Source organism: Ranitomeya imitator, chromosome 2 (assembly GCF_032444005.1).
Source record: "Ranitomeya imitator isolate aRanImi1 chromosome 2, aRanImi1.pri, whole genome shotgun sequence".
Taxonomy (NCBI): domain Eukaryota; kingdom Metazoa; phylum Chordata; class Amphibia; order Anura; family Dendrobatidae; genus Ranitomeya; species Ranitomeya imitator.
The window spans coordinates 49,423,702-49,479,733 of record NC_091283.1 but is presented as its reverse complement, the minus strand read 5'-3'; the positions used below and the strand labels follow the sequence as shown (position 1 = coordinate 49,479,733).

Sequence of the window (56,032 nt, the reverse complement as noted above, 5' to 3'; positions counted from 1 at the left end):
AAGGGACATCTCACTTTCAAATTGTTTTTGACATGTAGTGTGCTATAGAGGCCCGATCCTTCCAGAGGCCACAGAAAAATTCTTCTTTTACTGATGTGATACAGTAAGGGACATCTCACTTTAAAATTGTTTGTAGCATCTAGTGTGTTACAGAGGCCTGATCCAGATGCCAACAAACTATTTTTCTGTTACTAGAATCATATAGTAAGGGCCATCTCATTTTCAAATTGTTTGTAGCATCTACTATGTCATAGAAGCCTGATCCAGAGGCCACAAAAATTCTTCTATAACATCATACAGTAGGGGACATCTTGCTTTCAAATTCTTTGTCATACAGGCCTCATCCACACTCAAACAATCCTCTCTTCTGTGACTAACGTGATTCAGCACGCCATATTTCACATTGGAAATTACTGCTGCTAAAATTCAACTGTTTGCAGAGCTGTTGCAGAGTTAAAATCAAAATTTTTGTTGCTAATACTGTGCTCCTACACACTATCTAAGCAACATGATAGGGGAAAAGCGAGGTTGTGGTGGAAAGGGAATTAGGCTTGATGTTCAAGGTGTATGTGGGGTAATGTTTGTGAAAGCAATAGTGAACCAACAAGGTCACATCCTATGCAAAGACAACTGACAACTTCTGCTACTGGACGGGCTACTCCACTACCTTCTTTCTTTGGCAGACACACAGCGGTAGGCCTTTTTGATGAGGCACAGGAAGAGCATGTGCTCGAGTGGATGGCAAGCGCAGCTTTAAGTGGACTCTCCTCCTCTTTTTCCACTTCAACATCCCTTCTCCCTCTCTCAGCACTGCCGCCATCCCACGGTACTGCAGTTGTGGTCACATAACACATTGTTTCCTCCTACTCATGACAAAGCTAAGAGGTTGAACTTCAACATCTCTAATCTGTGGGTGATGGAAATGCTGCCTTTCCGCCTGGCAGATACAGATGGTTTGCAAAGGCTGATGGCTGTCGCAATCCCCCAGTACCAATTGCCCAATCTCCATTTCTTTCTAAGAAAGCTGTGCCTGCGCTACACCAGCATATCGCAATACACTCAACAGAGCTCCTTTACATGTCCATGTTACCCATTCATGTGGTATCCGTTTTTTTTCACAGATACAAGTACTTTTTACAACCTATGCTGCTATGAACGTGTCTGTGTTTTAACATGGACCGTGTGTACATGCAAAGCACAAGATGATATGTCCATTTCTTTCCATTAGCACAGATGACAAGGGCAAACACAAGTCTATGGGTCTGTGAGAAACATGTACAGCACACGGGTGGCATCCATGTGCTGTACATGTGCTGCCATGTTTAACTTTGCAAAGTATAGGAGAAGTTTTATAATATATTTCTTTCTTTATCCATATTAGAAAAAAAACTGATGACCACACTGATGGAAAAATTGTGTTTTTTTCCTTTATTTTATGCAATCAAAATATACAGATATTCACCCGTGTCTTGTAAACTGTAACGCACTACGCATTTCGATCTACTCCATCATGGTGTAACCAGGAATATTTTCACTTCCTTTTTATACACTATGTCAGAATCTCCTAGGGATGTATCTCAAATTAAAACAGAAAAAAAGGAAAAAAAAATAAATAATAAAATCCCCAAAAGGCCCCAAACGAGCATATATACTATAGTAAATAAATAGTAATAGTACAAGTAAATAACATTACTGTTAACACTGCTTGGATCAAAAAAGCGTCAAAGCCATCACACCTCGAGAAGGTGCACCTAATTGGGATGGTCCTCTCAAGGGCGTAGCTCCCATTTTTTTGAGATGGGAAGCAATATAGATGAAATGCCTATGGGCAGGTGTCTGAACACAGTCCTACTCTATCTAAATTGAGGTTGATTGACACAAGGTAAGGTTTTAGAGATAGGACCTTCCTGATTGGGATAGACATGGTCGCAATTTGATGGCTTTTAAGCTTTTGTTGATCAAAAAAGTATTGACTAAGAATTCTATGTTATTTACATGTACTATTACTATTCACTCAGCTCATGTTATTGGAAAGTTCATTCAGAAGCATAGGTGGCATAGTAACGTCCAACGATTGCCTAGACCAGAACATTGTAAGGAGTCATAACAACTGTAGATGTGGGTACGGTCTTATACAGAACAAGGATTTTGGTACAGGAAAGATTTTTAGAACACAAATGTCAAATAAATCTGGAATTATATCAGGTCCATAGATTTGATCAAATTACATGATTTATATTTTTGTTTCCCGATTTAAGAGAGACATGAAGGTTTTCGATTGAGTTATCAAAGTAGAGAGGACCTTCTCAGCGTGGGACAACATACATCTCATATGATCGGGGTCTTGAGCCATTGGTATTGGGTTCAGGTGTAATGTCCAAGTGTTTTCTATCCACTGTGGGCTTTAATGTAAATTTTTGCAGTACTGTAGTTAAGAAGAGGAAAAGCTCCATGCGAGCCAGGCCTTCTCCCATACACACGCGTTTTCCTAAGGACACATAACGATTATACACCATTAACCATCATTGCATTAAATACTACACCTAAGTTTTGTTCATATGATTGGGCCTCCATCGATATTTATGATATGGAATATAAATAATAATTATAATACCTGCAGAAAATGGAATAAATGAATCATTTTTCTTAAAGCCACCATTGTTATCCAAAAAATGTCCAGGGTCAAACAAATCGGGGTTTCTGAATCGTTTTGGGTCTTTAAGGACGGAGGTCAAGACTGGAAATAGCAAAGTTCCCTGAAAAGTAAATGTATGAAATATGTGAACAACTATAAAAAAAAATAAAGGAAGCAAATAAATCAGCCTTCACTAATAAGTATGGTTCATAGTGATTTCTGGGATTAGATTTTTTTTTTCAGAAACAGTGCCATGCTTGTCCATGGACTGAATCAGGAATTACAGCTCAATGGTATATAGTAAATTAGACCATGCAACAATATTATATAGTGAAAATGCTCCCAGTGGGAAATTTTAGTCAGTCAACTGGAAATCATGCCAGTTGAGGTTGTGCTTTAAAAGAAAATAATCACGTGATCCTAAAAATGAGACATCTATAGAGGCAATGGAAGCAATAATTGCAAAAAAATTGACAATAAAGAATCATCTTAGAAGGATATCAAGTGGGAAAATCTGAGTCAGTAAGAAAGCAGCGGGCTGACCCTTATTAGCAGCCTCAATCCCCTTCCTCTTCAACTGATTGACAATTCACCATAAACTGTCTCGCCTCCTACTGCTGCTGAGATCTCACACGGCTCAGTACAAGCTGCAGCTGTCAGTCCGTTTGGGTGAGTAAAGAATGAATACAGTTTAACTAATGAGCGCTTTCATTCTATAGTTGGACTTATAAAATTATCATTTTAATATTAGGATTATTGTGTAGATCCATTCTGTACACCATCTCGATTAGGTTTATGAGATCTATTTAATAAACTTATCATTTTGTACTGTGAAATCTGGTGACAGATCCACTTTAAATAAACACTCTGCACTTACAATTGCTCATTTCCCCTTTCTACCTGCTAATTCTTCTCTTTTCCATTAGGTCTATGAGATCACGTGATTAAAAACTGAAGAGCTGAATCCTTCAAAGCTCTATGTAGAAACAAGAGGTCAACTTTCTCTACATAACTCATGAGTCAAAGCAAACATTTAAGTCAGGGGGGAGACAGTAGCAGCTGGGTCAGGAGTTATTATTATTTATTATTATTATTATTATACATTTTTATAGCGCCATAAATTCCATGGCGCTTTACATGTGAATACGGTGCAAATATAGACAAATACATTAAACATGAGCAAATAAAAAGGCACACGGGTACATAAGGAGGGAGGACCCTGCCCGCGAGGGCTCACAGTCTGCAGGGGATTAGTGATGAAACACTAGGAGAGGGTAGGGCAGGTTGTGCGGCAGTTCAGTAAGTTCAGGATCACTGCAGGCTGTCGGCTTGTTGGAAGAGGTGAGTCTTCAGGTTCTTTTTGAAGGTTTCTATGGTAGGCGAGAGTCTGATATGTTGGGGTAGAGAGTTCCAGAGTATGGGGGAAGCACAGGAGAAGTCTTGGATGCGGTTGTGGGAAGAAGAGATGAGAGGGGAGTAGAGAAGGAGATCTTGAGAGGATTGGAGGTTGCATTTAAGTAGGTATCGGGAGACCATGTCACAGATGTATGGAGGAGACAGGTTGTGGATGGCTTTGTATGTCATTGTGAGGGTTTTGAACTGGAGTCTCTGGGCGATAGGAAGCCAGTGAAGGGCTTGACATAGGGGAGAGGCTGGGGAATAGCGGGGAGACAGGTAGATTAGTCGGGCAGCAGAGTGTAGGGTAGATTAGAGTGATGCCAGAGTGCTAGAGGGGAGTCCAGAGAGTAGGAGGTTGCAGTAGTCGAGGCGGGAGATGACAAGGGCATGCACTAGCGTTTTTGCGGTGTCACGGTCAAGGAAAGCACGGATCCGGGAAATATTTTTGAGTTTGAGACGGCAGGAGGAGGCAAGGGCTTTGATATGTGGCTTGAAAGAGAGGGCAGAGTCGAGGATCACCCTGAGGCACCGGGCGTGTGGGACTGGGGAAAGTGAGCAGCAATTGACATTGATGGATAGGTCTGTTGGAGGGGTACAGTGAGATGGGGGAAAGATGATGAATTCTGTTTTGTCCATGTTCAGTTGTAGAAAGTGAGCAGAAAAGAAGGCTGAAATAGCAGACAGACAATGCGGGATTTTGGTAAGTAAGGAGGTGAGGTCAGGTCCGGATAGGTAGATCTGTGTGTCATCAGCGTAGAGATGGTACTGCACACCGTGGGATTCTATGAGCTGTCCCAGGGCGAAAGTGTAGATGGAGAAGAGTAGGGGTCCTAGAACAGAGCCTTGAGGAACACCGACTGACAAGGGGCGAGGTGAGGAGGTGGTGTGGGGGAGGGAGACACTGAATGTTTGGTCTGTCAGATATGATGACATCCAGGAAAGGGCCAAGTCTGTGATGCCAAGAGATGAGAGGATTTGTAGCAGAAAGGAGTGGTCCACAGTGTCAAAGGCAGAAAACAAGTCTAGGAGAAGGAGGACAGAGTAGTGTCGCTTGCTCCTAGCAGTTAGTAGGTCATTGGTGACTTTAGTTAGGGCAGTTTCAGTTGAGTGATGGGAACGGAAGCCAGATTGTAACCGATCAAAGAGGGAGCAGGAGGAGAGGTGGGAGGACAGTTCAAGATGGATGTGTTGCTCCAGCAATTTGGAGGCATAAGGGAGAAGCGATATCGGGCGATAGCTAGACACAGAGGATGGGTCGAGGGAGGGCTTTTCGAGGATGGGTGTGATCTTGGATGCTTGAAGGATGAGGGGAAGACACCTGTTGTGAGTGAGAGGTTGAAGAGGTGCGTTAGGGTTGGGATGAAGACCGTGGAAAGGTTAGGGATGAGGTGGGACGGGAGCGGGTCGAGCGTGCAGGTGGTGAGGTGTGATCTTGACAAGGGGAGTTGAAAAGGGGAATGATAAAGGCAGGGAAAAGAGACTTCCTGTTTCTATATTGAGCAGAGAAAAGAGAAGAATTACCGGTAGTTGGGTAGAAAGGCAAAATGTGTAATTGTAAGTACACAGTGCTGTATAATATGATGACTGCTATATATGAACAGGATAAAAACTTTGATGAGAGTGGTTTTTTTAAGAAGATCAGCTTACCTTTGGAATATGGTAACCCCTGAATGTAGTATCTTTGCTTGCAGCATGAACCATTGCTACAGGGACAATATCTGCAAATCTTTGAACCTCATGAATCACAGCTTCGGTATACGGCATCTTAATCTTGTCATCCATTGATGGAAAGCGATCATGGCCAATGACATGATCAATCTCCTTGTGTATCTTGTCTAATTACAGAAAAGGGAAATGTTATACGCTATAAGACTATATATATGTATATATATACATATATATAATTTAGTTGTGTACTTTATCTTCTTATATTACCCTGTATTTCTGGAAATTTCATCAGTATGAGTAAGCCATATCTGACTGTCAAGCTTACAGTCTCTGTTCCTGCAAAGAACAAGTCCATGACTGTTCCCTGTAGGTTCATTTCATGAAATTCTGAGTTTGGATTCTTTTCCTCCTGAAAACATATTGACATTTTAATACAGATGAACAAATTTGCTTCAAATTGACAGAAGATATTGGTTTCACCAGAACTTGAAGTTTTGAAATTTGGTTTCCTCAATTCAGGCTGCCATTGTGCGTGTCTCTTTTAATAGCCATAAAAGGGTGAAATAATTATAATAAGTAAAAATGTCCTGGTACAGCAGTTCCTCGCATGATCCCCTGTCTGTCTCCAATCAGTGTTCTCTTCAGTCTTCACTTATAGGTGCCAATGGTGCTGACTCAAGTAACATAATGAAGGAAGGAGGAGTACGGTGGATCCCTGGTGCGGTATAAAAACTTCCGACTTATTACAACACATTTCAAAGTAGAACCTACTAGTCCTTTCACAGGCATAATGACATCATGGGGTGATGCACGTCAAGACTTTGCATGAGGAATACTAAGCAGCAGAGGTGCCAAAGAGTGAAGGAGACTGAGAACAGAAGAGTTGATAGGAGCTGGAGGAAGGAAGTGAGTCGGCAAAGGACCAGGCAGGAAGTTGTGGTGCCAGGACATGTGAGGGGCGAGGTGAGTGTAACTTTTTTTTAACCTCTCTATTTATTATGCTAGGAGGTCTGGAGAGACCTCAAATTATTAAAAAAAAAACATTTTAAGGAGCAATATTTTTTAGTCACTGAATAGATTTAGTGCCAATTTCCCAGATGAAGTTGAGCAAATCTGGCCAATTAAATTTCATCAGATTTGCTCATCTCTAACATTAGTTTAGTAATAATAAATGACAAAGCAGTGAAAACTGCTTCACCACTGGTAAAAGTAGCAAGGGAACAAATGGAAACCAGAAACAGTGGATCCAACCATTCCACAAAACGTTAAGCTAGTATTATAAATTTTCTGTGCACAATCTCACCTCTTTCATCCTCATAAGGAAGCAATCTATAAAATCCCGAGGACAATTCTCATCCAAAGTGTTCTGATGGGCTTTCATTTCCTCCGACACAAATTCTTTTAATTTTTCAAAACTTTGAAAGAGTGTCTGGTGAGGGCCAGGAATACGGGCCATCAGTTTTGGAAATAGGCTAAGAAGCTAAAAATAAAAAATAAAAAAACAAGATTAAAATATTTGTATGAAAAAAATTATTGATCATACTTCAAATTGAATTCAAATTTCATGTCTAAATTACAGTATAAGGCAGATATTAATTAGATTATTGCTGCCTTATAAATATTTGAAATACTTTCTTCCCGTAATATGCCTGTCTAGGGTCCAAATTTTTTTCTTCTGAATTGCTTATATTAATAACTCCAAATTGAACAATGTTTATCTCATATTGACACCTTACTGAGTATGTGGCCTGAAAAAATGTTCCATAGTTGCCAAATGCTCATTGAAAATGTCTGGATAGGTAAAATGTTGAGTCCCTTCTATCCGAGTTGGCCAGCATAAGGCCAAAATTGAAACTCTTCTTTATTTTTATTATTACCTCTCTTTTTTGTACACCACTGGTATGTAAAGTCGCCAATAATCCGAGTCATGGAGATATTCAACTTCAACAGGCTTTACAATAGTATAGGCCCTATATAGATGGTACACCACTGTCACCAATACTAGGACCACAAGCAGAATTTTTTCCCAAACACCCCCATTATGACATGAAATAAGCAAATTAAAGACCCCTCTATGCTACTTGCTTTAGTTTGTTCCTATCTCTTAGGGCCTGGTAGGAGATGTTTTTAAAGGTGTGTGGTTAAGGTAGGGACTGTCTGTTTTTCTGGCAATGACTGGATTGGATGGTGTAGACAGAAATGACTCCAGTCTTCAGTTACGTTACTCTGTTTGTTGTGGGCAAATGTCATTAAAGGGAATCTGTCTGTAGGATCATCCCCAAATGATTCCTTGATATCTACAATCTGATGTATATTCCGTAGAAATCCATTTTTTCCTAATATGTAAATGAGCTGTTAAGATCTATCGGCCGGACATAGATCTTCTTTAGAATCTGTCTCCAGAGTTTATGTTCAATGGAAGGGGGTGATACCAGTGTGAGACTTGTAATGAATGACACTTTGCTCTTCTGATCTCAGTGCATATCTGTGTGCGTTTACAACAAACACAGTACAGCAGAAGTGAACTTTGTTTCATTACAAACACTTTGTATCTTTTGTAGCTGCAGTTGCAATCTCAAAGTGCTTTAGGCAGCCAGTGTGGGAGTAGGGGCAGTGCAGCACAGCTGACAGCAGTGTGAGATGGCAACTACAAATGTGTTTGTAATGAGGCATAATTCAGTTCTGCTGTGCTGTGTTAGCTCTGCTGTGCTGTTCGTTCTGATCTCATTGCAGAGCTGTGTATGATTATGAGAGCAAAGTAATATCAATGACATTATGAGGTTTAGTGGAAAAACAAAGTACAGGTAAGTCTAATTATGGTCTATGGGAAAAAGATACATAAAAAAGCTGAAAGGAAGTGATTACAAAAGATACAACCTGAAGTTTTGATTATATATTGTACCCTTGAAGAATATTTTCATCACTTACCTGTCCCCAACGGCTGTTGAGCAGCTTATCAAAGGCTTGAATATATGATAGGAGAGACATAAATTTATTGTCTTCATAGTCAAATCTCACACCAAACACAACGGAGCAAATAACATTAGAAACAGCCAGTCTTAATAAATACGTTGGATCAATTGGATTGTCTGTAATAAATTATTTAGAATTAGTCAGTGACTGTATAAATACTTCATCATCTTAATTTTGTTACAAAAATTAATCTAAAGTTGTACACCAATTGAATTCACAATATGTGTTATTCGTCTGATTTCCAAATCTGCCAAATGGCACTTAAAACTCCGTGAACAGAATCAAAAAAATTATCACTGAATCGGTCAGTGGGGATGCTAGGTGGCATACCTCAATCATTTAGATATTAATAATTGATTCATTTTTTTAAGTCATTAATATAATTCTAGTGCAAAACCCATTAATTAGTCCTTTTCCAACATGGGCCGTCAACTGTTGCAAAAAATAGATCCCTGCGGTAATGATAACCCAACTTTATTTATTACAGGTTTCTAAGTATCATTGATTTTCAATTGTTGTTTGCATCAATTCTATTCATCACCTACCTTTCATTGTCATAAATCTCTCTGTAAGACATTGAGACTCTTCTTGGATTCTCTCTTCGATGCTCCTTTTTCCCATTCCAAAATTTCTCAAAGTCATAAGAGAAAATCGACGAAGAGTCTTCCATCTTTCTCCATTGCTCATAATGATCCCTAAAAGTTTATTAGAAGAAATTAATATTTATTTCATATTCTGCCAATGAAATGCTTCTACCATTACTGTTAGTGATTTTTCTATGACAAAAATACCATACAAGAAAAAACCTAATTTAAAGCTTCCGAAGCCTTTCCTATAATTTTCTATCTTTATACCGGTATTTTATGATACAGAAGTACATTCTGGGACCCTTCAGGATGCAAAGCTCAGGTATGACAACTAATTCTATAATCCCTATAGCTATACACCCAGAAATGTACTTTTCTCGCCAAAGAAAACACAACATGCGGGTGAAACATTACCCTTTTTTGTATGTTGGAACTTTTCTGGCCACAAGTGGTGCACTCAATCTCAACACATGACCTTCACGTAAATCAGATGAAAGTAAGCCAAAATCACCAATTTCAGCCGGAATAGCCAACTAAATTTGAGTGTGGACCCCCTGACTCTCCCCTAACAGATAATGTTGGAGAAGCGATGGATCCAGTTGGTTGGAATTTCAATTTCCGATCCTTTTGGTTTTCAAGGGATATGTCACTACCAGAGTTGACATGCAACTGTTCTGTTCTGGCAAACCAGGAGCAGCATGATTCAGAGCCTAGCTGAGCGATCCCCATGTACACACATGGGAGAGACCAGCAAATCAACTGGAAAAAACATGTCAGCAGACCACGCTGAACTAGCCATGTAACATCCTATACCTTCTAGTTCTTCAAACTATGTTTCTTCTGACATATCAAAACATTTCAGAGTGAAAAGATGCTAGGCTGCAATTATGAAGCAAGGTTATGATTCGTAGTGCCCATGGTTTGGGCAAAATGCATCTAGTGACAAGTTCCCTTTAACGTTACCTCTGCAGTGCCCACTTCAGGGTAAAAGTAGGATAAGATATGACTTTTCCCAGCAAACAAGGCTGATCAATCTAGGGTTAGAAGAGGCAGGCCTGATTCAGCAAAATACAACTCCAGCTTCTTTTTAGAAGGTTCATATATGTCTTCATGTTGTGTCGCTATAGACTTCCAAGTGCAATTCCATTATGATTAATGTTCCAATAAAGAATAATGTATAGGCATATTGAAACTAAGATTTTTTCATTTACAGTAGAAGGAAGAAGAACTCTGGTTGAAGGAACAGAGTTCACCAGAGAAGTACTAGATGTCCGTGAACCTTTGAGAACGTCTTCAGATATAAGGAATAGGAATTCTTAGAACTCTGTTTGGGTGCAAAAATAATATGAGCGTGAAATAAACTTATTTACAAAGGTATACACTTTAAATCTTACCATAATCCTTAAAACCTGGTACTTCGATCTCTGCTCTACTACTGAACTCATCATCGTGGTCAACCAGTGCCTCTTTCACAGCATCATAGCCAATCAGTATGACTGCACTTTGGCTGGAAAAGTAGATGGTATACACAGGTCCATATTTCTCACTCAGCTACAATGGAATATAAAAATTGATATTTGGCATGGAATATTTATTATTTGATGAGTATTCAGGTTGTAAATGCGTGTAGACTAGAATTTTAAATAATATTGTGTGCAAAAGAATGGCTAATACTGTGGTAGGACGAGATGTGGTTTAAAGACTTGGAAGTCATTGTGAAGAGGAGCAATGTCAAAATTTAAAAAATAATAATAAAACCAATTATTTTACTTATTTTTTTTTTTTACCAGTAATCTCTTTTTACAGTGACATTTTCAGCAGAAACCTCATTATGGCTGACAACTGGATTCCCAATATATTGTCCAGAATGAGAAGAACCTGTGGTCCCAGCCATTCAACCTCTTAGTGGCATATTCACTAGCAACCACATTATCAATTGACCTTCACAAAAAGTACTATTGCAGGATAGTTTTACATACCTTATATTTCTCCTCAAATCAAATTACCTGAAGGAAATAATGGGGAGTCTATGTATTTATGGAGAAAAGTGCAGAAAGCAAGTGTTACTGTTATGCTCCTAGGTGGCCAAAATGTGACTAAGCCGCTACCTTGATGATCACTGGAACCTCTAATGGTAAGGTCACTCCAGGGTGACCTCCAGCAGTAGCTACTCACCCCAAAGGGCAGAGATGTTAGTTCAGATTCTCAATAGGGCAGGACAGCCACTTGGGACAAGTTCAGACTGTGCCGACAGGATGGCCATGGGGACTGGTTCAGACTGTGCACAAATCAAACCTGTCCCTGTGCCGTCCCATCTACTATTCCGATACTGCACAGTCTGAACCTGTCCCCATGGCCATCCTGTCGGCACAGTGACACACTGGTCTCAGGAAACAGTTCAGGCACCGCCAATGTGGTTTCAGTATCAGGGTTCAGGTCTGGGTACTCAACCCCCAAGGTGGCAGAAAAGGACAAACTATATTGGACCAATGGGACACATGATACAGGAGCAAATTAAACAGACTAAGGACGGGGGACCTGACAAGATACACTTGCACACACTAGCCACCTAACACTAAACTATAGCAGTTGCTCAGGCACCTCCAAATAAGGGAGGGTGCCTTTCATACAAGATGTCTCCCAGCAATTGGCTGGGAGACACCTTGGCGTTAAGGACTTTAACTTAGTGCCACCAAGCTATTAGTTGTGAGTACTGAGCTAATGCGCATACTGCCCCTTAAGGAACAGAGAAGTGCACGTGCTCACTAAGCATGCCAGAGGTGCACAGCACGGTGTGCACAGGACACTTTAGGAGGTGGCAGGAGCATGTCGGGGGTCTATAACGAAGGCCAGTGCAGTGAATAAACCAGTGTCACTGCATTGGTGGTGGAAAGAACACCATGAAGGGGAGCCAGCACTAGAGCTACAGATACTCACCTCCTCTGGTTCCAACATTAGATGCTGCTTCCTCCTTCTGTCACTTGTCTTATCAGCTCTTCAGGTTGCAAGCGCAACCCACTGCATACCTCCAACATCATGACTTTAGGGTTTATAGGCCAGCTTAAGGGGTGGATCACCAAGTGAGAATTCAATTAGTTGACATCCATGCCAATCGTTACACTACTTTGCCATCTGTCCCTATAACTTCATTACAAACTCAGGTTTGGTAGGCAGTTCCAGTTTACTGAATCCACTCTGTTGTTTTACCAAAGATAGCCTCCGGATTTACTCAACTTTGCTATTTTGCCGTGGTGACATTTCTGACCAACTCAACTCTACTACACTGCTTGGCTCTGGTACATCACTACAATGTGCATCCTTATATACCAAGCTCAGCTACATCATTGGGCTCTGCTATGTTGTAACAGTGTGCTTACTACTATACTTTCTTATGCTTTCATCCTGCTCTTCCTGTATTGCATCATTATTTCATCCTTTGTGTGCCCAATAAACATGCATTTGGTTGTCCGTTAGTGAACAAACTGAAATTACACATGTCCAAGTTAACTGGAATCGAACCTGTTGCCAGTCTAAAAAAAAATGATAATTTTTCAATCCTATTTCAGGAGTCATACATCTTCACTTTCAAAGCTGCTAACCTGTTCCTGCTCCTCAAATAAAGGGATAATTTTTGGATCTTATGAAAAGTCTTCTTCATTTACCAAAGAAAAATGCTGTTGACATTCCTCAAACAAGGATATTTTTTGCATCTTCCCATGTGAAAAAGATTCAGCTTCTTCCATTTGTACTACCTGTGTATAAACACCAGCAGGTCAGACACCAGCCCCCCAAAACAGATATTTTTGGACCATTTTTTATTTACATAGCCTAAAACATCTAATAACGCAGTGTGTTGTTTAATAGGCCATTCGTTACCAACCGATTTCCCTCAGCCAGATTAGTTGAGGTCCTTTGGACATTAATAATGTTTGCATTAAGGAGCTCAAAAGAGATTCAATAAAGTCCCATAAGACCACGGCAATCAGAAGCTTTGCAGTTTTGTGATTCACGGTATAGATATGAAATCGACTTTTTGGGGAAAATTTTGCAAAGTTGGCGAATTAGAGTTTTAAACGATTCACCCAGCTCTAGGTGCATGCTTACCATAGTTAAAAAAAATACATACCTTAACTAAAGTCTGTGGTAGATCAGAAGTGCCAATCTGCAGCATGTTCCCCAGGAGAGGTAAAGGTGTTGGTCCCGGAGGCAGATTGCTCTGTTTTATTCGATTCCTCCATTTAATAAGATATATTAGGATAGTGACTCCAATAGTTACTAATAGCGTAGCTGCAATATTCACTGCCATCCTACCATCACCCAAACGTGCACAATGTATACTTAACCCTGATCAGAAAAAGCTGAGACACGGAACAACATTGTAAACAGCATGTGATCACTACGGAAGGGTTGGGCGAGTATAGGTTAAGTGTAGAGTTTCAGTCGCGTTACATAATAGAATGTGGCGACTCCAGTTTGTCATGAGAGCACAGCACTGTGACTAGAGCTATTGCGTGTGAGGAAAAGTGTATGTTCAGCATTGCGAAATAATGTGGCTAACGATTGTTTAGAAGCAGAACACGAGAATGAACAGTAAGGAATGGAGAAAAGTATTCTATGAATGGGTTGAGTAAAATACAGATATTTTGTATGAAGGTAGTTCCAGCTGTCAATATTGCTAAGTCAATTAATTATTTTACTGCAAATTTTCTGAAAATTCAGATTCGCCTGGGGTTCAATTAATGCGAGATCCAGCAAATTGAGGCTCATACAGTCGCCATATTGCTGGAATGTTTTGAGAACAGAAGCGTTAAAACAATCCATTTATCTTACCTTTCTTTTCGTCCGCCTCATTTCTATCATGCCAAATGGCCACATGTTCCTCTTCCTCTGTCTTCTCACTTCTACCTTTTTTCTTCTGTCTTCTTCCATTACGAGATCTCAGCATTATCATTCTCCACTAGGCCTCGCTCCATCACATCAGAATGATTCACATAAGTGACTGCAGTCATGTGCGTTACTCAACATGTATCAATAGGAGGACCAGAAGCTGAGAAGAAAAGGCAGAGAAGCCAAATGGGGGGGATCAAAGAGGTATAAAGAGGGCTGAGGTGAATTTAAGATTTTTTTGTTCACTTCTTACTATGCGTTTCAATTCACACTGGATGTATTTGATGCAATTGTAAGGGGGTGTCGCTTTCCTACTTTCCTTCCCCTTTAAATGTGCAAACCCTTTAAATGCGTATGCTGTTATGTACATATTTATGATGTTGTGCGTTGTAGCATAGGGTAAGTGTAGGACCCGTCATCAGAAACTAGATGGGGCACTACAATGTATATAGTCTGTGTTAAGTAAAGTGTCTTCCTGTTTTATAGTCAATAGGGGCCTAGTGCCCATGCTGGGCAGACAGTTGCGTAACTTGCAACCTGCGAGCCATATACACAGCCATTCTGAGTCCGGACGGACAGAGGGTACAGCTGAGGCAGCAGCGCTTTCCACAGTACAGAACAGGAGTCAAGAAGTGGTCCTTGACCAGAACAGGGACACAGGTCGCTCACCATGTGGCAGTTCATAGCTTGGGCTGACGCCTTTTGTGCCGATGCAAAACAGACGGAGGAACATGCAGGTGTATTGAGCTGGTGCAGGGAGGACACTGCATTATCGCAAGAGGTGGTATGTCCCTGAAATGTAGTGCAGGACATAGGAGAAAGCGTAGGGAAAGCAGAGAACATGAACTGTGTGGAACCTATTGCTAATAGATAATGTTGTAACTGACTGGAATGTGCTGAGACAAGATAAAAGTAAAGTTCTTCATATTAAGTTGGAACAGGTCTCTTATTGTCCAATGGAAGCAGCGGAACTTCCGCCAGCCTGATGGGACCCAGATGGTGCAGAGCAGTCAGTAGCGTAGCTACCAGGGGGTAGAGGGTGTGTGTGCCCCGGGCCCAATGCTCAGAGATGGCCCACCTGGAGCTACGCTACTGAAACTGTAGCTGCGCGCGCCGATTCAGTTACCTTCTGTGGCAAAGCAGGGAGAATCAATCTCCCTGCTCTGCCGCTGGCCGCTATGGGGCCCCTGAGCAGGTGGGGGGCCCTGTGCCAGCAGAGAGCCCCCCGCCTGTCATCGCAGGGTCAGCTGTACCAGCATTTAGCAGATACAGCTGACCGCAATGATGAGGGAAGGAGCGCTCCACTGCGCTCCTTCCCCCATCATACCCCTGTCAGGTCTGACGTCGCCAACACTGACAGCGGGCACGATGAGTCACTGCCTGGCGCCTGCTGTCAGGAGACAAGCGGGAGGTCAGAGCAGTGCAGGAACCAGGAAGAAGAGAGGTGAGTATTTATTTTTTTAAGGGGTGCTGCCTTATAGTACACAATCTGCCTATGGGGGGTGCTGTCTTATACTACAGGGTCTGCCTAATACTACAGGGTCTGCCTATGGGGGGTCTGCCTAATGCTACAGGGTCTGCCTTATACTACAGTGTCTGCCTATGGGGGGTCTGCCTTATACTACAGAGTCTGCCTATGGGGGTGCTGTCTTATACTACAGGGTCTGCCTAATACTACAGGGTCTGCCTATGGGGGGTCTGCCTAATGCTACAGGGTCTGCATTATACTACAGTGTCTGCCTATGGGGGGTCTGCCTTATACTACAGAGTCTGCCTTTGGGGGTGCTGTCTTATACTACAGGATCTGCCTATGGGGGTACTCTCTTATACTACAGGGTCTGCCTATAGGGGTGCTGCCTTATAGTAAAGGGTCTGCCTATGGGGGTGCCGCCTTATAGTACAGGGTCTGCCTATGGGGGTGCTGCCTTATAGTACAGGGTCTCCTATAGGGGTGCTACCTTACACTACAGGGTCTGCCTATATGGGTGCTGTCTTATACTCCAGGGTCTACCTATAGGGGTGCTGCTTTATACTACAGGGTCTGCCTGCGGGGTGCTACCTTATACTTAAGGGTCTGCCTATGGGGTGCTGCCTTATACTACAGAGTCTTCCTATGAGGAGTGCATTATACTATATTGAGGACTATCTGACACATTATACTATATTGAGGACAATCTGGTGCATTACACTATACGGAGGCTATCTAGAGGGGTATCATACAGTGTGGGGATTACAGTGTTGGAGCCATCAAACAGTTTGGAGGCTACTATGGGGTCAGTATACTGTGTATAAGAGAGTATCATACTGTGTATAGGGGAACATTATTAAATGTTAAGTGGGCGCTTATTGTTATAGGGGAATTCAGGTTACTGTTACTATAAAAGGAGAACACATGGCAATATTACTTTCTAGGGGGCAAAATATGGGCACTGTTTTCTAAGGCATTTGCACCCAGCATTTCTATATTATAGAGGGGTGCATTAGAATTCAGAGGGCACACAGAACCGCACAGCAGGGGCAGTAATAGGTTCACATATGGCAGCAGCGGCTCAGTATTGGGGTATCAGGTGTAGTAATAGGGTCACATACAGCAGCAGTGGCTCGGTAGTGGGGTATAATTATTATTATTATTTATTTATATAGCACCATTAATTCCATGGTGATGTACATGAGAAGGCGTTACATCAAAATAAAAATATCACTTACAGTAAACAAAACTAACAATGACAGACTGGTACAGAGGGAAGAGGACCCTGCCCTTGCGGGCTTACATTCTACAGGATTATGGGGAAGGAGACAGGAGGTCGAGGGTTGCAGTAGCTCCAATAGTGTTGAGGTGGCCGTGTGGTCTTTACAGGCTGTAAGCTTCCTTGAAGAGGTGGGTTTTCAGGTTTCTTTTGAAGGATCCAAAAGTAGTGGATAACCGGATGTGTTGGGGCACTGAATTCCAGAGGATGGGTGATATTCGGGAGAAGTCTTGGAGGCGATTGAGTGAGGAGCGAATAAGCGTGGAGGAAAGGAGGTCTTTGGAGGACCGGAGATTACGTGAGGGAAGATATTGAGAGATTAGTGTGGAAATATACGGAGGAGAAAGGTTATGGATGGCTTTGTAGGTCAGTGTTAGTAGTTTAAACTGGATACGCTGGGAAATTGGGAGCCAGAGAAGGGATTTGCAAAGAGGTGAAGCAGGATGGTAGCGAGGAGAGAGATTAATTAGTCGGGCAGCAGACTTAAGGATGGACTGGAGGGGTGCGAGAGTGTTAGAAGGTAGGCCACAGAGGAGTATGTTGCAGTAGTCAAGGCGGGAGATGATTAGGGCATGCACGAGCATTTTGGTACAGTGTGGGTTGAGGAAAGGACGGATTCTGGAAATATTTTTGAGCTGGAGGCAACAGGAGGTGGCGAGAGCTTGGATGTGCGGTTTGAAGGACAGGGCAGAGTCAAGGGTTACTCCGAGGCAGCGGATTTTGGGGACAGGGGAAAGTGTGATTTCATTTATTTTGATAGATAGATCAGGTAGGGAAGATATGCGTGATGGAGGAAAGATAATGAGTTCAGATTTGTCCACATTGAGCTTGAGGAAGCGAGAGGAGAAGAAGAAGGATATGGCCGATAGACACTCTGGGATTCTGGAGAGCAGAGAGGTGACATCTGGGCCAGAGAGGTAGATCTGAGTGTCATCGGCATATAGATGGTACTGGAAGCCATAGGACCTTATGAGTTGTCCAAGGCCGAGTGTATAGATTGAGAAGAGTAAGGGTCCTAGGACAGCGCCTTGGGGGATTCCAACAGCGAGGGGGCGAGATGAAGAGGTAGTACGGGAGTAGGAAACGCTAAATGTGCGGTTGGCAAGGTATGAGGAGATCCAAGATAGGGCAACGTCTTTGACACCAAAAGAAGAGAAGATCTGTAGTAGGAGGCAGTGGTCAACTGTGTCGAAGGCAGAGGACAGGTCTAGGAGGAGGAGTATAGAGAATTGTCTGTTAGCTTTGGCTGTAAGTAAGTCGTTAGTAATTTTGGTCAGGGCAGTGTCAGTGGAATGGTGGGGACGGAAACCAGATTGTAGGTTGTCAAAGAGAGAGTTAGATGCAAAGTGAGAGGAAAGTTCAGCATGGACATGCTGCTCAAGGAGTTTGGAAGCAAATGGGAGCAAAGATATGGGGCGATAGCTGGACATAGCGCTTGGGTCAAGGGATGGCTTTTTGAGGATAGGTGTGATTGTGGCATGTTTGAAGGCAGAGGGGAAGGTACCAGAAGTTAGTGAAAGGTTGAAGAGACTGGTTAGGGATGGGATTAGTGTGGTGGTGAGGTTGGGGAGGAGGTGGGATGGGATGGGATCAAGTGCACAAGTGGTGAGGTGTGATTTGGAGAGAAGATGAGCAAGCTCCCCTTCAGAGATTTTGGAGAGTGAAGTTATGGGGTTTGGGCATTGGTTTGGCATACAAAGGGGTTGAGGTGGTTGGACAACAAAGACTTGCCTTGTTTGGTCTATCTTATTTTTGAAGTGCGTAGCAAAGTCCTCGGCAACAATTAGGGAACTCGGAGGGGGCAGTGGTGGGCAGAGGAGGGAGTTAAAAGTGTTGAACAACTGTTTGGGGTTGTGGGATAAGGAAGATGCGAGGGTTGTGAAGTAGGTCTGTTTAGCAGAGGTGTGAGCTGATTTGAATGCCAGTGTTGCTTGTTTGAGTGCAGTGAAATCATCTTGTGAATGCGTTTTCTTCCAACGCCGTTCTGCAATTCTGGATACTTGCTGAAGCTTTTTAGTGATGTTATTGTGCCAGGGTTGTCTATTGGTTCGTCGGACTCTGCTATGCATGACAGGGGCGATCGTGTCAATAGCTGATGCAAGAGTGGCATTGTAGAAAGCAGTGGCAGTGTCTGTGTCATGGAGTGAGGATATAGAGGACAGTGGTAGGATAGAGTCAGAGAGTGTGTTGGTGTCTAGGTGTGTGAGGTTCCTGCGTGGGTGTGCATGGTGCTGGACATGGATGACAGGTGAGGAGGACAGTGATGAGAAAGAGAGAAGATGGTGGTCAGATAGAGGGAGAGGGGAGCTTGTGAAGTTAGATAAAGAGCATAAACGGGTGAAGACAAGGTCTAATGTGTGTCCGTCTGTGTGGGTGGCTGAGGAGGACCACTGAGTAAGTCCAAAGGATGAAGTAAGGGAGAGGAGTTTGGAGGCTGCTGACTGGTAGGTGTCAATGGGGATGTTGAAGTCACCCATGATGATGGTGGGAATGTCAGCAGAGAGAAAGTGTAGGAGCCAGGTGGAGAATTGGTCAATAAAGGCAGTGGTCGGGCCCGGAGGTCGGTATATGATGGCAATTTTGAGGTTGTAGGGGGAGTAGATGCGGACAGAGTGGACTTCAAAAGAGGGGAGGATAAGGGAGGGTAGAGGTGGGATTGGGTTGAAGGTACAGTTAAAAGAAAGGAGAAGCCCCACTCCTCCACCATGTGGTATCAGCAGGATGAGGAGCTTGTGCAGGTTGGGAATACATGATGATGGGCTGGAATGTGAGAAGTGAAATGTGTCTTTGTTGTATTCTCTGCAGGTGAGTCGTTGCTGGAAGAAGTTGTCATTTCGGTCTGGGCCTGTGGAAAAGATGGAAAAAGTGATGATGCCATCATAAAGAATGTCAGCGGTAAGTCATTATCTGTAACTGTGCTATCTTCTGTAGGGCTGGTATCTACCACTAACCATATGGGGGTAATATCCATGTTGGTCTTTGTATAGAGATTATCTCCAGTAACAGCGCGGTCATCTGCTGAGGTTCTCCTCCACTATTAGGGCGCATCACCAAGCTGTAATCAAGGTTACCTAGTTAAGGGCCCACTTAGAAGCTTCGCCCCCCCTGAACCAAAACCCTAGCTACATCTCTGGTGCAGAGGGTGAAGCAAAAGGTATGCTGTAGGGGGCCAGGGCATGGGTAACCAGTTAACCTGAGCCACAACTATGGCTCTAGCCCGGTCTCTTACACAGTGTCATACAAATTGTGCTCCACTGAGAACCGCTGATTTGTGATGGCCTCGGTACTGACCACCACTGTACAGGGTATGATAATCCACTAGATGTCATAGCTGTAGGGAATTATAGGGAGGTCTGCACGGCAATGTGAAATGATGCTGACCCGCTCTCTTATACTTCATCAGTGTAAGAAATAGTGCCAGGGCAAGTTCAAATCTCAAAATGTTTGATTTCGTGTGAAACCGCAGATTTCAAGAAACTCGACTCCAAACTCGTTCCTCCACAAATCATTCCACTCTACTCCTTAGGAGGCAATAGAGATGGCGTCTTTATATTTATACTCATCTCTATACGCCTTGTCTGAGAAAATTAAAAGAGTTTTCAACTTCTAGGATATTGATAACCTATCCTTAAACTAGGTCATCATGATCAGATCAGTGGGGGCCAACACAGGTCACATACACCGGTGAGTTGTTACTAGCTCTGGCAGTGACAAGATGTAAATAGCGCATCGAACCCACCAATATGATATTGAAAATAAAGCTGTTTTTTAACCTAATCACTGTTTTGGAGTGAAAGGTTATTGTGTACCAATATTCTAACCCAGAGGATGATGATCCCAAGAGCTAATTGACCCCCAGGTTGCCTGCAATTAATAGGTCTGTTGCAAAAGCAGAAACTACGGGAGCAAAAACTAGACATCAAAAGGGAAGTAGAGGATTAGAAGATGTGTGTAAGAAGTGACAAATGTGTAAAAGGGAAATTCCAACTATGTATTATTGCTTTTGTATAACTTTTGTATAAGCTTGTATATTTAGGCCAAACATTCAAATCTTGTCAAATACTATCTAATAATAGAAACAATGGTAGTTATAGGAATATAATGTATTATGCGAGATTGGCAACAAATCGCTATATTCTATTGTTTACTTAGTACATGAAAATAAAATTACTCAATGGATTTATGTATTTGTCTGCATTTGTTAACAACAATCATGGTAATATTCATCTACACTCATATCCGTCAGTTGACTTTCGGGGTAAGTTGAATTTTTGACCATTATTGACATGTTTATCGGTTGACTTTTTACTGGTATAATTGTTGGTTTACTTCTATGATTGTGTTTATGAGTTGACTATCATGGGAGTATTCATAGGTTGGTAGCCATAGACATGTTCTTTAGTTGAATATCATAGGGATCTTAACCATGAATAAATTCAGCACAGTTGGAAGAATGATCATGAGTTGGAAAGCCTTAGAAGTGCTCCAAGCTAAAATAATTTCTTTCTTTCTATTTGTCATTTTTTATTAGTTTAGGGGTAAGGGCATCATGATGCATCAGTTACTCCAGAACCAGGATAGAGATTTAATTAGCTCTACCATTACCGATTTCTTGATCTAACCCTGTCTATAGAGATTAGATAAATATTAACATGATTTTGACCAAAAAATACTTAGACAACATGACTTGTGCCATTTTCTCACCACTTAGCAAGTTCTATTAAAATCAAAGAGTAAGAACCAGATTATCTTTGCTTTTGTGTTTTGCATTGTAAATCTCATAAATAATCTACACCCTGCATGTTGATGTTTAGGCACACTCTTTAAAGGTTAAGCTTCATGGCACAAAAACGAAAAGAAATCAGAAAGATCTATACAAGCCAACATTACTGTCACGCCGTTAACGGCGATAAAGGGGCAGGACGGCGTACTGGGACCCGCACCTATCCCTGCCACTATAATGGGACCCTGGCTTTCCCTTATCTCAGGGGTACCTATAATGGTTAGGAGGCCTGAGCCGCTACCGTATGCCTCTCTCCAGTGCAGGCCCTATCAGTGGGCCCCTCTTCCCCCAGGGAGGTGGACTACACCAGTGTATAAATACAACAATTAAACAGGGTATACATACAAGGTAACAAAAAACTCAAACTCACCAAATGCTCACACAACCACAGAGAAAACACAGAGAAGGGAATAAAAGGAAAAAACTAGGAAGGAAAACAGGTTTAACATGCAAACAAACCAGCAGAAAACAATTTCTGTAGATAAACCTCCAAGCTCCTAACACCATGCTCCTTCCCACTTCAAGCCAGGCAGCAGAATTGATCACTGACAACAGTTGTAGACAAAGCTGAGACTATATAGGAGCAGAGATAGCAAAAACAAATTCAGCTGACAGACCAAGCTCTCAGCAACTTCAGTAACAAGGTTTAACTCCTGCCTTGCTGGCACAAGACAGCCAGGTCAGAATTCAGGAGAAGAGCTACTGTTCATCGTGTGTGAACGAGGCCCAGAGTGCTGCGGTTCTCTGAAACTTCTCTGTTGTGGTAGCCCCATGACAATTACACACTAAAGGATGATCCACACTAAAGAATTATCCAACTTACCACCACATTCCAAGTCAAAGTTACTTTACTTGTCAATGGACAGTCAATAATTCCAAATCTCCCTTGTGGATGACTTTTCCACAATTCGCACCATAAGGTTAGTTATGGAACGCTCCACATGGAAATTAATCCAAGATTCAACTGCATTTTATGGTTTCCTCATCAATGATGACATAATACAATTTAGATTTACCTGAATCACTGTTCTCTTGGAAGAAAATTGTCTATAGAATAGCACTGCAAATAGTCCATTATCGCAAATAAAATAAAAATATGAATGTAAAACACAATCAGCATGATAGAATATTGGACTTCTCCATGATCAAACTGTTGCCCCCACAGAAAAGAAGCTACTTTCCAATGGCTATTCTAGGGTTGAGCGAAACGGGTCGGCCACTTTCAGAAGTCGCCGACTTTTGGCAAAGTCGGGTTTCATGAAACCCGACCCGACCCCTGTGTGGGGTCGGCCATGAAGTCGGCGATCTTCTGAATGTGGTATCGGAATTCCGATCCCGATTTCCGATATGTTTGCAATATCGGAAATCGGTATCGGAATCCATATTTAATGTAAAATAAAGAATTAAAATAAAAAATATCGCTATACTTACCCTCTGACGCGCCCTGGTACTAATCGGGAACCTTCCTTCCTTCGAATCAGCGCTTCCAGGACCTTGCGATGACGTCGAGGCTTGTGATTGGTCGCGCGGCCGCCCATGTGACCGCTCGCGCGACCAATCACAAGCCACGACGTCACGCAAGGTCCTGCAAGCGCTGATTCTTAGGAAGGAAGGCTGCCGGAAAGAAGCAGGGCGCGTCCGAGGGTGAGTATATACCTAATAGGAATATACTCACCCTCGGACGTGCCCTGCTTCTTTCCGGCAGCCTTCCTTCCTAAGAATCAGCTCTTGCAGGACCAATCACAAGCCTATGCTTCCCAAATACCTTCGCAAGAAGGAAACCTTATTTGGTTGTCACATAGGCTAGGTTCATATTGCGTTAGAGCAATCCGTTTAGCGGATTGCGCTAACGCAATGTTATTTTATGGGGTCGCGTTAAACGTCCCGCTCTCGCAGATCTCTGATCTGCGAGAGCGGGGAACGGACCTCGGGCGCAAGCAGCGTCCGCGGCGCCCCACAAAACACCGGCACATCGCTAGCGCGTGCCGAAAATGGCATGCGCTAGTAATGCGTGTCACCATTGCTGTTAATGGGCGCGCTAACAGATGCGTTGCACTGCGTTAATTTTGCCATGCAACGCTGTCCGTTAGCGCGGTCACATTAACGCAATATGAACCAAGTATAAGGAAGTGAACAAGAGAGAGTAAAAGTACAGTTGAAGTTGATGTCTAGTGGGATCCTATATTCCCAGAGGAGGAGATTAAAAATGACACCAGCTCAGGTGACACCTGTGTGACTAATTATAAAAGGCCAGGCCGGAAGGAAGGAGTTGGTGTCAGAACTTGGACCAGGGAGGTCGTGTGGCTGCAGAGTGTGGCTTACAGCCACCATCCTTACAGATGGGTCAGGAAGTGGTCAGATGCCTGAGAAGATCTGGGCTGAGTAAAAGATCCGTGAGCAGTTCTAGAAGCAGCACCAGTAGAAGATCTGTGTGTAGTGCCAGTAAAAGATCCATGAGCAGCACCAGTTGAACACCGTGACCAGACCAGCCTCACTAGATGATCCGACAGTATCGGAAGACTGTTCCTGTGGGCTGTTACTTCCAACACAGACATATGGTACAGGGTGTGGGTTGGAGCCATGCTTCAGAGAATGATATGTACACTGTATACCCAGAGACTACTAAGGGTACGGGCCTAGTGCTGAGATTGATGCACGTAACATTGAGACACAAAAGGCATTAACAGTAGAGATGGGCAAATCCGGACAGTAAAGTTCGGATTCCATACCAAACACCTACTGTTCATGCACATGACAGCATGGCAAACACTGGATGTTTGGGCTATGAATGGGGTCCGAGTTCTGGTTTTGGTAGTGTTCTGGAACCCAAACTGAGCTTTTTTTTTACTGTTTGACTGGACCCGAACATCCAGGTGTTCGCCCATCACCAATTAGTGATCGTTTATCTGCTAGATAACAAGAACAGTGTATGTAACAGAACGTTGCATGGTATTGTACTGTATTTAGTCGCATGCTGTGTCATAATATACGGTATTGACCCTGCTACTGTAATTCACCACATAGTGCTTACCTGTTTTATATATGCTTATAGATAGATTTCCCTTTTGTGCTAGTGAAATAAATAATGTTGGTTAAGTTCCACTGTCTCCTCATTGTCTGCGCTGTTGCGTCGAAAAAAAACAACCTGTTTACACTCATACAATGTCAGTCGCTTGCTTAGAAAATATTTAGAAGTTTCGGTTGACCGCTCATTCTTCTGCATCAACTAAAAGGGGTTGTTCATTTTATTTTTTCTGTTTTTACTCTGCATTTTTCCTGTTTTTACTCTGCATTTTTCCTGTACTTAAAAATAACAAAGCCAGCAGTACTCAACCCTTCTTCCCATTGCTAGCTGCGATCTATGCCGATATGGTGACAGCGGTGACGTCATATCAAAAACATGATTCCTACAGCCAAACACTGAGCTCAGCGAACTTGTGTCGTCTACATCGGCATCATCCCTCTGACCAATGATTGTTTGCAGCTGTCACGTGCTGTCATAGGGACATTAACAGACTGGAATCGGCAGCTAAGATTGGGTGATGGAGAAACTATTTTTCACCAATGAGTTCAGTGTAAAGGCACCCCTAGAAATGAATAGAGTGGAGTTGCAGTAATGCACATGATCGGTGAACAGGCTGCGGCAAAGACATGGTTTTTTAATTTTGGACAACTCATTAAGAAAGAAAATATTTTGTGACCGATCCTTACAAAAACTTACTCAATCTGGTTTTGCCAATGTTGATTTTTTTATTCTGGAAAATTCATGTCCGTCACATAAAATCCTTACTTGATGGACCTGTGTCTTTTTCTACCTTTGTCCCTATGTAATGTGGAAATATTACTGTGTGAACACATACTGTACTATAAATGCACATTATTCAGGTTGGAGCAAAAGTCTAGTCTCTAGCTATAAATTACCTGTCCCGAATGTGGGTTGGGCGGAATTATCTTTAGAGCCGAAGGATCTCCAGCTCCAGTCCTTGCATTGCACTTGGCGCCTAAACTGTGCAGTGTGGGCTCAATATTACAGGATGCTGACCTCCATATTGATCATCTAGATATTATCAATTTGGTAACAGAGGGGTTGTTAGAAGGATAGACTTAAACACGTCCTTTTGTCCAAGAACCCTGAAGAGACAACAGTCAATCCTGAGCGTATCATTCAAGGTTGGTGCATACAGGAGGAAAGAAGATCGGATGTGCAGGAGGGTGTGGGGAAATGCAAAGCTTCACATTCTGTATAGTGAATATCCAAACCGTCTAAAAGACGGTGCCAGTTCTGGAGGTAAAGATGGAACTGAGAACTATGCAGGAGGGTACGAGAGAATCCATTGTGTTTTCCAGAAAAGGGGCAAGAGAGTCCTGTGTGTTCTGAGCAGGGAAGAATTTAAAGCAACTTATGAATTGCAAGTGAAAAAAGTGAGGCAGCATCTCTACATCACACACTTTAAATACCATGTTGCATGTAATAAAAAAAATAAAATATATATATATATATATATATCGATGAGACCAGCCATTAGACATAAGGAACTAATATTCTGCACTATAATAAATTATTATTCACATAATGATCCTCCGTGGATTCCAAAGAGTGTTACACTATTAAAGGCATCAGGAACAAGCTGCTATTCGAGATCACAGCAGCACCTGTTGTGTTCAGAATGTATAGTAATAGTATATAAAGCTACACATACATGAGGCCGCCTTTGGCCGAGTGTTCATTCGGCAACCATCGATGTCTCCGGACTCCTCCACACATATGAGCACTTGGTTCTGCCGACCATTCATTTTTTATTTTACTTGGGGAAAGAAGAGAAAGTCGCTGCCAGAGGTGTCAGCTGTGAAAATCTATAGCATCATTTTCTAATTTTCTACTCCATCAGCAGACTTGGTTTCCAGTCCAGTACCATCAACTGTATATTCTGATGACACCCAATTACACACATTCAAGAAAGGATTGGCACTCACCGTCCCATCAAATGTCCTTTATTACGGTTCACAATCAAACAGAGGCAGGAGAGCTTTTGGTGGAGACGAACTGGACCCGTAACAGCACATACCGGCGTGAAACAGTCGTTGTCCAGTGCGTCTCCACCAGAAGCTCTCCTGCCTGTGTTTGAATGTGAACCATTTGATGGGATGATGAGTGCCAATCCTTTCTTCGCTCAGTGGATTTGGACATTTACTTATGTCTTCACCGTGTGATGTGGCACCAGCGTCTCTTGAGTTGGTACTGTGTTGAAATCCTGGAATATTGCAGCTGTGCCGGTCACCTGAGTTCTCACCCAGCAATTATACACATTGTCTCCTGACATCACCCCAAACTTAGTACTAAATACCAGGGATTTTCTGTCATTTGTCTCTAACATGATACCTGAATTCGAATCTCTCCATACCTGAATTTCGAACTTCTTGTGTTTCCCCCCTCTACCAACTTACCTGTGCCCTACATAGCAGTTCACTGAGGTTCATCCATAACTCTCAAGCAACACACCCGCTGTCTTGGGGTGATTTTTGGCACAGAACTTTCCATTATTCTCTATATCCAATAACTCAATCTTTCATGTTATCTGTACCTTAGAAATATCTCCAGAATCTGACCATTTCTCACATTTGAAACTACAAAATCTCTTACTGGCACTCTTATTTATTCTTGACTGGACTACTCCAACTTTCTACTGATCAGTTAGGGACATAGTTATTTCTAACCACTACACCTATGCCTCTACTCACTGCCAGTCATTGAACTGGTTACACCTCAGCTACAGTGTTCAATAGAAATTTATCTCTTTCATCCACAAAGCTCTCCACAGTTCTGCAGCACCATATATCTACTCCCTCATCTCTGTCCATCACCCTACACATACGTTCCATTCTGTAGCTGATCCAAGACTAACTTCCTCCATAACTCAAACCTCCCACTTCTGTCTCCAAGACTTCTCTTGTGCTGCGCCAGTTTTCTGGAATGCACTACCCCAAACAATCCAATTAATAACTAGCCCCCACATTTTAAATAATTCTCTTTAAACATCTCTTTAGACAGGCCTAACACCTCACATGAGTAATCTAATTCTCCCCTGTTCTGCTTTTGTAAATTTTCTTTAGAATCGGTCCAAAAGCACTTGGTGACTGTACTTAGATACTGGTTGGTGACTGAATCATTATTATAATGATGGCTGGACCATATATGATGAGCATTGTTTTACCTATTGTGTTCCCCCTTTTCCTTATAGATTGTAAGCTTGTAACTGTCGAACTATCTGTTACACGGTCATGTATTTCTTGTCTATTTGTGTTCCCGCTTAATTGTAAAGTGCTGCAGAATATGTTGGCGATACGGAAATAAAATAATCATTATTATGCATTGGTATTTAATATCGGGTTATATTAGATTCAGTAGGCAAATAAAAAGGTATATTGAAAGATAAAATAAAAATTATTGACTTCCACTGCAGATGGTGACACCCAGACATGATCTTGGTCTTTCTGCTGAGGCCTGACATTGTGTGATGACAACATTCAATAATAAAAAATAATGATAGCACTGATCCCTTCTTTTTTATTGCAGTCTTTGAAGGGCAGGGTTGATAAGAAGCGCTGATTGAAGATGCCACCTTCTTCCTTTCCCAGCCGTGTGTTAGATGCATAAAGAATATTTCTGAATATTTCTGAAACGTAACTCATTGTGAGTTAATTTCTTTCTATTTAAACTGGGTGACCATGGTGATTGCCTCCTTCTTCAAGTAAATTCTGAGCAGATCACGAATTCCTATTTTCTGTAATGTATGAAAATGAAAGTTTTTGGATCAAGCTACCAAGCTAGAGAAGATCTCCTCAACGAGGAACTGTGTACATCTCATATGATCGGGGTCTGGAGCCATTGGTTTTGGGTTCAGGAGTGATTTCCAAGTCTTTTCTATCCACTGTGGGCTTTAATGTAAATTTTTGCAATGTAGTAGTTAAGAAGAGGAAGAGCTCCATACGAGCCAGGCCTTCTCCCACACACGCGCGTTTTCCTAAGGAGACACGATTGTACAAATTGCACTAGCACTATACATGATACTAGACTTAGAGTCTATGAAAATTTACATACTTCGTTTTCAGGTATGAAGTGTAATTTAATGTTATTTCACCTGTGGAAAATGGTAAGAACGCTTCATGCTTCTTAAAGGCACCATTTTCATCCAAAAAATGTCCTGGGTCAAACTTATCTGGGTTCTCAAATTGTTTGGGGTCTTTTAGGACAGAGGTCAGCATTGTAAGCAGCAAAGTTCCCTGAAAATAAATGTGCAAAAGATGTAGACTATTAAAGTCAAAAAGGAAAATATTAAAAGTCAGTTTTAGGAAATTTTGTGTTTCAGGCTGAAAAAAATATGCAAATTACCTCTCCAGAGAGGAAGAGGACTTAAACTATAAAGGTACCTTCACACATAACGATTTTGTTAACGATATCGTTGCAACGTCACGCGTTTTGTGACGTAGCAACGATCCCGCTAACGATCTCGTTATGTGTGACAGCGACCAACGATCAGGCCCCTGCTGAGAGATCGTTGGTCGCTGGGGAATGATCAGGACCTTTTTTTGGTCGCTGATCACCCGCTGTCAATCGCTGGATCGGCGTGTGTGACGCCGATCCATCGATGTGTTCACTGGTAACCAGGGTAAATATCGGGTTACTAAGCACAGGGCCGCGCTTAGTAACCCGATATTTACCCTGGTTACCATTGTAAAAGTAAAAAAAAAAAAAAAAAAAAAAACAGTACATACTCACATTCCGATGTCTGTCACGTCCCCGGCCGTCAGCTTCCCGCACTGACTGTGTTAGCGCCGGCCGTAAAGCAGAGCACAGCGGAATGTGAGTATGTACGGTTTTTTTTTTTTACTTTTACAATGGTAACCAGGGTAAATATCGGGTTACTAAGCGCGGCCCTGCACTTAGTAACCCGATGTTTACCCTGGTTACCCGGGGACTTCGGCATCGTTGGTCGCTGGAGAGCAGTCTGTGTGACAGCTCTCCAGCGACCACACAACGACTTACCAACGATCACGGCCAGGTCGTATTGCTGGTCATGATCATTGGTAAGTCATTTAGTGTAACGGTACCTAAAGTCTCCTCATCTTGGCACGTCAGGTATGTCAAAGAGAAATGGTACCCCTTAGACGCCAGTCCGAGGCCTCTCATATAGCCAAATCAGATCTCATGTTTTGCACTGAAAAGGGGCAACACCCTGAAACATGTGTCTGGAAATTGTGATTTTGGTTTGTCGTTTATGTGGCAAGTTTCGTTAAAGGGTAAATATTGACTTTAAAGGGTATCTGTCAGCAGGTTTTTGCTATGCAAGCTGAAGACAGCATGCTGTCAGATTTCAGCGCTGCCTCCCTTATCAATTTCAGTTTTTCTTGCTTGCGATGATTGTGTTAGCACTTTTAGCGCTTACCATCCTGGTGTGACATGCCCAATTCTGTGACAGGCACCTCAATGTCTATGGACTTTATACATGGAGAGCCTGGTGTCGGCAGGTGAAGCTTTCTCAGCCCTGCTTCATACCAAATCTATAAAAACTGTTGGAGGAAAATAGTGCAATAGGGTTTTATCCGAGATTAAGCAGTCAATGCAAGGTAAAAGCACTCACCAGACGTAGCTTAAGACAAGCATTGGAGAGATTCGCTGCCGCAGATCCACGAGGGACCGGCCTTTGAGAATACAAAGTAGGAGAACGTGGTCAAATTGTGCGCTGCCGATTCATGTAGGCCAAAGGTATTATTAAAGTGGTCTTTATTCAACGCATTTCTGAGTTTCAAAGAACTCATTCATCAGGAAATACCACATAAGAACCTTATGTGGTATTTCTTGATGAATGAGTTCTTTGAAACTCAGAAACGCGTTGAATAAAGACCACTTTTATTAATAACTTTGCCCTGCATGATTCAGCAGCGCAGAATTTGACCACGTTCTCCTACTTTCTATTCTCATACTAAATCTAAACACTCTTATTAGACATACAACGCAAAGTCACAATAAGGCCTTACTCAAATATTACAGAGAAAACAAAAGGGTAGGGGGTGCTCACCTTAATGGGTTGTGTGAGACACAACACCTAGAAATGCATAAATCACAGCTGCTGCAGCGTCCAAATGAAATATATACAATGTGCCAAGGACTTCCATCGCTCATGGCACATTGTATAAAAACTCTGTGTGAGAACATCTGCACCCAGTAATCAAAGTGGTACATCATTATATTCAGCTTCCATATACCTACATCATCATTTCCTTTGCTCTCAGATGAGATAGCAAAAGCCTGCTGGCAGATTCCCTTTAAGACTGATACTTCTAATAGGTGGCGCTAGAGTTCAAATCCTCTTCCTCTCTGAAGAGACAATATGCATATTTAGTTTCCCAAATCACTGTTGCATGGCCTAAAAGTCTCCTTACCCTGGCATGTCAAGCATGTCAATCTCCACAAGAAGAAACATTACCCCTTAAGCCTCAGAGAGAAAAAAAAAAAACAACAAGAACTTAAAAATTGAATGACCCCAGTAATCTATCGAGCCAGTGAAGAAAATTTTACAGATGAACAATGAAGAATCACCTTAGAAAAATGCCCAATGGGAAACCAATAAAACAAATGGTGGACTGAGATATCAGTAAGGTGCTGGATTGTAGTTCTTTATGACGATCCTTCATTGCTCATCTGTACAGGTTGACATACAAGACAAAATCCATAAAAAAATGTAAATCAGAGAGAAGAGAGACATAACAATAATCCAATCCATATGTTATGAAGTTCAGAATACCTTTGGAATATTGTAGCCCCTGAATATTGTGTCTTTGCTCGCGGCATGAGCCAGACCTGCAGGGATAATATCCCCAAATCTTTGGATTTCATGGATCACGGCTTCTGTATAAGGCATTTTACTCCTGTCTTCCATTGACGGACAACGATCTTTGCCTATCACGCTATCAATCTCCTTGTGTATCCTGTCTGAAGTACGCAAAAGAAAATTTCATAGAGAATGTGACTAAATATGGACTAGCTTCATTCTGGGATAGATTTAAATTCAGTGCCTCCCAATAAAGGCTATACATCTCGGGCAAAAATTTAAGACCACCACATCAAAACCCTGTCATGGGCAGCCCAATCTCTAGGCCTGAACCCCATTGAAAACCTCTGGAATGTAATCAAGAGGATCATGGATAGTCACAAGCCATCAAACAAGAAGAACTGCTTACATTTTTTACACCAGAAGCAGTGTGAAAGACTGGTGGAAAGCATGGCACGACGCATGAAAGCTGTGATTAAAAATCATGGTTATTCCACAAAATATTGATTCATGAACTCTTCCTGCGTTAAAACATTAGTATTGTTGTTTCTAAATAATTATGAACTTGTTTTTTCTTTGCGTTACTTGAGGTCTGAAAGCGCTGTTTTTTTCTTTAATTTTGACGATTTCTCCTTTTCAGTAAAAAAAAAAAAAAATTTATTGAATTCGGAGATAAGTTGTCAGAAGTTTATAAAATAAATAAACAATTTACCTTTTTGCTCAAAAATATACATATAAAGAGAAAAATCCGACAAACTGAACATTTTGCAGTGGTCTCTTATTTTTTTGCCAGAGCTATATATGGCTTGTTGCATAATTTGACCATGTGGTGATATTATATTACCTTGTATTTCTGGATATTTCATCAGAATGAGAAAACTATATCTGAGTGTCACCGTTGTCGTTTCTGTTCCAGCAATGAACAAGTCTGTAATTGTTCCCTGTAGGTTCTTCTCATGAAATTCTGAGTTTGGATTCTTTTTCTCCTAAAAAGATACTTTACCGGTGAAAATTTTGAATACAGTGAAAAACTTTGACCGTCAGAAGAAGCAACAAGGGTCAGGCAAAGATCGAAGCCAAAAACAGAGGATGTTACTCAACTTTCAAAAAATGTTTAACTCGGAGTATAAATTGATCTACCTCTTTCATCCTCATAAGGAAGCAATCTATTAGATCCCGAGGACAATTCTCATCCAATGTGTCCTGGTGAGCCTTCATCTCCTTAGTTATAAACTCTTTTAGCTTTTCAAAACTTTTGAAGATTTTCTGGTGAGGTCCTGGAGCATGGGTCATCATGGTCGGGAAAATGTTAAGAAACTAAATTAGAAATAACATTATAAGATTAAAATATGTTATACACATGTACTGATTACATTTTAAAATTTGTGAAAAAGGTTTTCGAAACGGTCAATTTTTTGAAAGATCCAGCATCAAATTGTATTTGTATTGCAATTGTATGTGTTAAACGTTCTGCCATGTCTGGTTTATTCTGAAAGCAGATGCCCTTTGACTTTTTTTTTATTTTTGTCATTCTATTTTTCTTGATTACAACTAAAAACCTCTTTTCCTGAGACATCCTACTTGCTCAATCTAAGGGATCGGATACACGATTGTTTAAATCGGACAATTCCGTGGTTTTTACTGATAACACTCAAACCCATGTTACTCTGTAGTGATGTACACACATTTGATTTTTATACGAGTATCGATCAAAATCGGCAATGCAAGTCAACAGGTCTCCACCTCTGGTCCAACTTTGACCAATCTCTGATCAGAGTCTGGTGAACATCATTTGACACTTTTTCTCCGATGTAGAGAAATCGGTCTTGGGACCCTAGCCACCATAGTTGGCTCCATCAACTCCACTAAAAGGACCTCCTTCTAAAAAGTAACTATATTGTAAGCAAACAAATTGGTGAAGATTTAGATGAATCATCAGGAAAAGAGTGTACATTTAAAAAGAAACCACAAGGTGATGAAACCTAAGTGGTGAAACCTGGAAACAAAATGAGAAGCAAACCTTATTATTTCATCTTTCTTTATTCCACACTACGAATGTCACTGATCGTGGAAGTAGGGTCTTCTAATATCCAGACTCTGGATAGTTAGATAATATACTAACTATAAATAATTATCTAAGTAGATCATATATTATCTGCCGTAACTATCCAGAGCCTGAACATTGGGAGACCCTACTTCCACGATCAGTGACTTTCATAATGGGTGGTAAAGAAGAAGGAAATAAAAACCTGGGCTTCTCATTTTATTTCCAGTTTTCACCACTTACGTTTCGCCACCTTATGATTGTTTTATATATTTATATTAGGGCTTATTCAGACGTTCATGGATTTTGGTCCAATCTCAGACAGCAATACACATACTGGCAGTGACTCTTCCGACCAAAGTGTGACAGACTCATGGAAATATATGAAGCTGTCATGCTCAAGTCAGGAGAGCTGCGGCCAGTCCGTGTATTCGCAGTCTGTGCCCAAACTGACTGATATGAACACCTGAATGAGCCCTTACACTCAAATTAAAAAAAAAACATTTTTTTTTGAGAAATAAGGCAAAACTATTAATGTAAGTAATCACAAAATATTAGTTCTGAATTTTGATTGTTCTTTTATACCCATCAAATATTCTTCCATCACTCACCAGCCCCAAAAAACTGGTGAACGCCTTGGTAAATTCTCGAATATGTGACAGCAGCGACATGAACTTTTCATCTTCGTAGTCGAATCTCTCACCAAATACGATGGAGCAAATGACATTGGAAATGGCAAGATGCAGTAGATCCGTTGGATCAACTGGAGTGTCTATGAAAAATTACATAAAAATAGTCAACTATCGTACATATATTGAATATTATCAGCTTTATTTTCTTATTCAAATGAATGGAAAACAATTGCTTGGCTTCCAACTAATTGTACAATGTAGTGTTGTAGTGTGCTGTGCTCTAGTATTACAACATAGATGTCCAAATCCCCAGCACGCCATGCGCAGACAATGTCACTGAAGGTGTGCACTACGCTTGAATAGATACCAGAAAACTCAAAGTTCTTTAGACTTTTTGCTCATATGGGTATGAGTTGTAATACCAGACAAAAGCCTATGGATGGGTTTGGTGTTTCTTGAAAAATTGTAAACATTTTTATTTTGATCCACAACAACCTCCTTTTGTTAGGCGCCATTATTGATTGTGATTACGATGGGGAACCTCAGTTTCATATACTTTTCTACTGCCATGAAGCGGTCCAGAATATCTGATAATCAGAATCTATCAGATCTCTTTTAATGCAGGGTTAAAAAAAAATAATAACTTTTACTGTCTATTAGTTTCCTTTTTGGGGAGGGTGGTTTTGGAGCAATTTTTCTTTTCTTGAAGCAATTGTTCAAGTGATTTTTGCTCCTAAAGTGCTTTTTCTACAGCCTCTTCATGTGACATGGCCTAGTTTGGAGAAGATTCTTCCAGGATCTTCTTCAAAGTAGTGAAATTCACAGTATATTTCTCAAGGACTGAAGTGTAAAAAAAGCAAAAACAAAAGCTAAAAAAAAAAAAAAAACCTCATATAGGCACCAATAGCATTAATATTAGAATGTGTAAGGAGATTTTTTTCAATGGGATTTTGGGAAAAAATGTTGTTGCTATTCTTGGAGCAGATCCTCACCACGTAAAGCCTCAAAAACTAGGTCTGCGCATAGCCTAAGGGTATGTTCACGCTGAGTATTTTTAGAAAATAAATTATCCAAAAACCACCGCGTTCAAAAAGCTGGGAATGTGGAGTTGAAGAGTTTCTCTTCTGAAAAAAAAGCTACAAGCAAGCTCAATGTGAACACATCCTAAGAAAAGATCTGTCAAAACACAAGCTTCATATATTCATTTACTGTATCTCGTGTTGCAATGTAAGAATAGTTAAAAAAATATATTAATTTTTATCCATTAACAAAAATGCAAAGTGAATGAACAAAGAGAAATCTAAACCAAATATTTGGTGTGACCGCACTTTACCATGACGGCATCAATTTTTCTTAGTACTTGTACACAGTTTTTAAGAATATGGTGTTTGTTCCAAACATCTTGGATATCTACCCGATAATGTTTTGAAGACAAAGTGCAATCACCTTTTGTTCATTAATAAAAATAAATGAATAATATTTTTATTTTTTAAAGCATCCAGCTTTAGTGTGCAAGAGCTCATGAGTCCAAGTATATTCAGTCTCCGCACCCTCATCCTGACTGACGGCTCCAGATTACACGGCAGCATGGAGCATGATTACTGGGGACCTGGAATTCTAGAATATAATCACAGGTTGTTTTGTCATTTTAACTTTGCTTATTTGAATTACTGGTTGTGCTACAAAAACCTGTCTTAGGCCGGGATCACACATACGCGAGCCCTCCTCTGGCGCCGGCACTTGGGAGCGGAGCGTGCAGCTCCATGTGTTGTTGTGCGGCTGCACGCTCCGCTCCGGAGTGCCAGCGCCAGAGAAGGGTTTTCACCTGCGAGACTCGGCCGTATCTCACGTATGTGTGATCCCGGCCTCACTTGTGTAATTTGCAAAGGAAGATGCTTATCAAGGCTCGGTAAAGGATCAATACTGACTTGTAGAAATGTTCCTTCAAAGAGGTAGTGCTATAAAGTTTAAGGGTATGTGCACACGTAGAAGCGTCCTCTGCGGATTTTTCCGCACCTGTTTTGAGACATCTGCAGGTAAAAAGCACTTTAATGTGGTTTTTGTGCGGAGTAAACCGCTGCGTAATCCGCACAAAGAATTGACATGCTGCGGAATAAGCAACGCTACGTTTCCGCGCGTTTTTTGTGCACTGCGGATTTTCTTTTCCATAGGTTTACATGGTAATGTAAACTCATGAAAAACGGCTGCGAATCCACAGTGGCCAATCCGCTGCAGATCCACAGCAAAATCCACAATGTGTGCACTTACCCTAGGTCCTCTTTCTCTCTGAAGTGGTTATTTGCATATCAAGGCTCATTAATCAGAAACGACTTTCTTTAAAATTGCCTTTGTTTCCTCCAGTCACCAATGGAAACAACCAATCAGCTCAGTTTTCATTTTCACCAGAGCAGTGTAAGAGATTAATGAAACAACAGAGTGGTATTCCTTATGGAAGGCAAAACAAAGGATTCATGGCTGATACCAAAAATACAACCAATCGCGCATTCGGAAACACCAGACACCCAATTATGTAGCTGACATCCAGGAGACGATTATGAGAAGCCCAAGGAAATGAGCCCAGAAATAATCCTAACAGGCACATGTCAGCAGAGGTGACCTGAAAAATGGCCAAAACAAAACTGTCCACAGGAAAAAAGTCCACAAGGAAAAGCTCACAACTATGAATGCTTATTGGAAATTTGCCCACATAAAAAATTGCCCACATGGACAAAATAAGAACTTTTATCACCGCCCCCCTCCCGTTCCATTGCCTTTGTACATTGTGACCCCAGCTCTACCGATATAACGCTATTATCACCTACCCTGTAATAAATGTAGTTGGATCGCCCCCAGACACAGGGCCACAGGTTACTCAGTACCGGTCCTCTCTGTCTCAATTCTGGGGTTGTCACGGTGGCTAGACCCAGTCCATGACCCTGCTAAGGGGCGTCCAATAAACGGTGATGCGAGTCTGTCAATGTTTTGTGACGCCACCTGTGGTATTCGGTCAGGGTGACAGACGCTGCTTGGGGCCCACTGGGGTGATGTGATGGCAGCTAGATGGTATACCTTCCCACAGGTGAAGTATGTCCCCAGGGCTTCCCAGTAAGGTGGATGGCGATGGTGTGAGGTGCAGTCAATAACGAGGACGCAAGGTTGCAGTCTCTTTACCTCTTTACTGAAGACTTCAGGATCCTCAATCCAGAGCACGGTTAACAGGGCTGTCTGAGACCGGCCGGTCCGAAGGCACATCCAGAGTTCCCTTTGCAGGTGGAAATTGTTGCCTACCACTAGCGCCTGTGTGTTGTAGTGCTTCCCTGCTGAGCATTCGGGATAGTCCTCACAACTTCTATTCTCGTTCTTTCTAATTCGTTCCAGTTCTTTCTAGTTCTCCGTCCCCCAGGTATGTTATGGCTAGGACGCACCCGTTTGACGGGTAGGCTCGGAGTTCTTCCGGGACCCTAGAGATGCCCCTCAACACGCGTTGCCCCCTATGTCTGCTTAGGTGATTTAAGGTAGACAGCCAACCTATAATTAACTGTCCTGCGGAGTTTGAATGAAGGCATAGAGTCAGTTACTTCCTCAGTGTTCCGGCCACCGGCTATGCGCCTCAGTAGGATGTTGCCGTTCTCCGGGCACGACTCTTACTGGCTCTCCTTTGTGCTTGATCTCGTTTCTCACTGTCCACAATATCCTTTGCTTCGTGTCTCTTTCTTTGGATACCGCCGCGGGTGGTGCAGGCGCGGTTCCATAACGTTCTGTTCTAGTCGCTAGGTACCTGACAGGTTCCCACGCCTGACAGGGACCCCCCTGAATCTTCCCTGAAATACCCCCTGCCACGGGATGTTGCCTGGACAAAACCCAGTCAGCTTCTCACTAACTTCCTATCCAACCCCTAGTTTTACTAGTGTGAGGAGTGGTAAATAAATGAAACCCTTTGCTCCCCCTAGTGGCCGGAGTGTGAAGTATAATGTGTGCTGGTGATACCTGGTCAGATGAACTCCTTTAGTGCCATCAGATGTATAATCACTCCCCTTAGTGGCAGAGCGATACTACTGCAACGACCAGGTCTCTGGGGCACTGCACTATCGCTCCAGAGCCTGTGTATAGTGTGACCCCAGCTGTACAGGCATGTGCCCAATTTTCTGAGCATGAATACAGCCTTAGCCCTCTTTAACCTCTTCATGCTGTAGCCAATTTCCATTTTCCATTTGCATTTTTACCTCTCCTTCTTTCTAAAGCCATAACTCTTTTATTTTGTTGGCCACATAGCCGTATGAGGGCTTGTTTTTGCAGGATGAGTTGTACTTTTCTAAGACATCATTTTACCATATAGTGTACGAGAAAATGGGAAAAAACTTCCAAGTGCCATAAAATTGTGAAAAAATGCAATTCTGATTTTTTTTTTTTTTTTTTTTTTTTTAGGGGGGGGTGGGATAGTTTTTTTGTGGTAAAAATGTCCATAAAATAATATTCTCCTCATCAATACAATTATGGCAATACCCAACATGTCCAGTTTTTTTTAATAAAAAAAATGTAAAAGAAATATCTGAAGTTTTCCCTTAAATATGTTTTGGTTTAGGCCACCATTTTCCAAGACCCATAACATTTTTTATTTTTTGTCCGATGGAGCTGTATGATAGCTTATTTGTTATGGGATGAGACATCGTTGCTATTAGTACCTTTTTGGGGTAGATGTTGTTGTTACAGTTTTTTTGTGGAATTGCAGCAACCAAAACTTTTGCAATTTTGGCATTCTTGAATTTTTTCTGTTTACAGTGTTAACCGATCGGGTTAATTGTTTTTATATTCTGATAGATCAGACTTTTCTGAACTCAGCGATACCACATGTGTATTTTTTCTAATCTTTAATTTCAATGGGGGTAAAGGGGAGTGATTTGAACTTTTATGTTTTTATTTTGTGTTTTTTTTATTATTTTTTAAAAACATGTTCCTTTTACTTTTTACTGTTATTGTTAGTCCCATTAGGGGACTTGATCAGACTATGTTAACTTCATTTGTGTAATATTGCTGCTTGCAACAGATTTTCTGCATATAGAAATCAGAGTTTCCTTTGAGACCTGGCCACAGGCAGAGCTTCAAAGGATCTCCATAATGACAAGCATGGGGGTCATCGGCTGACCATTGGCTGTCGTAACAACTCATTAGCAACCCATGATAACATGGCGGATGGGCAGAAAAAGTGATGCGTGCACATGTCAGCTGTTAAATGCCGCTATCAGAGATTGACAATGGCATTTATGAACTTAAAGGGAACCTGTCACCTGAATTTGGCGGGACTGGTTTTGGGTCATATGGGCGGAGTTTTCGGGTGTTTGATTCACCCTTTCCTTACCCGCTGGCTGCATGCTGGCCGCAATATTGGATTGAAGTTCATTCTCTGTCCTCCATAGTACACGCCTGCACAAGGCAAGATTGCTTTGCGCAGGCGTGTACTGCGGAGGACAGAGAATGAACTTCAATCCAATATTGCAGCCAGCATGCAGCCAGCGGGTAAGGAAAGGGTGAATCAAACACCCGAAAACTCCGCCCATATGACCCAAAACCAGTCCCGCCAAATTCTGGTGACAGAGTCCCTTTAATCATAGGCAGAGCGCTGCTTCACCCATGATTGTTGCCGGCAGGTCCTGGCTGTAATACACAGACATCGTAATACACTGACGGGTATGCGGAGAGCTCCCTGCAGGAGCCAGCTCCATACACCCGCTTCCGACATGCACAGTACATGTACGGCTGATGTCATTAAGAGGTTAAAAAAACTTGTTATTTTCTCTATGTGGGCAACTTTCTGTATGGGCTATTTTCCACGTGAGCAGTTTTCCATGTGGGCAACTCTCCTTGTAGGCAACTTTCCTGTGGGCATTTGCAGCGCCCCAGAGACCTGGTCATTGCAGTAGTATCGCTCTGCCACTAAGGGGAGTGATGGTACGTCTGATGGCACTAAAGGAGTTCATCTGACCAAGTATCACCAGCACACATTACACTTCACACTCCGGCCACTAGGGGGAGTAAAAGGTTTTATTTATTAGGCCACTCCTCACACCGGTAAAACTAGGGGTTGGATAGAAAGTTAGACAGAAGCTGACTGGGTTTTGTCCAGGCAACATCCCGTGGCAGGGGGTGTTTCAGGGAAGATTCAGGGGGGTCCCTGTCAGATGTGGGAACCTGTCAGGTACCTAGCGACTAGAACAGAACGTTACGGAACCGCGCCTGCACCACCCGTGGCGGTGTCCTAAGAAAGACACGAAGCAAAGGATATTGTGGACAGTGAGAAACGAGATCAAGCACAAAGGAGAACCAGTAGGAGTCGTGCCTGGAGAATGGCAACGTCCTACTGAGGCACGTAGCCGGTGGCCGGATCACCGAGGAAGTAACTGACTATGCCTTACTTCAAACTCTGCAGGACAGTTAATTATAGGTTGGCTGACATAGGGGCAACGCGTGGAGAGGGGTGTCTCTAGGGTCCCGGAAGAACTCCGAGCCTACCCGTCAAACGGGTGCGTCCTAGCCATAACATACCTGGGGGACGGAGAACTAGAAAGAACTGGAACGAATTAGAAAGAACGAGAATAGAAGTTGTGAGGGCTATCCCGAATGCTCAGAAGGGAAGCACTACAACAAACAGGCGCTAGTGGTAGGCAACGATTTCCACCTGCAAAGGGAACTCTGGATGTGCCTTTGGACCGGCCGGTCTCAGACAGCCCTGTTAACCGTGCTCTGGATTGAGGATCCTGAAGTCTTCAGTAAAGAGGTAAAGAGACTGCAACCTTGTGTCCTCGTTATTGACTGCACCTTACACAATCGCCATCCACCTTACTGGGAAGCCCTGGGGACATACTTCACCTGTGGGAAGGTTCACCATCTAGCTGCCATCACATCACCCCAGTGGGCCCCCAAGCAGCATCGGTCACCCTGACCGAATACCACAGGTGGCGTCACAAAACCTTGACAGACTCACATCACCTTTTATTGGACGTCCCTTAGCAGGGTCACGGACCAGGTCCAGCCACCGTGACATCCCCAGAAACAGACAGAGAGGACCGGTACCGATTAACCTGTGGCCCTGTGTCTGGGGGCGCTCCACATTCACAGCTTTGGAAATTTTTACTTTGGCCATTTTTCATGGAACTGTCAGCACAACTATTGCAAAACTACTCCAGTCAGCATTCCCCAACATTACTTGTGGCCGAATGTTAAAATGTTCTATACAACATTGTTCTCCAAACTTTTGCTTTCCAAGTTTGGAAAAACTACAATTCCAAGCATAATATTTTCCTGCATCATTTCTAATCATTATTGACCTTTCATTTTCATAAACCTCTCAGTAAGACATCGGGCCTCTTCTTGGATTCTCTCTTCGATGCTCCTTTTCCCCATTCCAAAATTTCTCAAAGTCGTAAGAGCAAATCGACGAAGAGTCTTCCATCGTTCTCCATTGCTCATGACGACCCCTAAAAGGTGAATGTTAGTAAATATTAATAATATATTCATATAAAACCATTAAAATGATAATGCCATTGGTATTATTGATGATGTCCCAGTAAAAATTAAAGATACTAATAGCCAAGGCGTATTTTGAAGCTTTTACACACATATGTTCCTTATAACATGAGAGTTTGTGACAGATATACTTTCTGGGCCTTCAAGCACCATGGGCTTGCTGCTGCTAATACTACAATTTAAACCTTTATAGCTTCTGATCAATACTTGGACACTGGGAGTCTTCTACGATAGCCACACAAAACAGAATATGTGAGTGAAACTTAATCATGTACCATGATATCCCGGTAGCTAAAGGTTGGGTCAATGTCATCTAAATACACTCCGTACACCCAAGAGTCTGTTGTAATGGCTGATTTGGGCTATTTTTGATTAAACTCGTTTGCGAATTTTATTCAAACCATTGCAATTAATTTGTGGACTTCTCTTTGCCAAATATGCGACTTGTCATATTGGAAATTTTTTTTATTCCATTTGGATAAAAAAAGAAGATCCTCTTACAGCAGCTTACCTGCTGGAGAACAAATGAATCACCAACAGAAATTCAGCAGGCAGGATCATTCTCTTGCTTGACATCATGTGTCAGGGGAGAGTCGGGGGGGCGTCGGGGGGGCATCATACTTATCGAAATGTCATTGTACCCATCTGATATCAATGAGATTGGCTATCTTTAGTCTAATGTGTATTGGGCCTTATGTCTGGCATGTGGATAATGCAATCGTGTACAAACGATCTGTCAGATGAATGGTTTGCCACATTCCAGACAACCAAAAACTTATATTTATGTCCAGCTAAAAGTCTTAGGTTTAGCAATCCCCATATAGACTTGAGAACAGATTCCCTAGAAATAAATATCTACTTTATTAAAGAAATTATCAGAAAGGAATTCTATTCTATATGCCATATGGATTCCATAGAGGTGGGAGCTGTCGTCTGGAACCCTTCTCTATGCCAGAATGAAGAATTTCTTCTTAAGAAGCTGGTGGGGCATGTGACCATTGCTCTTGGATATCAGATCAAACCTTACATACTTTTTCTTTTATAAAAATGTTAACGTGCTAACCACTTGCGGAAAGAAAAAGGAACATATGCCAGATGAAGAGAGTTTTTGACTGACAGTAAGAGCTTCATAAGTATTGACATTTCAGGAGTATTTGGCCAGTAGCCTTAGTTAAGATGACGGTTGAGAAATCTAGCTACAACCATATAAGGGTACGAAAAGTAATAAAGGCTTAATATAAACTTACCATCTATGATATACAGAAGATGTCTTACCATAATCCTTAAAAAACAGGCGAGTTACTTCGACTTCTCCTCTGTCACTGAACACATCACTGTGGTCAACCAACGCCTCTTTTACAGCATCATAGCCAATTAGTACTACAAACCTTTGGCTGGCAAAGTAGATGGTAAACACGGGTCCATACGTCTCACTCAGCTACATTAAGATATAAAAAATACCATGTAGTATGGAATCATACTTAAGATATATATAAAATGCATATGGATGCTTATTAAGGTAGAATTAGTCCATGCCTGATGAAGAGACCTGAGTAGTCTCGAAAGCTTGCAATTTGTTACCATCTTTTCAGTTAGCCATTTAAAAGTATCAACCACTGAGGACTCTCAATTCTAAATATTTTTCTATTAAGGAGAATTTTTTCTATCATATGAAAAAGGGAAGGTAAAATCATGAGTTCAACAAAAGGTAGATAGAACACACAGCTGAGTACCGAGACATTGGAGAGCAAAAGGTATATATTTCAGAAGGATAATCAATGGGCCCCAATTCATCAAGAATGGCATTTTGCACGCAAGTCTTGAGAGACTGTTCGTTAGAATAATATTCACCAAAGAGTTGTGCTCCTCTTAATGAATTTGGTTCATCTTTCAACTTATTTGCACAACAGCCAAAATGTCTAGTCCAGTCAAGGACTAGAGTATTATTCTGTTGTGATTTAAAACACTTTTACAACCTAAATGATGATGAATTTGTTAGGCGCACTTGGTCATGCCATATTCTGCCCAACTTCCAATCACTTTTCTAAAAATTTGCAGAGCTGGCCGAGAATGAGACAAAAATGCAAAGTCACAACATTTTTTAACAAATTTGTGTTGGGCAAAAAAAGGCAACATTTCAAGCAGCTTTACATGAAAACCGGCAAAAACAACTTGGCAAAAACAATTTGACAAATTGGGGCCAATGACTTAACTTTTTTTGAATGCACTGTTCTTCTGTATATTGACTTGCCAATACCAATAAACTAACTTACTATAGACTGAAGAGCTTAGACCGCCTCCAACATTAAATCATAGCATTTAAAGGAAAAAATCCCTGATGCCTAATGGCCTACAATAAAGAAAATCAGTGGCAGTCAGTGGCCTATGAACGGGAAATTGAGTTAGCAGCAGTTAGCAGGCTACGACAGGGAAAAGCAACTTGGCAGCTCCCCACACTGGGGAAAATCAGCAATAGTCAGGGACTTCACTAAGGTAAGTTAGTGACAGTCTGAAAGATCTAAAACAGAAAGTACAGAAACTAAAACTGTAAGATAATTGCTCAGACAAATTTATAACATAGTGATATCAAGTCGGGTGGAAACTTCGGAGTTTAAACTCTAGAACAGACAAACTATTCTTGTTCAAAACAGTATTGAGTCACAAACACTTATTTTAGTAAGAAAAGGTTATTAAGGACTAATCTGTTAGTTATTTTAGAAAAATGTTAGTCTTTATGCCTAGACTGATGTAGATCGGCCAAGGATCGGGTTGTAAAAACCCTTGTTTCCATGGAAGACAGTCTACGGAGCCTAAACTTTCCATTAACTAAATACCTCAGTCTGTGAATGTAATCACACAGGAGGCATAGACTCCTGTGCACTGTTTAGGGGTCTATTGAACGATCAGGGTGATCTTAGCATTTGGACCCCCTTTGATCTGGTTAATCAAAGTGCTTGTCAAGAACGAAAAAATGCTGTGAAAGTTTGGTTACTCTTTAAATGTTTCTTCCTATCTTGATTGACTTGTTCCATGCTGGTGTAAAAGTCAATGTTATTGGCAGTCCGTCAAGCCATGTAAATCAGGGATGTGCTGCTGGCAACATGATGCTGTATGAGGACAGAAGGATCATTCAGTTCACATCAGTACTCACTGGTTGTTTAACAGACCAATGAACAAGTGCTGACAGGCTTTTATATATTCGACCAAAGCTCAGAGATTACAGGAGAAGCCTGTATGAATGCACTTCTATTAAAAAAAAAATTAATGTATTTTTAAACCCCTTCTGGTGAATTGTTTTATGTGCCCATTTGATAGGGATCATGTGTGTAAGTATAATGATGGTAGCAATTTACTCATGGGTCACCATACCACCATCACGTCACCGCATCTGTAACCTGTTATCTCATTGTGATGAGTGGAGACCACTTTCTCAATGTAAGTTAATGAGACTCAGAATCAAGGTGTATAGTCTCATTCTGAGTCTTATAGACTTGTTCTGAGAAAATTCAAAAAGTGACCTATGCTCCACACAGCAACCACTGTGGGATTCTTTTGGTCACAAACCATTTATGTGATGCCAGATCGCAGCTGAAAACAGCTGGAGGCGATGACCGGTGACCATACTACTACCATAATTATACGTACACACATGATCCCTAACAAACAAGCAAAACATATTAATTGGAGTGGAGCTTTAAGAAGTTTTGGACTATGATCGGCCTTTATCTAGGAGCAGATGTAGACACTTCCGCAGAAACTGCATTGCTTACACTGACAAGCTTGTTCTATTGTCAAACATAAAGAGATAGGAGATATCAGCAATATAACAAACTATTAGAAACTAGCTGTAATTTTTTTGAGCTTTCATCAAAAATGTCTTCATTTTCCATGTATCATAGTTTCCCGTTTTAATACTAATAGAATACAATTGGAAGAGCAAATAAAAGAATTGATCTATCAGGTTGAGGAGATGAGAATAGCCTGGAAAGTTGCCAGTTAGCAGGCTCGGACTGGCCCACCGGGAAATCGGTGGATCCCCCGGTGGGCCCCGACTCTGACAGTGTCTGGCTTCTCAGCATGCACGATTTAAGCCGCGCCGATCCCCACTCAACAGAAGAGAAGAGAAAGGCTGAGCCCCTGTATTGCCATGTATAACATAGGGTGGGAATCAGAGGCTCAGCTACAGCATAGGAGTGTGCGGACTGGATCTCTTCCCTCTCTGGAGCCTCTGGCTGGGATGTAGGGGGGAGGCTCAGCACAGCCATTCCCCATCTGTTCCTGGAGCTTCACAGCATTAAGCCCCGACCACCAGCACGGACTGGGTCAGGCTGATGGAGCATGCGTGCAATCACTGCTTCTGAAGAAAGTGCTAATGGAAGTGAAGGATGGCCTCTGTCTGTGGCATTGCTGTCAGCCAAGCTCTGTCGTCGGCACTGTCAGGAGGGGGAGGGGAGGCTCAGGAGGAACACTGGCCTGAAGTGGGTACTGGATCTTCCTGTTTATGTCTCTATTCTGACTCTCGCAATCACAGCATCTCCGCAAGATAGACATGCTGCGGTCTGGAAAGATGCGCCACATGTCCGTTTACGTAGGGAAGCCGGAGGCATCCCAGCATGCATAGTGGAAATGAGATTTCATAAAATCCCATCCACTATGCTGTAACATCCGGAGGCTTCGGATGTACGCAACTTCCAACCCGGAGTGTTTCCTGACCGTGGAAACATACCCTAAGGTGTACAAATCGCATATATACACTATAAAACTAAGTCCAGTGTGTATGTCTGCAATGAATTTATGTGAATAAGTGAATGTGAATGCTTGTGACATTTTTAGTGATAGACAGACATTAAAAAAGCATACATGGTTTAGTTAAAAGCACCGAAAAAAAATGTACCTTTAAAAAAAATACCTGCCATTTTTATATGCAGAATGCATAACTAATATATCTATAATGTTATGTATAGCAAAAACATAATAGTAAAACAAAATTTGCCACCTCTCATGCCCCGAGAAGTTAATAAAAGTAGATAATTTTAAAGGGTTGTCCCATTTCAAAAATTACTTCATAAGCTCAGTCAGGGGTATAAAAAAAAAAACAAAAAAAACAAAAAAAAAAACAAAACACAACAACCCACAGACAACTGAGGCTATGTGCACACGCTGCGGATTTTGCTGCGGATCTGCAGCAGTTTTCCCTGAGTTTAAAGTACCATGTAAACCTATGGAAAACAAAATCTGCAGTGCACATGCTGCGGAAAAAAACGCGCCGAAACTCAGCGGTTTATATTCCGCAGCATGTCAGTTCTTTGTGCGGATTCTGCAGCGTTTTACACCTGCTCCATTATAGGAATCCGCAGGTGAAATCCACTGGTGAAATCTGCGCAAAAAAAACACAGAAAATCTGCGGTAAATCCGCAGTGCGGTTTACCTGCGGATTTACCAAAATCAGCGCGGAACAATCCACACACCAATCCGCAGCGTGTACACATACCCTGAGATTTAGGCTATGTGTACACGCTGCGGAAAGGTGTGCGGATTTTTCCGCACTGATTTTGGTAAATCCGCAGGTAAACCGCTCTGCGGATTTACCGCGGAATTACAGCGGATTTTCTGCTTTTTTTGTGTGGATTCCATCTGCAGTTTTACACCTGCAGAATCCTATTGAGGAGCAGGTGTAAACTGCTGTGAAATCTGCACAAAGAATTGACATGCTGCAGAATATAAACCGCTGCATTTCCGCACGTGTTTTTCCGCAGCAAGTGCACTGCGGATTTTGATTTCCATAGGTTTACATGGTACTGTAAACTCATGGAAAACTGCTGCAGATCCGCAGCGTGTGCACATACCCTTAGGGTATGTGCACACGTCCGGATTTTTAGCGTTTTTTTTTTTTTTTGTGGAATTTCGCAATAAAAACGCTATAAAATCGCTAAAAAAATGCAAACATTATGCATCCTATCATTTAGAATGCATTCCGCATTTTTTGTGCATTTGTTTGCGTTTTTTTTCCGCAAAAAAAACGCATACCGCCAAAAAAAACGGACATGTTCATTATTTTTGTGGATTTTTTGCGGATTTCCCATCAAATTGGAGTGTCCGGAAAAAAACGCAAAAAACCCGTGCAAAAAACGCGTCAAAAACGCGCAAATTCCACGCAAAATCCGCGCTAAAAAACGCGGATTTCTGGCAGAATTCTCAGGATTTTGTCAGGAAAAAATCCTGACGTGTGCTCTTTAGCTTTGTTGATTGGCTGCACCAGTGAAATTGTCTGCAGTGCTGCAGACAATCACTGAACCCAGTGTCTGATGTAGCCGTCAGAATCCACTGAGTTCGGTGATAGATTGGCTGCAGCAGAGACAAAATGTCTACCATGCTGTAATCAGCAGAGGAAATAGGCCCCGCTGGACCCCTATAGAGTGACTAAGTTTATGTACATACGGAGTCTTTTTCAGGAGTAGTTTGCTAGGAAAATAGCTGAAAAAACCCCAAAAAAACTAAATGATCTGCAATGTAAAAGTGACTTGTACATAAGTTCATTCTTTTTCAGCTTCTCCTAACCGCTTTAGGTTTTCAAAGATGTAAAATGGTCGAAAGAAGTCAGCAACGTGTGTGTGTGCGTGCGTTCCTGAAAACTCTTCCTATACCAAAAACAATGTGGGCAGGCTGGCTTCTAAAAGACTGCGCACACCCTAGGAGCAGTTTTTGTTTTGTGTCCCTGAACCTACAGACTAGTAATCTTTTATACAGGACAACCCATTTAAATGATATGCATCCTCTGTTGACGGCATTGTCAAAATCAAGCCCTTATATAAACTTAAAAATAAAAAAGATTGGTCTCTGGGAAACTAAAAAAAAAAAATGCTGAACCTTGACGGCCTAAAAGTGAACAGGTGTAGCTGATCACATCAGTATGCAGGTTTTCTATTTTAAAGGGAACCTGTCACCCCGTTTTTTCAGATTGAGATAAAAATACTGTTAAATAGGGCCTGCGCTGTGCGTTACTATAGTGTATGTAGTGTACCCTGATTCCCCACCTATGCTGCGAAATACATTACCAAAGTCGCCGTTTTCGCCTGTCAATCAGGCTGGTCAGGTCGGGTGGGCGTGGTGACATCGCTGTTTCTTCCCCAGCTTTACGTTGGTGGCGTAGTGGTGTGCGCATGTCCAAGTGCCGAATCCACTGCGCGCAGGTGAAGAAAAAGCGCGCGATCTGCGCTGTTACCCTTGTCATCGGTGGGGGCGGCCATCTTCCTAAGGCCGCGCGTGCGCAGATGGAGTGCTCTGCTGCACGGGGCTTCAGGAAAATGGCCGCGGGATGCCGCACGTGCGCAGAAGAGATCGCGGCGGCCATTTTCCCAAAGCTGAGTTTGCATCTCGGCTTCAGGAAAATGGCCGCCGCGATCTCCATGTGCGCACGCGCGGCATCCCTCGGCCATTTTCCTGAAGCCCCGTGCAGCAGAGCACTCCATCTGCGCGCATGCGCGGCCTCAGGAAGATGGCCGCCCCCACCGATGACAAGGGTAATAGCGCAGATCGCGCGCTTTTTCTTCACCTGCGCACAGTGGATTCGGCACTTGGACATGCGCACACCACTACGCCACCAACGGAAAGCTGGGGAAGAAACAGCGATGTCACCACGCCCACCTGACCTGACCAGCCTGATTGACAGGCGAAAACGGCGACTTTGGTAATGTATTTCGCAGCATAGGTGGGGAATCAGGGTACACTACATACACTATTGTAACGCAAAGCGCAGGCCCTATTGAGCAGTATTTATATCTCAATCTGAAAAAACGGGGTGACGGGTTCCCTTTAGTATAGTAGTAGAAAAATTAAGTCAAGGCCACGTTCACATGTTCAGTATTTTACCTCAGGATTTGTAAGCCAAAATCGGGAAAGGATCAATCAGAGGAGAAGTATCATAGAAACATGGCACCTCTTCTGTGTTTATCACTCACTGCTGGTTTCGGCTGCCAAATGCTGATGTAAAATACTGACAAAACACTGAACGTGTGAACATGGCCCACATAACAGACAAAAATAGCAACGGACAGAACCAATTAAATACAGTACTCAGGTCTTTGTTGTTTCTGTTACAGTGTCCATCTTTTTAGAGGACAAAATGTGCTTGTTGGACCTGTTTTTGTATTGAATTTAAGGCTATGTGCACACGTTCAGGATTTCTTGCAGAAATTTCCTGAGCAAAACATTTTCTGCAAGAAATCCGCATGTGGTTTTTGCACATTTTTCTTGCGTTTTTACCACGTTTTTGGTGCGTTTCTTTTGCGGATTTTTCCGGAGGTTCGCAATGCAATAATATAGTGGGAAATCCACAAAATTAATGAACATGCTGCATTTTTTACAGCAATGCATTTTTTTCCCGTGAAAAAAAACGCATCTTGTGCACAAAAATTGCGGAATGCATTCGAAATGATGGGATGCATAATGTATGCTTTGTCTTGCGTTTTTATAGCGAAAAAAACGTGAAAAATCTGCAACGTGTGCACTCAGCCTAAATGAAACTTACTACTGAGCCTCCTAACAAATACTACAACATAAAGGTGTACCTAGTCTGAGCATTGAAATGTAGAGTGGGCCCCTGGAGTCAGTTCTACTGGTGGGCCCTGGGCACCCGAGTCCGACACTGTCAGTTGGAGATATGAGTATGGTCTTAAAGTCCACATACACATTAGACTAACGTCATCTGAAACCACTATCATCGACAAATTCAGAAGAAAGTCTAACGTGTATGGGGGGCCACCAACCAGTGTCTGAGAACAAAAGGACCGGCAATGCAAAATTGCACAAAGAGAGAAGCCTTTAGCCAGAGATGTTTGGCCATGGCTAGAGAACAGAGGAGCGCTCAGCAGGGTAAGGCCAGCTTCACACTCAGCGTATGAAAATACGGTCCGTTTTTTACGGCCGTAATATGCTGAAAAGTCCCCAAAATAGTGGTCCGTAGCTCCTCCGTAGGCAGGGTGTTTCAATGTTTTTTGCGCATGGCATCCTCCGTATGTAATCCGTACTGTGTGTTTTTAGCGCAGGCTTGCAAAACCGACATACGGCTATACAAGGGATCCATGTGTAAAAAAAAAAAAAACATATATATGTAGGCAAAGTAGGTCATTGACCTATATTTACCTGCATTTGCGGTGAGGCGCCCTCTGCTGGCTGTTCCTAGATCGTGGGAACTTTCCTAGAAAGCTCCCAAACTCGAGATCATAAGAGGGCGCCCTCTGCTGGTTGTCCTCATATGAACTCGAGCCAGGGAGCTTTCTAGGAAAGTTCCCACGATCTAGGAACAGCCAGCAGAGGGCGCCTCAACGCAAATGCAGGTAAATATAGGTCAATGACCTACTTTACCTACATTCTCCGGGGTTTTGCGGACATGAGCAACATTGCATTAGCAAAGCTCGTGGCTGCAAAATATTTTAACCCCTTCAGATGGATTTACATCGTTGGACGTGACAGATCCTCGGAAGGTATGTATATTGTTGGTTTATTTATTTTTTTTTAATTACAGATCGAGGGTCTTCAGTGAGTGGATTGAGAGTAGAATAAATTAATACAACAACCTTTGTGATTTTTTCATTAAATTAATTTTTAATAATGTGTGTGTGTTTTTTTAACCCTTTACTAGTATTGGATTAATAATGTATAGGTGTCATAATTGACGCCTCTCCATTATTAATTTGGCTTAATGTCACCTTACAATAGCAAGGTGACATTAACCCTTCATTACCCCATATCCCACCGCTACACGGGAATGGGAAGAGAGTGGCCAAGTGCCAGAATAGGCGCATCTTCCAGATGTGCCTTTTCTGGGGTGGCTGGGGGCAGGTGTTTTTAGCCAGGGGGGGGCAATAACCGTGGATCCTTTCCAGGCTATTAATATCTGCCCTCAGTCACTGGCTTTACTACTCTGGCGGAGAAAATTGTGCGGGAGCCCACGCCAATTTTTTCCGGGAGCCCACGCCAATTTTTTCCGCCATTTAACCCTTTAATTTACTAGCTAGAACGGCCAAATTTTGCATAGACACACTACTAACATTAGTAGTGTGGAATATGCAAAAAAAATGGGGATATGAGATGGTTTACTGTATGTAAACCAGGTCTCATATCATGTCGGGTTTTAGGAAGGAGAAAGCAGAAGCCGGTAATTGAATTACCGGCTTTCTGCTATATCGCGCTGGATGAAGTAATAATATATATACATATATGTGTCTCAATGACTATATATATATATATATATATATATATATATATATATATATATATATATATATATATATATATATATATATATATATATATATATATACCTATTCTATGTGTACACATTTATTTTACCTATTCTACTGGAAGCTGTCAGTGTGATTTTACTGTACACCGCACTGAATTGCCGGCTTTTCTCTCTAACACCGCTGCGTATTCCTCGCAAGTCACACTGCTGGTCCGTGTGTAATCCGTATTTTTGGGGCTTCCATAGACTTTCATTGATGTTTTATTTGCGCAATACGGTGACAAACGCAGCATGCTGCGACTTTCTACGGCCGTAGAAAGCCGTATAATACTGATCAGTAAAATACGGCAAATAGGAGCAGGGGCATAGAGAATAATTGTGCTGTATTTTATGCGAATTTTACGGACGTAGTTTCTGCGCTCTTACGTCCGTAAAACTCGCTAGTGTGAGGTCGGCCTAAGTTTTCGGTCACGTTCACACATTCAGTATTTGGTCAGTATTTTACCTCAGCATTCGTAAGCCAAAATCAGGAGTAGAACAAGCAGAGGGAAAGTGTTATAGACACACTTCACCACTTTTGTATTTAGTCACCCACTCCTGGTTTTGGCTTACAAATTCTGAGGTAAAAAACTCACCAAATACTGAATGTGTGAACGTGGCCTTCTTGTGTATGGAGGAGTCAGGAGACATGACAGCTGGCTGAACCATCGTTTGCCCAACATCTAAATAAAGTGTATGGGGGACTTTTCAGCCAATATGCGATGAGTCCATATGCTGGCATTTGGAGCAAAGGGCTATAAACTTTCTTGCTTGGGAGTAACTTTCGAAGATAAATGCTGCATTTTTTTGAAAATTGTTTTTTTTTGTTGTGCACAAAAATTTGTTATTTTTAAAATCTAGCAAAGCGAATTTGGGTTCATGAAAACTCATGTCCAATGTGCATTTAAAGATGCCATAGAATTGTTCAGTTTTTGGTGTGTTCTTTCCATATAGGCTTCAGAATAGTAAAATTTAGTACCATTCAGAGCTGCAACAAGCTGGGGAACCACATAGAAGTAGTATAACTTTATAGGTTGGGGAACACTGATTTAAATTACATAAAAAAAAACCTATATTGAGGGTATGTGCACACGTCCGGATTTTTAGCTTTTTTTTGCGGAATTTCCCGATAAAAACGCTATAAAATCGCTAAAAAAACGCAAACATTATGCATCCTATCATTTAGAATGCATTCCGCATTTTTTGTGCATATGTTTGCGTTTTTTTCCGCCAAAAAACGCATACCGCAAAAAAACCGGACATGTTCATTATTTTTGAGGATTTTTTTGCGGATTTCCCATCAAATTGGAGTGTCTGGAAAAAAAACGCAAAAAATCCTCGCAAAAACAGCACGCGGATTTCTGGCAGAAATCTCAGGATTTTGTCAGGAAAATATCCTAACGTGTGCACATACCCTGAAAACTTACTTCTTTATTAATCATTCTAAAACCTGGTGCACACAAAACCATCACCAAAGAGAAAAAAACAATCATAAAAATTTTATAGAAAAGGCCTTAGGAGGTGCCTGACCCTATGGTCTAAGGGCAGTCCCACACGTCCAGATAATTCCGGTACCGGAAAAAAAAAAATCGGTACCGGAATTATCCGTGTCCACTACGTTTCTGTGGCACATCAGTGTGGCCCACTGGATACCACGCGGAGCGTGCCGGAGACAGCGCTAAAGTTTAGCGCTGTCCCCGGCATCGTGCTGAATCCCCATTCATATGTTCCCTGCAGCAGCGTTTGCTGTAGGGAACATATGAATATTAGTGTTTAAAATGCAGATCCAGGTCCCCCCTCCTGTGCGCCCGCTTCCCCCCCCCCGCTGTGATTATAATACTCACCTAGCTTCCGGATCCCTCGCCGCAGCGTCCTCTTCTGGCCGCAGCGTCTCCTGTATGCGGTCACGTGGAGCCGCTCACTTACAGTACTGAATGATTGTAATCGGCGGCCCCACGTGACCGCATACAGGAGAGGCTGCGGCCAGAAGAGGACGCTGCGGCGAGGGATCCGGAAGCTAGGTGAGTATTTTAATCACAGCGGGGGGGGGGGGGGACCTGCATTTTAAACACTAATATTCATATGTTCCCTGCAGCAAACGCTGCTGCAGAGAACATATGAATGGCGGCTTCAGCACTAGTGGGGGGGGGGGGGGGGGGGGGGGCAGCGCTTAATGTAGCGCTGTCTCCTGCACGGCACACGGATTGCGGTATGTGTTTTACACGGACCCATTGACTTTAATGGGTCCGTGTAATCCGTGCGCTCTCACGAACACTGACATGTCTCCGTGTTTGGCACACGGAGACACGGTCCGCAAAAAATCAATGACATCTGATAAGATGCATTGATTTTTATGTGTCTATGTGTGTCAGTGGCTCCGGTACGTGAGAAAACTGACACCTCGTCTCACACGTCCAGATAATTCTAGTACCGGAGAAAATGGTGCCGGAGTTATCCGTGTCTGTGTGCTCACGTGGGCCATCCGTGTGGGATTTGTGTGATGTCCGTGAGTACATTTTTAGGGTCCGTGTGCTGTACGTGTGTCCATGTCCGTGTATTGCAACAATTTTTTACAATTTTAACCCAATGATAGGAAAAACGCACACGGACAGCATCCGTGGGCGGTACGTGTTTACACAGACCCATTGACTTTAATGGGTCCGTGTGATCCGTGCGCTCCCACGAACACTGACATGTCTCCGTGTTTTGCAAACGGACTCATGGTCCGTGAAAACACGCTGACATGTGCAGAGACACATTGATTTCAATGTGTCTACGTGAGTCAGTGTCTCCGGTACGTGAGGAAACTGTCACCTCACATACCGGAGCCACTGACGTGTGAAACCGGCCTAAGGAGCCTTCCACCTCCAATCAAAAAAATAAGACTGAGGCTTTTCTAAAGACAATGCTTAACATCCATTAGCAACCTCTTACTGGATGTACCCAACCTCTCATAAAATATCCTGCCCAACCTTATGTATATAGACAAAAGCTCATAGTCAGGTTGTAGGGTGCCAACCTCCGCTATTAGGTAGGATGCCAGTGAGTATTAGACCATAGGGTCAGGCACCTCCTAAGGCCTTTTCTATAAAATTTTTTATGATTGTTTTTTTCTTTGAGATGGTTTTGTTAGCACCAGGTTTTAGAATAATGATTAATAAAGAAATAAGTTTTTAATATAGGGGTTTTTTTCTGTGATTTGGTTCAGCTTGTTTTGTACTAATAAATCTAGATTCACTGTGGAACACTGATTTGCTGCAAACAAAGCTGACTGTATCATTTACTCTTAGACCGATACACATTTCATAAATTAATTTAAAAATCATAGAAATCCTGCAACGAGGTGCAATTTTGTTGTAAAATATCTAGTTCCCGGAGGACTGAATTTGCATTAGACTTTTGTCTAGTTGATATTATTGACGCGCGATGTACACATTCACTTATATATATATATTAATACAGTCATTTTCACAGATTTTCATACTCTATCTGAATATTTATGAAAGCAGAGCAGTATTACGGCTTACGCACCTTAAGCAAAGAGCTTGGTAGTTCGGTAGTGCTAATCTGGACCAGGTTCCCCAGGACTGGTAGAGGTGTAGGTCCTGGAGGCAGATTCTTCACTTTTATCTTATTCCACCATTTAATAAGGTAAATGAAGAGAGTAACTGCAGTAGTTAGGAGAAGGGTGATTACAATATTCAGTGCCATGCTGCAGCAAAGAAAAGAGCAGAGACCCTGTACTAAATCCCTCTTGGTTTTGTTCTGTTTAGAAAAAAACTGACTCTTCCAGCTGCATTCCACATCACACGTGATCAGCGAGGAGGGACTGGAAGGGCGAGTCTGAAGTGCGGAGGTGCAATGACGTAGATTATGTATGTATGTGAAAAGTAAAACAGCACTCATAACTAAGAAAAAGGATATTACAAAAAGCCAAAAAAAAAAAAAAAATGACCAACACCTCTAAACAGAATAAAGCAAGTGTGAGCAGGCCAGGAGAAGCTGCTGTGACTGCATAACACGCAAACAACAAAGAATGAGGCTA

General features: G+C 42.1%; 2 protein-coding genes across 3 annotated transcripts; both read right to left on the bottom strand.

The window, feature by feature from the left end:
- Positions 1-1,407: 1,407 nt before the first annotated feature.
- On the bottom strand, positions 1,408-13,638 carry LOC138661773 (cytochrome P450 2G1-like). 2 transcript variants are annotated; one of them, XM_069746679.1, is made up of 10 exons: positions 13,388-13,638; positions 12,924-13,013; positions 10,656-10,812; positions 9,220-9,369; positions 8,630-8,790; positions 7,005-7,181; positions 5,969-6,110; positions 5,681-5,868; positions 2,615-2,756; positions 1,408-2,488 (listed from the first exon to the last, which is right to left on the bottom strand). In XM_069746679.1, exons 1-10 carry the CDS (start codon positions 13,565-13,567, stop codon positions 2,307-2,309), a joined length of 1,569 nt encoding a protein of 522 aa, XP_069602780.1. In that variant the 5' UTR covers positions 13,568-13,638; the 3' UTR covers positions 1,408-2,306. The 2 variants fall into 2 exon arrangements, with proteins under 2 accessions (XP_069602780.1, XP_069602781.1); XM_069746680.1 differs by lacking the exon at positions 12,924-13,013 and having other exon boundaries at positions 13,388-13,636.
- A 14,400-nt stretch (positions 13,639-28,038) lies between these two features.
- LOC138661774 (cytochrome P450 2A4-like) lies at positions 28,039-55,798 on the bottom strand. The gene is made up of 9 exons (XM_069746681.1): positions 55,519-55,798; positions 42,981-43,143; positions 41,507-41,656; positions 34,164-34,324; positions 32,649-32,825; positions 32,353-32,494; positions 31,482-31,669; positions 28,818-28,959; positions 28,039-28,700 (listed from the first exon to the last, which is right to left on the bottom strand). The coding sequence occupies exons 1-9, from the start codon at positions 55,696-55,698 to the stop codon at positions 28,519-28,521; spliced, it is 1,485 nt and encodes a 494-aa protein (XP_069602782.1). The 5' UTR covers positions 55,699-55,798; the 3' UTR covers positions 28,039-28,518.
- Between the last annotated feature and the right edge of the window lie 234 nt (positions 55,799-56,032).

Excerpts from the sequence above, each read along its gene's own strand:
- LOC138661773 (XM_069746679.1), bottom strand. The coding sequence starts at position 13,567 with ATGGCAGTGAATATTGCAGCTACGCTATTAGTAACTATTGGAGTCACT. Across the intron at positions 7,182-8,629 it reads TCAACAGCCGTTGGGGACAG|CTTCTTAGCCTATTTCCAAA; the intron begins GTAAGTGATGAA and ends TTTTATTTTTAG. Across the intron at positions 2,489-2,614 it reads ATTTATTCCATTTTCTGCAG|GAAAACGCGTGTGTATGGGA; the intron begins GTATTATAATTA and ends ATGTGTCCTTAG.
- LOC138661774 (XM_069746681.1), bottom strand. The coding sequence starts at position 55,698 with ATGGCACTGAATATTGTAATCACCCTTCTCCTAACTACTGCAGTTACT. Across the intron at positions 41,657-42,980 it reads CCTGTTTTTTAAGGATTATG|GGGTCGTCATGAGCAATGGA; the intron begins GTAAGACATCTT and ends TTCACCTTTTAG. Across the intron at positions 28,960-31,481 it reads GGGGCTACAATATTCCAAAG|GGAACTTTGCTGCTTACAAT; the intron begins GTATTCTGAACT and ends ATTTATTTTCAG.